This window comes from Herpailurus yagouaroundi, unplaced genomic scaffold, assembly GCF_014898765.1.
Source record: "Herpailurus yagouaroundi ecotype Mexico unplaced genomic scaffold, PumYag 164, whole genome shotgun sequence".
Classification (NCBI taxonomy): domain Eukaryota; kingdom Metazoa; phylum Chordata; class Mammalia; order Carnivora; family Felidae; genus Herpailurus; species Herpailurus yagouaroundi.
The window spans coordinates 13,753,487-13,825,575 of record NW_024412405.1 but is presented as its reverse complement, the minus strand read 5'-3'; the positions used below and the strand labels follow the sequence as shown (position 1 = coordinate 13,825,575).

The 72,089-nt window shown below is 42.7% G+C and overlaps 1 long non-coding RNA gene across 1 annotated transcript; it reads right to left on the bottom strand.

Annotated features, from left to right (window-relative positions):
* Positions 1-19,240: 19,240 nt before the first annotated feature.
* LOC121037933 (uncharacterized) lies at positions 19,241-37,578 on the bottom strand. The gene is made up of 3 exons (XR_005794065.1): positions 37,398-37,578; positions 26,402-26,547; positions 19,241-19,395 (listed from the first exon to the last, which is right to left on the bottom strand). It is a non-coding gene; the product is annotated as an uncharacterized LOC121037933 (long non-coding RNA).
* Positions 37,579-72,089: the final 34,511 nt, after the last annotated feature.

Here is a 72,089-nt window from a genome sequence, read left to right as displayed (position 1 = left end):
ATATCTTTCAGTACTCACTCTAAATGTCAATGGACTCAATGCTCCAATCAAAAGACATATGGTAACAAAATAGATAAGAAAACAAGATCCATCTATATGCTGTTTACAAGAGACCCCTTTAGACCTAAAGACACCTTCAGATTGAAAATAACGGGATGGAGAACCATCTATCATGCTAATGATCAACAAAAGAAAGCCAGAGTAGCCATACTTATATCAGAAAATCTAGATTTTATTTTCTTTTATTTTTTTTATTTTTTTTTTAACATTTATTTATTTTGAGACAGAGAGAGACAGAGCATGAATGGGAGAGGGTCAGAGAGAGGGAGACACAGAATCTGAAACAGGCTCCAGGCTCCGAGCTGTCAGCACAGAGCCTGATGCAGGGTTTGAACTCACCGACTGTGAGATCATGACCTGAGCCAAAGTCGGCCACTTAACGGACTGAGCCACCCAGGCGCCCCTGGACAATCTAGACTTTAAAATAAAGACTGTATCAAGAGATGCAGAAGGGCATTATATCATAATTAACGGGTCTATCCACCAAGAAGACCTAACAATTGTAAACATTTATGCACCAAATGTGAGAGCACATATATAATATATATAAATATATAAATTTATAAATATATATATATCAATTAATCACAAACATAAAGAAACTCATTGATAGTAATACCATAATAGTAGGAGACATCAACACCCCACTCCCAGCAAGGGACAGATCATCTAATCAAAAAATCAACAAGGAAACAATGGCTTTGAATGACACACTGGACCAGATGGACTTAACAGATATATTCAGAACATTTCATCCTAAAGCAGCAGAATATACATTCTTCTCCAGTGCACATGGAATGTTCTCCAGAATAGACCATATACTGGGACACAAATCAGCCCTAAGTAAGTACACAAAGATCGAGATCATACAATGCATATTTTCAGACAACGCTATAAAACTCGAAATCACAAGAAAAAAATTGGAAACAGAACAAATACTTGGAGACTGAAGAACATCCTACTGCAGAATGAATGGGCTAACCAAGAAGTTAAAGAGGAAATTAAAAAGTATATGGAAGCCAATGAAAATGATAACACCACAGCCCAAAACCTTTGGGACGCAGCAAGGGCGGTCATAAGAGGAAAGTATATAGCAGTCCAGGCCTTCCTAAAGAAGGAAGAAAGATCTCAGATACACAACCTAACCTTACACTTTAAGGAGCTGGAAAAAGAGCAGCAAATAAAATACCAAACCAGCAGAAGACAGGAAATAATAAAGATTCGAGCAGAAATTAATGCTATCCAAACCAAAAAAACAGTAGAACAGATCAATGAAACCAGAAGCTGGTTCTTTGAAAGAATTAACAAAATTGATAAACCACTAGCCAGTTTGATCAAGAAGAAAAAGGAAAGGGCCCAAATAAATAAAATCAAGAATGAAAGAGGAGAGATCACAACCAACACAACAGAAATAAAAACAATAATAAGAGAATATTATGAGCAATTATATGCCAATAAAATGGGTAATATGGAAGAAATGGACAAATTCCTAGAAACATATACACTACCAAAACTGAAACAGGAAGAAATAGAAAATTTGAACAGACCCATAACCAGTAAGGAAATTGAATCAGTAATCAAAAATCTGCCAAAAAACAAGAGTCCAGGGCCAGATGGCTTTCCAAGGGAATTCTACCAAACATTTAAGGAAGAGTTAACACCTATTCTCTTGAAACTGTTCCAAAAAATAGAAATGGAAGGAAAACTTCCAAACTCATTCTATGAAGCCAGCATTACCTTGATTCCAAAAACCAGACAGAGACCTCACTAAAAAGGAGAACTATAGACCAATTTCCCTGATGAACATGGATGCAAAAATCCTCAACAAGATATTAGCCAACTGGCTTCAACAATACATTAAAAAAATGATCCACCACGACCAAGTGGGATTTATACCTGGGATGCAGGGCTGGTTCAATATCCACAAAACAATTAACGTGATTCATCACATCAATAAAAGAAAGGACAGGAACCATATGATCCTCTCAATAGATGCAGAGAAAGCATTTGACAAAATACAGCATCCCTTCTTGATAGAAACCCTCAAGAAAGTAGGGATAGAAGGAGCATATCTTGAAATCATAAAAGCCATATATGAATGACCCAATGGTAATATCATCCTCAATGGGGAAAAACTGAGAGCTTTCCCCCTAAGGTCAGGAACAACACAGGGATGTCCACTCTCACCACTGTTATCCAACATAGTATTGGAAGGCTCAGCCTCTGCAATCAGACAATGCAAAGAAATAAAAGGCATCCAAATCAGCCAGGAGGAGGTCAAACTTTCACTCTTCGCAGATGACATGATACTCTATATGGAAAACCCAAAAGATTCCACCAAAAAGCTGCTAGAACTGAATCATGAATTCAGCAAAGTCGCAGGATATAAAATTAATGCACAGAAATCGGTTGCATTCCTATACACCAACAATGAAGCAACAGAAAGAGAAATCAAGGAATTGATCCCATTTACAGTTGCACAAAAAACCATAAGATACCTAGGAATAAATCTAACCAAAGAGGTGAAAAATCTAAACACTGAAAACTATAGAAAGCTTATGAAAGAAATTGAAGAAGACACAAAAAAAAATGGAAAAATATTCCATGCTCCTTGATAGGAAGAACAAATGTTGTTGAAATGTCGATACTACCCAAAGCAATCTACATATTCAATGCAATCCCTATCAAAGTAACACCAGCATTCTCCACAGAGCTAGAACAAATAATCCTAAAATTTGTATAGAACCAGAAAAGACCCCGAATAGCCAAAGTAATCTTGAAAAAGAAAACCAAAGCGGGAGGCATCATAATCCCAGACTTCAATTCCCAGATTACAAAGCTGTAATCATCAAGACAGTAGGGTACTGGCACAAGAACAGACACTCAGATCAATGGAACAGAATAGAGAACCCAGAAATGGACCCATAAATGTATGGGCAACTAATCTTTGACAAAGCAGGAAAGAATATCCAATGGAATAAAGACAGTCTCTTCAGCAAGTGATGCTGGGAAAACTGGACAGCGACATGCAGAAGGATGAATCTGGACCACTTTTTTACACCAGACACAAAAATAAACTCAAAATGGATGAAAGACCTCAGTGTAACACAGGAAGCCATCAAAATCCTCGAGCAGAAAGCAGGCAAAAACCTCTTTGATCTTTCCCACAGCAACATCTCCAGAGGCAAGGGAAACAAAAGCAAAAATGAACTACTGGGACCTCATCAAAATAAAAAGCTTCTGCACAGCGAAGGAAACAATCAGCAAAACTAAAAGACAACCGACAGAATGGGAGAAGATATTTGCAAACGACATATCAGATAAAGGGTTAGTATCCAAAATCTATAAAGAACTTATCAAACTCAACACCCAAAAAACAAATAATCCAGTGAAGAAATGGGAAAAAGACATAAATAGACATTTCTCCAAGGAAGACATCCAGATGGCCAACCGATACATGAAAAAATGCTCAACATCACTCATCATCAGGGAAATACAAATCAAAAGCACAATGAGATATCACCTTACACCTGTCAAAATGGCTAATGTTAACAACTCGGGCAACAACAGATGTTGGCAAGGATGCAGAGAAAGAGGATCTCTTTTGCACTGCTGGTGGGAATGCAAACTGGTGCAGCCACTGTGGAAAACAGTACGGAGTTTCCTCAAAAAACTAAAAATAGAACTACCCTACAACCCAGCAATTGCACTACTAGGCATTTATCCATGGGATACAGGTGTGCTGTTTCAAAGGGATACATGCACCCCTATGTTTATAGCAACACTATCAACAATAGCCAAAGTATTGAAAGAGCACAAATGTCCATCAATGGATGATTGGATAAAGAAAATGTGGTATATATATATATATATATATATATATATATATATACACACACACACACACACACACACACACACACACACAATGGAGTATTACTCGGCAATCAACAAGAATGAAATCTTGCCATTTGCAACTATGTGGATGGAACTGGAGGATATTATGCTAAGTGAAATTAGTCAGAGAAAGACAAAAATCATATGACTTTACTCATATGAGGACTTTAAGAGACAAAACAGATGAACATAAGGGAAAGGAAACAAAAATAACATAAAAACAGGGAGGGGGACAAAACAGAAGAGACTCATAAATATGGAGAACAAACTGAGGGTTACTGGAGGGGTTGTGGGAGGGGGGATGGGCTAAACGATTAAGGAGCATTAAGGAATCTACTCCTGAAATCATTGTTTCACTATATGCTAACTAATTTGGATGTAAATTTTTAAAAATAAAAAAAGAAAGAAAAAAAAGGCTTAGGGCAGAAAGCTGCCACCACAGGGCAAAAGCACCCAAGGTTAGTTAGATCCCATATTATAATGGGATCACAAGTAACTTGTTATATCACCTGCAGGAAACTACTTTCCATCTGGTGCCAATGTACTTTGATCACAACTTCAAACTCCACTTGCCCCCAGACCCTTTGCTTCTTACACACACTAATTAGTGATTACTATCGGATTGTTTTCTGCACATTCGCTACGTGTGTAAGATCTTGAGAGCTCAATAAATACGGAGACAAAACCCCTGTTCAGGGCTCTTGTCTCCTCCCAGGCATTAGCCTCTCTTGTATTCAATTCCACATCCACTCTCTTGCTGGACAAGAGAGAACTCCAGACTCAGAGTCTGTGACACCCAAGAATCATTTCTCAACCCCTCCACTTAGCTACCCAATATACCCTGTTGCAGGATTTTCCATAATTATACAGCAGTCCCTCATGAGTAATGACAGAATGTCCTTTGATGCTGAGCACCTGAGCTCCACCCATAATAAGTTATTTGATAAATGTAAGTGGAAGCAGAGTGTGTTGTAGGGATGTCAAGGGCAGGGATGCTTTACAGCCTTTGTTCTTGACTTTTCTCAGTTAAAAAGTAAATCTTTAATATTTTCGATTATGCATTTGTGTGGATCATTTCATTCTGGACACAGAGTATTAGATTTTAAGCATTCCTCTTATGTTTTTAAAACAATGCTAATTTTTAAAAAATCAAGACCACCCAGATTACAAGGCAACTCTTTCCATTCCCAAAAGAAATGTATGTTACTCCTTGCTAGGATACTTCATGTATGATTCAAATACAATTTTAAGTCTAGTACATAAAGGCAAGGGCCATTATATTTTCATATCACCTACCTATAGTACTTATTTTAGGCTACATTCTAAAGAAACCTAAAAGGAAAAGGTTACAAATGTCCTCAGTTCAAAGCTCCCCTGGGGTGAACGGCTTGATCTCTGCCCCAGAATTTTTAATTTTATATAAAAGGTGGGTTGACATTTAAACAAACAAACAAAAAATCTTCTTAATTAGCCAGAATAAATCATTGTGCATTTCTGGCCATATGCTCCCAGAACAGAACCCTTTGAAATGCGTACCCGAGGTGGGAAATTCAGACAAAACCACACGGAGTCATGTGAGAGGATGGATCACAGATCACCAGGCAGCCTTTACAGGAACTGCTTCTCACCTATTAAGCCGGATTTTCTTGAGCGAAGCAGCTGTGTGAAAGCCCTTTTTTGTTAGCACTCTTCCTATTGTGAGGAAATTGAAAGACACAAAAACGTTCAGGAATCAGAACATTTCCATGACCTTAGATGACGCTTAAATATTCCCTATGCTTCACATCATCTGGGAGGTTTTGCTTCCTGACGCAAAGGAGAAAATCGCTGTCCCTGCGATGAGGAATATCAGGCAGGGCACAGCTAGGCCTTCCAACACCCAGGACTTGAACAGGCTGGAGACCCGGGCCTTCTCTCAGGGGTGAAGGAGGCTTTGTCCCCATTAAGATACCAGCTTTGTGAAACCAATCAGGGCTCAGCTGTGATCGAGACCAGGGGACTGACACCTGCTTGGGTGCTCCAAGGGGCTTTTCCAGAGGCAGGAAATGCGTCATTTGTCTTTACATGTTGGTGCGCACCCCCAAGCCCCGGGCCTGTCTGCCCCTAGTGCGTTTCTCTCTTCCTGCTTCCTCCTTCCTGCTTCCAACGCAGCCCTCACACCACACCAGGGCCTCGCTGGGCCCCTGTCGCTTCCCATCTTAATACTTCTGCCTGTGCTCCTCCATTACCTGGAATGCCATTTTGATATCCCACCCTGGCCCCTTCACCTGACAACTTGCTGTTGAAGTCTTAAAATTTAGCTCCATCACCTCTTCCAGGAAGCCTTCTCTGACTCTCCTCCCTACAGCTGAGCTAAGGGGCTTTGTGAGGGCTATGAGGAAGAATCTGCTCCACGCCTGTTGCAGCTTCTGGTAGTTTTCTGGCAGTTTCTGGTGTTCATTGGCTTGTAGAAGCATTGCCCAGTCTCTGTCTCCATCTTTCACATGGTGTTCTCTTTGTCTGCTTGTGTGTTTCCAGGGCCCCCCTTGTTACAGAGACACCAGTCGTACTAGACGAGGGCCCTCCCCAATGACCTCATTTTAACTTGATTACCTCACTAAAGACTTTATATCCAAATACAGTCACATTCTGAGGTACTGAGATTCAACATACGAATTGGGTGGAGCTGGGGGGCGGGTGGTGGGCACACGTTTTAACCCATAACAGACTCCATTATTTTTATTTCCATAAAGCCCTTGATACATCCCTATCACCACTTTATAACTGTACAACCAAAGGACTATTTTCTCCACCGGACTGTGAGCTTCTTTGCAGAAGGTACTGTGTTATGTGATCTTTATACACCCAACGCCCAATGGCACAACATAGGAGCCAAATGGATGGATGAATGAATGAATGAGTGAATGAATGAATGAGCGAACAGGGCCATTGAGAAGAACCAAAACATTATGAATAAGCTATGTGCAGATTCACTTCAGAGCCAGGTTAATTGTGCAATTTTGTGTTTGTTTATAGATACGAAATTGTACATCACAACACATGCAGGTGTAATTCGTGAGCTTTAACCACCAACCCCTCCTCAGTTGTGTATTTGTAAAGTTTTTCTCAGCTCTGAACCAGGGCCTTGCCTTTCCTTTTGCCTTTCTGGTTTTATCACCAAGAGAAGGCTTCTTCTGAAGCCTTCCTCTTTCCCACCCCAATAAGTGGTTTCTCTGAACCAGGCCCGTTTAGTAAATGCAGGGCACTTCTCGGTGCTCCCCATGCTGATCCTGTTTCCATCGCTATTTCTGTTCCTGTTGTCTTTGCACGACTCCATGCAATGACCTTGGCCTTCCTTTGTGCTGCCCTCCGGCACTTCTTGCTTGGCTAGTTCCTCCACTGGGGGAGGTCTGGTGGGAAGGGAAGGGCAGGGCCCCAGGCAAAATGCTGCCCAGAAGACCATCCCACCCCCACATCACTGAGAGATCGTTGATTTCCTAACTATTTCCCAATTCTCACTGCAAATATTTGCACAGCAAATACAGAGACCTCAGACCCAGCCACTCTGGGGAAATGGCAGCTTAGCTGGCCCTCAGATGCAGACAAACTCTCGGGCTGTTTCACTACCATGGCATTTGTGTTAAAATGCTTAGAATGTTTTTCAAAAGCTCTGGGCAATCTCCAAATTTGAGTTTGCTCTGGTCCCTTCTTCATCATTCTGTGCTATTTACCCCTCTAGAAGCCTTTCTTACCTATCACAAGGGCCCGGCACCTGACACAATATAGTCAGGTGCAGGAAAGAAGATATAACATACGTGCACATGTCTTTGTTTTTTTTAATTACATACTGACCTGAGTCCTACAAATACTTTTAATTAACATACACACTTACATTAAAGTTCAAGAATAAAACTGGTGCCAGGAGTGCTAGTGTTGAAAGGGCGGGCCTACGCCAGCCGACTCCATCTTGTTCTGTGTCCTTCACCTTGACCACACCTCCTCCCCTTGAGTAACCCCCCCCTCACCTGCGTAACAGGACTCGGACCCTTCCCCAGGACCCTTCCCCAGCCAATCAGCTGAGGCCATAGCCATTACCTCACCAACTGCCCCCAGGCCCCAATAAAACCTTTGTCCTTTTGAAACTCGCTCTCTTTCCCTGGTATCTCACCGCTGCGTCGGTGCAGGTAGGGGATTGAGATCGAGCTAGCTCCAATAAAGGCTCTTTGCTTTTGCATCGGACTCGGCTCCCTAGTGGTCTTTGGCGATCACGAATTCTGGGCATAACAGTGTGGCTCTCAGTGTTCCTAGGAGGGGAAAGCACTGACAGAAGCATCAGTCCCTTTGGAAACCTGCTCCTGACTTACATAAGGACTAGCTGAGCTGACCCTTTCAGTGACTTAACCTCAGGCTGTCTCTGGAGATCATGCTTAGCAGGTTTGAGGTTCCAACCTTTTCTCTGCCACTTCTTAGCCGTGGGGCCTTCGGCAAGCTACTCCGTGCACTCTTCTTAAGGTGGGAAAATGCATAGGTGGGGCTCACCCCTACCACCCCCACGACTACCACCCACCCCAGGCACCTCTGATCATACCCCCAGTATGTTCCACATTCTGATGGGAAAATGCATAGGTGGGGCTCACCCCCACCACCCCCACGACTACCACCCACCCCCAGCACCATTTGCACCTCTGATCGTACCCCCAGTATGTTCCACATTCTGGCCTTTATAAGGAATGGCAATAAAAGAAAAAGTTGGGAGTTAGGGAAAGAGCAGGTAAGAAATGAGAAGAAAGAAAAAGAAATAAAGGGAAAGAAAAGGTGAGGAAGGGAATATTCCTTAGAAAATTGAACATACAAGAAGGGAAGAAGTGTTTTAAAAATCAGTAGGCAAGTTTTTCATACTCCTCTCTCATGTACACACATATACACTAAGGCCCAAAATACACAAATTGCTATTTTACAACAGCCCATAAAGAAAATTCTAAATATTCTGCCCAAACCCCAAAACAATGAGTCCATGATTCAGGTTAGACTATGCATCTGTACATATTAATATTTTTATTTTGTTTTGTTCACTAACACAAGCCCGAAGACACAATACCTTGGGTCCGCCTTCAGAAATGCAATGGCATATTCTGTCTTCCTAATGTTCTTGTATACTGATGGAAGCTAACAGGCTCAAATAACCCCCCCTGGATCAAAAACACCAATAGAAGAAGCTCCAATAGTTTCTTCAAGAAAATCTGCTTTGATGTTGTCCTTTGCAGGGGCAGGGAGGGGGGCAGCGGAGGGAAGACAAATGGAGGGAGGGAGGAAGAAATGGGGGAAGAGGGAGGAAGGGACAGAGTGGGGTATGGGAAAGGATGGGAGAGAGGGAGGAAGAAAGGAGGAGGTTGGTCTTTGATCAGAAGGCTGAAGGCGCACATTGGAAATGAGGGTGATGTGCGTGGCCAGCTATGATTTTGACATCAATCAATAGATTGTCATTGGCCTGTTAGGTGACAGCTGCTCTATTCACACTGCACCTCCCCCAAATCCCACACAGGGCCCAGTGTAGTGTTCTGAATGGCAGTTCATTCACTGAGCACCCTGCAGGCACTGTGCCCAATGACACACTGTTCCAACTCCCACGAAGTTCACCCTCTGGAGGGGAAGAGAGATGGGCATTGATGGGAACCTAAAAATACCCCAGTTCTATTCAAACACACAAATATAAATTCATACACACTCAAACACGCACTTTTCAGCCCCAATTTCCACTTCTCATTACTGGAGAATTAGAAAAGAGTGTCAATCTCTCCGGGTAGATAAGCCCTACAGGCTCCAGGGAGTCTACACAATGGTTCATGGTGGGCATGTTCGCTATGCACACTCTTGATGTCTAGAGTCCAAGGGGAGAGGACTTGGGGCTTACCCTGGATTCTGAAGGGCACATATGGTAGCATCGCTGGGTACGTTGTCTGTTAATTTATAGAGACAAAGAAGGTTAGAGACTGAATATTCCTTTGTAATCTTTTTTTTCAAAACGCCAACTGAAGGTTCCAGATGATAAAAGAATTTTTTGTTAATGTTTTAGATGTCTATCTAAGCCCCTGTGCATGCTAATGGGTATTTCTTCTTAATCCAAATGACAGAGCTCTACATAACTCATAAAGAAAAGTTGCTCTATTGTGGTGCTCCATTTTACTAATTCAGAAACCTGACATTTCTGGAGGAGCAGCGACAAGTAATTTCACGATGATAAATTCTATAAGACAAAATACTCTGCTCTATGGAGTTCAGGAGTAATTTAAAAGAAAGATAAACAGTTCCAACATTTAATGGGTAAACAGATGTGGCAGGATAATTTATTGAGATATTAATCTGTGATTTTTTTTTTCTTGGTCCTATAAGAGCCTGGCAAGATGGGAAGGAATTGTCCTTCTCCCAGGCAAGAAGGTAGGCATGTTCTGAATGTGGACTGCTTTGCCTGTGTTATTAACAGTATCTCATTTTGAGACCTACAGTCAAAGCTGCCAAGCACCCACCAATGAAAAGAGCTGTGGCTTCAGAGAGCAGCAAAATCAGAGTGGCCTGGCTTAGAAGGATGGACAAAGTCCCCCAAGATGGCAGATGCGGGACTAGTTGTGGTGATTCTGCAAGTGGCAGATATCCGTACACTAAATGTTCACAGAATCCCAAGAAAACAGGGAGACCGGAAAGATCTCGGAGGGGTGGTACCCATCTTTCCCTAAATAGCTTCATTTGAACTACCTTGGTCATAAGTACTCAATGTTGCAATCCCAGCCTCTTCCCCAGTGTTATCTTTGGTCATGAGAACTCCAAACTTGCACTGGTCCAGGCTTCACTCCTCAGCAATTCGTTCTGTTAAACCACCTCTGGTTACATTTCAAAGATCGGTCACAAAACTTTGCCATCTCTTCTCATAGAGAAGTGGAATCTGCATGTTTCTAACTCTGGAATCTGGCTTTGGCCATGATTTGGCCAACATAACACATGGAGAACCTGAAAAGTGCCTGCTCATTTGGGCTTCTCTTCTCTTACGGCTTTTAGACATAGCTCCCAAGTGCAGAAGCCTGAGATTGGTAGATAGATGCTGGACAAACACGACCCAGTGGCCTGCATTACCACAGCCAACCACCAGACATGTGAGTGAGGCCACCGAGACCAACAGCCCCCAGGAGATTCTTCCCTCAGCTCTCTGGTTTGCTAAGTAACGTAAAATAAAAGTTGCCATCAAGCACTTTCCCAGGCCAATGGCTATGAATTAGCCACTCACATAAGTTACTTTTCTTGTAAAAAAGTAATCCTAATGAACATGAAAGACATTACAACAAGTGAAATAAGCCAGTCTCAGGACAAATACTGTAGGATTCCATTTACATGAAATCTGAAATAGTCAAACTCATAGAAGCAGAGAATAGAATAGTGGTTGTCAGGGGCTGGGGGGGGGGGGGCCCATGCAGGCTTCTTCAATAGGTATAGTTTTGTGTATGCAAGATGAGTAAGTTCTAGAGAACTGCTGTGCAAACATAGTGCCAGAGTGCCTACAGTTAACGATACCAGTGCCATATACTTAAAAATTGGTTGAGAGGGTGGATCTCCTGTTAAGTGTTCTTACCAAGTTATCCTTTCTCCTCTGATACAGGTTTGATCTTTTATTGCAAACTAAAAGTCGATAGATAGATAGATAGATAGATCTATTTCTGGATTTTCTATTCTATTTCTTTGATACGTCTCTCTTTACTGTAACACTATATTATCTTTATTACTAAAAATATTGTAATAATTTTTGAATCAGCTAGTACTTTTTGTTCTTTGTCAAAGTCCCCTTGCCTATTTTAGGTTCCTTGCAGTTCCATAAGAATTGTAAAATTAGGTTTTGTATTTGTACAAAAATTCCTGCTGGAATTTCTTTGAAACTGTGCTGAATCCCTAGATCAGTCCCTAGAACTGACATGTTAACAATATTTTATCTTCTGACCCATAAACACATTTAATTCAGGTATTCTTTCATTTCTCCCAACTGTGTCTTATAGCTTTCAGTATACATACATTGCGTATCTTTTGGCAGATTTATCCCTAAGTATTTTATGTTTTCTGTGCTTATTCATATTATACTTCATTTTTGGATTACTCATTCCTAGTTTATAGAAATGCAATTAATTTTCATATATTGACCTTGTACTATGAAATTTTCCTAAACACACTAATTAACCTAGTAGCTCTTTTGTGCATTTCATCAAATTTCCTTCACAAATGATTATATCATAGGCAAATACATTTTTACTTCTTCCCTCACAATCTGGATTCCATTTATTTCTTTTTCCTTACCAGCTACACTGCCTAGACTTCCAGCATAATGTTGAATATAAGTGATGAAAGCAGACCTCCTTGCATTATTCCTGATCTTAGGGAGAAAACATTGAGTCTTTCACTGTTACGAATGTTAGCTATAGATTTTTCACAGATGCCTTCTCTCATGTTAAGAAAGTTCCTTTCTAATCTTAGTTTTCTGGGAGTTCATATCAGGAATGAATGTTAAATTTCATTAAGTGCTTCTTCTGCACCTACTGAGATGATAAGATGGTTTGTCTTTTATTATTTTGTTAATATGGTAAATGACATTGACTTTCGTATGTTAAACCAAGCTTGCATTCATTGGATCAACTCCACCTAGATAAATCTCCTTTTGTGTATTGATGGATTTTATTTGCTAAAACTTTGTCCTGATTTTTTTTGCATCCATAAGGAATATTATTCTATAGTTTCTTTTGACCCCTTTCCATTATGAAATGACAGCTCTCTGTCTCTGTTATCTTTTTTTGCTCAAAATCTGCTTTGTCAGATATTGTAGCCACTTCTTCCTTCAGATTAATGTTAACATGCTCTTTTTCCACACTTAGTTTAAACGTGTTTGTGTTTTTATATTTAAAATGGGTTTAAAGTGTGTTTCTTGTGAGCAGTGTAAAATTGGGTCTTTTTTAAATCTAATCTAAAAATATCTGCTTTTTAATTGAGTGTTTAGACCATTTATATTTAATGTGATTATTTATACAGTTATACTTAAATCTGTTATCTCGCCATTTGCTCCGTGTGTCCTATTGACTCTGTTTCTTTTTTTCTCTTTAGCTACATTTTTATGGATTCTTTTTTACTTCTTTCATTTTTTTTTTCATTTTTCAGAAATGCAGATTAAACTCAATATATTAAAAAAGACACTCAATTCAATACATGAAAAAGGAAGTCACTCTAAAAATGAAAGAGACTCCTTTAGGAAGTAGTGAGTTCCTTGATATAAGTGTTCAACAAATGTGATGTAACCCCTTGTCAAGGAGGACCACTCTATTTAAAACAACACTGCTCACATTCACCCCACTATCCCTAGCTCCCTCCCTATTTCATTTTTTTTCCACAGCACATATCACTTTCTACTATAGTGCATAACTTAATTGTGCATATGCTTATTATTGGTCCTCCTTTACTAGATGTAAACTCTGTGTAGGCAGGGTTATTTTTATTTTGTTTTGTTTTATCTGATTTGTTCACTATTGTATCCACTGCACATGGTAAACACTTGTAAATATTAGTTGAATGAACGAATGAATCAGTCAGATAATCAGATGGGAGGTTAAACCCTGTGAGCTCTAAAGGTTCCGAACATTGTTAAAATTAAATATTGGTGAGTCTATATTTGGGCACTTCCTTCTTCTCCTTCCTCCCTTTCTCCACTCCTACCCAAGAAAATCACTTACCCATCCTTCATCACATGTACAAAGCCAGCACCATACATCTAACGCTAACCTTGGCAGGCCCAGCGTCTGATGGCAAGGAGTTCCTTAGCCATGATTTACTATTAAATCTTAATCACAGACTTCTCCTACAATCAAGAGGCTTGATTAAGTCCATTCACAGTCCTGTAAGGTCAGCAATGAGGAGGAGGCAGAAAGAGTAGGGGAATCAGAGGGTAACAATCATTTATATCTCTGTAACTTGGACCGAGCAACTATTTCATTTCTTGTTAGTCCCTAAGTGATTACATGCCGGGATTCTTACTCTCCTGTCACGTGCCTTCCCTCTCAGAGATTTTTCTACTGTGAGCCTCACTGCCAACCACTGTTCCCAGGGGAGAGGCTATCACCAAGAAGGATCCCATACAAAAAGCAAGCAAAGCCAAGAATGAACCTGGTCAGGCAGGAGGGATTCCTTCTCAGTTCAACATGTTAGTGATGAAGAGGGGAAAATCAGCACTTCCATGCCCACCATCAATGATTCCGTGTGTTCTTACCAAGGCACACTTTCCTCCCGAAATTAAAGTAAGCTTTCAGCTTCCCTAGCAGGATTTTGACTGTTCTTGGAAGCAGCTTCTGACTGCATCTTGATGATGAGGCTAAGGTTGAAGCTCTCCATTCTCTCTTTTGCTTTTTCTATGAGCCCACCACCATGTGGGATATTTTGGTCTTGAACCTGACTAAGAAAACTAAAGTAGCCCTGGCAAAGCCATTACACTGGGAAAGTTTGGTTGTTTTTCAGAACGTTCTACTCACTAACCAGCTCTTATCAAGTTCATACCATCTACAAAGCCCTCTGAGGATAATTTGTCTTGAAGGAAATGTATAACCTTGGACAAAGCAATGTTTTAAGCAGCCCCCCCCCAACAAAATGGGCATGAGCCTTGGGGGTGGCTGAACCCCATCTTATGGGAATCCAGAAAGTCTCCAGGGAAAAGTAGCTCTGGAGAGAAGCCTAAAAGGAGGAGACATATTTCAACAGGTGGAGATGGGGGTGTGAATAGAAAATGTTCATCTAAACTTCTCAAACATTCACACCTTTAAATTTTCCACTGAAATGTGTTGGGCTTAATTAATTCAGTCTAAACCCCTCATTTGCCTCTTTTCTCTCTCCGTGAACTGCAGTGGAATGGGAACAGTGTGTTCCTGCTTCCTCCCACTGGTTCATAGAAGTGGCAAACAGAAGGGGCAATGTTGACAGGGTTAGTCACGGACTCCACTCTTGACCTGTGGCCCTGGTTGTGGAGTGCTGCTCCCCAATCTCAGAAAATAGAGCAGCACTGATGTTTTTAAACCAAAAATATGCCTCAGCCAAGTAAGTTTTGCGAGACTGTTCTGGCAGGACCCTCTTATGTTTCGATTATTCCCAAAGGCATGGCTTTCATTTGTCAGCTGCAGCTCCTCACGTCTGGAGCACAGGTCACTCACAGCATCAGGTTGTAGTCGCACCTTACGGGTATTCAGGTACCCTACAAGGTCAAAGCAAGTGCCCAGGAACAGAACAGAGCCCACCATTGAACTGTCCCGGAGACCCAGCCTTCTGCCCCCACTCGGGCACTTCTCTCAGGGCCCACCTTTCATCTGCGTGTTGCAAGAAAAGGCAAATGATGCCTGTGTTCTTTTCTGTGCGTTCATTAACTAGTTCTACAACTGAAACATTGTCGTCGACAACTGAACAAATGTTCATGGTTCTTCTCATTTCCTTTGAAATCAAGATAACTCTTGATAACTCAAGATAACTTTTGATAACTCCAGACAAACCCGTGTCTAGAACATACCATCAGGACTAAAAACAAATTACATTATGCAATGTCTCCTCTAATTCCAGCATGAGGACACTCAAGGGTTTGTATTCACATTTTCAGGGAGTGGCGAGTTCTCTGATTTTTTTTTTTTTGGAGTATTTTTCATTTCGATGCTCTTATTAATATAAATATAACTTCTGGGTAATCACCTTATAACCTATAACCAATTATCTTCCCAGATTTCATTGCCCATGTTTGCAGTCATGATTGGTTATTTTGGAGAAAAGTAGACCCATCCAAGCTAATGAGAAAAGAAGTGATATTAATCCATAAAGGAAGCATTTTCACTAAACGAGAAGACACTAAGGCTAAAATGGCCCACTACGCAAATGAAGGTTTGTCCCACTTTAAATAGGAAAAAAGAGGGGGTGGGGAAATTGATTAACCACACAGCCCATGGGGGGATAGGCAGAGCAACCTTGTTACCACATTCAGGTAGTAAATAACAATTCTATCTAGCCAAACTCAAGAAATGACAAGGTATCCCACACCCAGTTAATGTTGTCAACTTAGTTTTTAAATTTTTATTTGTATTAACTATATAATTTGATTTTAATGAATCATTTTACAAGAGCTATAAATATAAGGGCTTTTAATCCTAGTTTTATGTTGGTATGAGTATCAGTAAAACAATATAAAAATGATTTAAGTCAAAAATCAAAATCTCAAAAATTTTATTATCCTTTTTGCTCAAATTTGAGAAATAATGAAATATGCCTGATCCTTTACATTTGCCGAAAATGCGAAGGGCCATTTTTCAAGCGATTCTAACTAAAAGGGAAGAATTTTAGAATAATCAAAGGAAAAATGGTCAAGGAACCAGTTCAGATCCCAACTATGCCACTTGAAGGCTGACAGTCCTTGTCGGAAGCTGCTTTCTCTTCCGTGGGCCTCCGTTTTATTATCTGTGAAATAAGGAGGTCTTAATAAATGATTTTTTTTTTTCAGGTTACTTCTAACTCAGAAATATTAAGATTCTGCTGGTCCTTTAATCTGAAGACGTTAGCTGGCAGTCTCCGGCTCACAGAAGCCTGCCCTCTGCTGGCCGTATCCCAGAGCTGCAATCCTGACAGCCACCTAGTGGACAAGTAAAGGTGTCTGGGGGGTAGGCTGGGGTACCGAGAAACCTAGTTTGCTTCTCTTCCCCATCCCCTTTGTCTTATTTTCTCCCTTCTCGGAGTTTTTGTTGAAATCAAGTGAATCTGGAAGATGTCCTTCACGGGTGGCCTCATCTCTACCCTCTCTTTAGAAAGGAGCCCTGTGGTATTCCATTCATCACCTACAACAGGTAGGTTTATACCACAAGACACCCCCTTACACACATTCACTGCAGCTGACTGGCAAATCAAGAGCAGCTAATCTTCAAACCACTCAGCAGCCAGTCCATGGGATGAGTGGAGAAAAAAGAAGAGCTGGATGGTCTAGAGTTTGGTATCTAATTGATCCAATCGGGAGCGAAAGTGGTGTGTAGTCCGCTCCCGGGATGTCCCCGTGGATCCCCACTTCCTGACGTGCATGCCTTTGTGTCCTCCCCTCACACACCAACCAGGGCTGACCTGTGGAAACAACAGGATATCGCAAAAATGGCGGAGTGTGACTTCTGAGGCTAGGTTGTAACAGAGGGCCGCTGCCATCTTGCTTGCTTTTGGATCACCCCCTGTGGGTGGGAAAAGCCAGCCACTTTTGCAATGTCTTGAGGACACTCAGGAAGCCTGTGGAGAGAGGTCCACGTGGCAAGGAACTGAGTCCTCCTGCCAATAGCCATGTGGGTGAGCCGTCCTAGAAGAGGATCCTCAACCCATAGTCGAGTACCTAAGGTGACTACAGCCCTGGTCAATGTCCTGACTGCATCCTCATGAGTGACCGTCAACCTGAAACACTCAGCTAGCCTGCCCTGAGTACCTGGCCAACAGAAAGTGTACAAGATAATGAGGGTTTATCTCTCGAGGCCACAAAGTTATGAGGTAATATTGCGTTACACAGCAATATATATCTAACACAAGAGATGAAGCCCTAAAGGCATCCTTTATGGCATTTGGGGAATATTTGGGACTTTGAGAAGTTCTGATATACTATAGCCCTCCTGAGGTCAGTCTCACCTGTATGCACTAAACAAGAAGGCCTAGGGGCACCTGGGTGGCTCAGTTGGTTAAGCGTCCGACTTGGACTCAGGTCATGATCTCACCATTCGTGAGTTCGAGCCCTGTGTCAGGCTCTGTGCTGACAGCTCGGACCCTGAAGCCTGCTTCAGATTCTGTGTCTCTCTCTCTCTCTCTCTCTTTCTCTCTCTCTGCCCCTCCCCCACTCACACTCTTGTCTCTCTCTGTCTCTCAAAAATAAACAAACATTTAAAATAACTTGAAAAAAAAGAAGGTCTAGAAGTTCTCACAGGATAGTTATAAATAGCAACGTATGGAGGCAAATATGACTAGAAAAGAAATGTTGGTAATTCTCTGACCAATTTTGTAAATAAACATAATGTAGAATCATGACATAAGAAATTAGTCAAGGAGAGGCACCTGGGTAACTGAGTCAGTTAAGCCTCAGACTCTTGGTTTCTGTTCAGGTCATGATCTCACCATTTTGTGAGTTCAAGCCCCACATCGGGCTCTGTGCTAGCAGCATGGAGTCTGCTTGGAATTCTCTGTCTCCTCTCTCTCTGCCCCTCTCCCATTCGCACTGTCTCTGTGTCTTTCAAAATAAATAAATAAACTTAAAAAAAAAAAGAAATTAGTCAAGGAAAACACAAAACTTTAATTCATATGTAAAATACTTGGCAGTCTTGGCCATAAGGCATACTAAGACAAAAGTAACACATCTAGAATGAATGTATCTTTGTTTATGGATGCATTCAAAGGGGTGAGGCATCGGGGATGTAAGAGAAGGATGAATATGAAAACCAAGCCTGAGAACGATGGGGCTGGGGAAATTGCCAATGCTGTAGGGCCAATCCCTGCCTAAGAGAACTAAAAAGGCCAGCCCACTGTGTCCAAAGGAGCATGAAAAATCTGCTTGCTTGGGGCAGAGATCAGTATCTGGGGACGTTTTATCTGAATGGTGGCACCTCAACAGCTGGTCAGGTCTTAGGCAATCAGTACATCAACAGTCTATCTGGTCAGTGCTGAGAACAACAGAGCAGTGCACAGCTGGGGAAAATGTTAAGGTTCTCTTCCTCAATAGAAGTAAGGTTTAGGTCAAGACTCCTGGCTCAGGAGAGAGACTGAGACAGAGTATAGATTGGATCATCTCAGTAGGACTAAAGAGAAGGCTGGGACTCAGATACATGTGTGTCCATGGCTCAGCCAAACACAATGGTACCAAGACACTCCTGATTCCTGATCTCTGGAGGTTCAGGGCTGGTTCCAGAACTGGTTGGGGCTGACCAGACAAGCTCTGACAGACAACTCGATGTTGCTAATAACTATTGTTCCACCAGGGTTGTTTTAAATAAACCAACTGAGCAAAATATTTACTAATGGTCAAGAGGTATAAACAAGGGGAAGGGTGTTTCCCCTGATGTTTTCTGGAAAACCATTCTTCTTGTGGCCGCTCTTTAGAATCAGAGGGACTCTGACTCAAGATTTGATTGAGCCATCAAGGTTAATGATCACACACACACACACACACACACACACACACACACACCTGCATGCATGCCCAAGAGAGTATAAAAAGGTTTATTACTCACATCATAAGGCTTTCTGGGGAGAGCAAAATAGGATTCCCAAGCTGGTCCGAAAAGTGGCCTGAGAGCAGGGAAAGGAGATTGAGTTTTTATTGTGGTTGGGAGTAGGGTTGTGCTGGCCCAGTTTGAACCTTCTTCCAGTGCCAAAGGATGTAGCACCTAGGCTTTCTTATCAGCTTGCCTAAATATAAGGCAGAAGAGGAAGAGAGAGGGTGAGGCTTAAGGGCTGCCGGCAGTCATACATCAGAAAATAGAGTCAAATTCTTTATTAAAACCCTTGACAACACTTTGTATTTGTGTATTGCATTTTACATTTCTTCAAAGAATTTTTGTGCATTTTGCAATAGGTTTGATTTAAATGGAAGCAACCTCAATGACTAATCAGGGAGACTCAATCAACTTTTGCCATAAAAATGCATTTTTATTTGGAATTACCTTGCTACCCATTTTTCAAAAAACAGCTGAAATGCCAGAGAATTCATAGAATTACAAAGGTACACGCTCGATCATGAATCTGATATTTTATAATCAGTTTTCTAGTCATATCAGCAAACTAAATAGTGACATGATTATTTTTGCCATAGTCAAGTAAAGCAGAGGCCGGTTTCGACACAGTGCGATGAAGCATTGCTAACCCAAGAGGTGAATGAAGCATGTGCGGGAGATATTGCTTTTATGCTGTGCCAGGAAGACAGAAGCCTCCATCAAAGCCAGAGTCAAACATGAAAAGTGGCATTCAAATACTGTTTTACGGTTTAAAAATGAATTTGTATTATGTTTATAGTTTGTCTCCCCATACTAGCATGTAAGGCCTACGGGTAAAGAGATTTTACTTCTATGCTCCTCTTTACGGTATCTTCAGAGCAACAAACAGTGCCCTGTACATAGCAGGCACTTATGAATGAATGAATGAATGAATGAATGAATGAAAATGTGATCCAAACACATTAAAGAGAACCAACACCTGAACCCTAACTCTACCCCTAAACTTAAACTCTTAACCACAGTACTCACTAAAACAAGAACTGCACATCTGGCAGGAAACAACCTATCCTAACCACTCCCCATGATAAAAAACAAAAGGTGTTGGATGGCCTGGGTGGCTCAGTTGGTGGAGCATCAGACTCTTGTTGTCAGCTCAGGTCATGATCTCACAGTTCGTGTGACCCTGCGTCAGGCTCTGTGCTGACTGCACACAGCCTGCTTAGAATTCTCTGTCCCTCTCTTTCTGCCCCCCCACCTCAAGATAAATAAAGAAACTTTAAAAAAAAAAAAAAGATGCTGGAAATGACTCTTGGAGGACCATTCTGTCTGACTGCTCTCGATTGTCAAGGCATGTCATGACTTCTCACAGGAAGGTGTGACCCTTTCACAAGATTTCAGCAACCGTATAAAGTCAAATGCTAACGTGAATAGTCCCATCTGCAATAATACTTTTACGTTGGATATAACAGAGACAACCACTGCGGCCACCAAGAAATCATTTCAAGTGGATAAAATACTCACATTTTAAATTTAATGATTAAGTCAGAGAAAGAAAGACAAATATTGTATGATCTCACTTATATGTGGGATCTCCCAAAGCCAAACCTAAAGAGTAGAATGGTGATAGGCAGGGTGGGGGTGGGGGGGATGGGGAAAATGGGGAGATGCTGGTCGTGGGGCACAGACTTCCAGTTGTAAGATAAATAAGTCCTGGGGATGTGACGTGCAGCACGGTGACCCATCATTAACAACGCAATAGTGTATACTTGCAATTTGCTAAGACATTTGATCTTAAATGTTCTTAACACACACGCACACACACACACACACACACACCCATACATACACACACAACGGTAACCATGGGAGGTAATACATATGTCAACTCACCTTAGGTAGCAAGCAGTTCACAATACGTACGCACACCAAGTCATCACATTATACAACTTAAACTTACACAGTGTTATATGTCAATTATATACCAATAAAGCTGAAGGGAAATATTTTAAATAAATCAATTGAACTCTTTTTTTTTTTTATTTTTTTTTCAACATTTATTTATTTTTGGGACAGAGAGAGACAGAGCATGAAGGGGAGAGGGGCAGAGAGAGAGGGAGACACAGAATCGGAAGCAGGCTCCAGGCTCTGAGCCATCAGCCCAGAGCCTGACGCGGGGCTCGAACTCACGGACCGCGAGATCGTGACCTGGCTGAAGTCGGACGCTTAACCGACTGCGCCACCCAGGCGCCCCATAAATCAATTGAACTCTTAATGAAAACTATGTATAGTAACATCTAACCAAAAGGGGGGGTTGGGAAGGAACATGGATATAGATATATGCATAGCAGCTATCTAAAAGGGTAGAGCAAAGTTTTGTTCAACGGCTACTATGGCCAAGTAGAGTTTTGAAAGGGTAACAAGAGTGGGGAGTAAGTATAGAGCATACTGAAGACTTGCTCTTTGCTCGATATGCTTTTGAATCGGTGTAATTTTTTTTTTACATAAACATGGAATTTGTTATAATTTTTCATTTGTTATGATTACAGCAGCCCATAATGCTTTACCCCATATATCACAAGCACTCCATATATATTAGTGGATGATGTTATAAACACGTGTGTTATGGCCCCCAACCCAATTTGCCTTAACACTCATCCTGTTTTTTATCTATGTATTTATGTTGATATAAATACGTGCTTTACATTTATATATTTTTTAAGTTTATTCATTTATTTTTAAAGAGAGAGAGGAAGCAGGGGAGGGGCAGAGAGAGAGGAGAGAGAGAATTCCAAGCAGGCTCCACACTGTCAGCACAGAGCCCAATGAGGGACTTGAACTCACAAACCATGAGATCATGCATGACCTGAGCCCAAACCACGAGTCAGATGCTTAACCGACTGAGCCACCCAGGCTCCCCTACGTTTATATTTTTATAAAATAAGTTTGTGCAAACATCTGCACTCCTTTTAGAATTATCTCACGCTAATAATTTAGCATGATTTCTAAAACTGGCACAAACAAAAACTATTATCTTAAAGAGAGAAAGTAAGCGCTGGTGAGGATGTGAAGAAATTAAAACCTTGTGCACTGTTGGTGGGAATACACAATAATGCAAGCACTATGGAAACCAGCAGGTAGTTCCTCAACAAAACTGACGATAGAACTACCTTATGACCCAGCAATGCCGCTGCTGGGGATGGCCCCAAAGGAGTATGAGAGCAGGGTCTCAAGGAGACATTTGTATGCCACATTCACAGCAGCTCTGGGCACAACCACCAAAAGGTGGAAGCAACCCAAATGTCTATCAACAGAGGAGCAGATAAATAAAACTGGTGTATACATACAATGGGTTATTACCCAGCCTTAAAAAGGAGGGAAATCCCACAACGTGCTACAACACGGATGAAGCTTGACGACAGTATGTTCAGTGAACTAAACCTGTCTTAAAAGACAAACACTGTGTGATTCCGCTAATATTAGATATCTAAAGTAATCAAATTTATAGAGACTAAAAGCAGATGGTGGTTGCCAGGGGCTGAGGAAAGGAGAAATGGGGAGCTGTTATTTACTGGGTACCGAGTTTCAGTTTTGCAAGATGAGAAAGTTCCGAAGATGTTCCACAACAGTGTGAATATATTTAACACTACTGAGCTGTACATTTAAAAATGGTTAAAATGGCAAATTTTATGTTACATGCTTTTATGTTTATTTTTTTTAAGTTTATTTATATACTTTGATAGAGAGAGAGAAGGAGAGAGAGAGTACAAGCAGGGGAGGAACAGAGAAAGAAGAAGAGAGAATCCCAAGCAGGCTCCTCACTGTCAGCATACAGCCCGATACGGGGCTTGAACCCACGAACCATAGGATCATGACCTGAGCTGAAATCAAGAGTGGGGTGCCACTGAGCCACCCAGGCGCCCCTACTACAACTTGTAAAGAAAACTTAAAAACTGGCACCAACAGTACTTTGATCTCTGAATAACCCCTTGAGCTAATTATTAAACCCACTTTACAGGCAAAAAAACTGAGGCTCAGGGAAGACGTGGCAACTAAGATGGATCCGCCGGGCTGCAGCCCAGAACCCAATTGATAAGGCCCATCAAAACAGCTGCAGACATGGTGGCCGTCAATGACGGTTTCCAGTTATGTATTAATTCGTGAAATGTACATTGTTCGCTCCCATCAAATTAAACAGCATTCGTAAGCGAGAATTAAAACAAACGCTTCTCACGAGACCCAGCCTGTCTCTGTTTGCTATTTTTGGCCTACGTATGCAATTGCAGCCAACTACACATTAAACAAAATATTGCGTGTTCTGTTTACAGGGAATACGTCACTTACTTTATTGTTGACTTACGGGCTGAATGAAAAGATGCAGGCTGATGTCTGAAACCTGCAACTAGCCCTGACCTACACAGGGGCAAGAAGTCCTAGTTCAATATTACACAACTCTACAGAAATTCAAGCTTGCCCCTGGTCAATCTGACCTTGAGCTATAGGGTAAGTAACTGAGCTTTATACCACCCTACTACCTTTAGGCTCAAAATTCAGTACTCAAAACTCCTGTTTGAGGCCTTATCCTTCTCTTGCCTTCCTTCGGCCCTCCCTCTGCATCTGCTCATTCATTCAACATTCATTCATCAGACGTCTATTAACTGGTTACTAAGTCTCAGGCACCATTCTAGGCACTGGGCATGCATCAGCAGTGGGGGGAGAAAACAGACGCAGATCCTTGCCCTCTTGGAGCATTTGGAAAGAAGAAAAAGCGTATTGGGAATTACACTGGTGGTCAGGCTGTGCGGGAGAGGCCTCACAAGAAGGTAAAAATCTCAGCAAGAACGTAAAGAGGGTGAGGGAGTGAGTCCAGCAGTGGCCAGGGCAATGGAATCCCAAACTGCATTCAAACCAAGGCCAACACTCTAAGGCTGGGGAGAGTTTGGCACGTTCAAAAGGCAGAGTCAACAGCCGGAGAAGAGCCCTTGCTGATGATGCCAGAGGGGTGGAGCTATTGCAAGACATGAGCCCACCCCTTCAACCTAGTCTCTGCTTCATCCCCGCGGGGTATTCAATCAGAGGGGCCAGAAGTCAGAGAGACCTGTACCAGTATTCCCTTTACACCTGCACCCACTTGGTGCCTTTGAGAAGTAGTTCCCTCCTACCTGTAAAATAAGCACTTTATGCAAGTGATGTCAGTTGATCTTTTGAAATGCTCTGTGACACAGGGACCAGTATTTCCACTGTGAAGGTTAAAAACTGAAGTGTGTAGGTTTCAAGAGGAGCTGTTCGCCTGGGAAATGGCTGACTCCAGATGTGAATTCTGGTCATCTGATCCCAAAACCTATGTCCTTCCTCACTACCCAGGAGCTGCACTCTATGTGTGTCAGAGGCTGGTACATAATAAGTACTCAATAAATGTGCTTCCCTGATGAGTTCCCTGAGGTTGTCTGCCTTCTTGGAAGATCTCCGAGTGCTGTCTGTTCCTCCACTCTTCATTGCTCGTGAGCGCCCTCTTATTTCCCAAATCAAGCCCAAGAGTGCTGAATGCTTCTCTACTGTCGATGCAGCATGGCCTGGGGCAAGTCACGTCTTCACTTGTACAAAACTGGGTTTGATGATGATGCCTGCCAGCTCTGATGGTGGACACACAAGAGAGAATCCCTGGAAGGTATTTCTCCCAGAGCCTCCAGCCTCTTAAGAGACACTTGACACTAGTTTTCATCATGCCTTCCAGAACTTGCTTTTTGCTTTCCTGGCTGGCCTCTACCCAGCAGTAGATTGAGCCAGCCCCACTCCAAAGACGGGGATGCAGGGTGGGGCTGTGGAGTCTAACCCCCTGTAGCCTCCTCAGAAATTGCTGGCCACAGCACCAAATACATCTAATGGCTTAAGCAAGCATGTCTATTTGATACTTTTCATGTTTTAGCTACAAATGTGGTTGGGGCGGGGGGGGGGGGGGGGGGCAGGAAGGGGACTAACTCCACTGGGGCCAATTTAGACTGTTTATGTACTTCCAGTTTTCCTGGAAATAAAAGTTCACTAATCTTTACAATCTACAAAATTTTCCCTTTTAGGAAGATTAGTACAAATAGGGCTGTGGCATTGCTCAGCTCCAGGAGGTATCGTTGCCAAGTGAGTCTACATGGGGCTGTGCAGCTGGTGACCCGAGCGACAAGAAGGACAGATGTGCACCCATCCCCCAGCTCCCGTGCATGTTGGCTGCTGGGAACTCAGCTACCACCTTCTCTGGAGAACTGTCTTTCCCAAAGGGAGCCTCAGCCAGGCCCGGGAGGCCAATGGAAGGAGGACAAAATGGTCAACACATAGACACTTTGGGTGAGTGTTAGAAATCACTTTCATTACCGGTGGTGGTGGTCCTTCATGACAGGCTGACCTGAGACATCATTAAAGCCTGGCTCCTGGTTCTAACTCAGGACTTTTCCACTGGATGACATTATGGGTCCGACCCAGCTCAGTCTCAAGTCTGTGATTTTGACCCACCCACTCTCTCAATCAAAATTCAGATGTAGTTCCCAAGTTGGCATTCTTTCCAGACTGAACAAAAGTTATGAGTCACGGAGAAAGGAGTCCAAGAAGAGACTCAGATTTCCAAATCTAAACCTCAGAAAAATAGAAGCAAAATGTTTTCTTTGGAGAACCCACATCCCTGCCCTGAAAAAAAAAAAAAAATCTCAATTTCTAACTCTTAAAGCACAACCTGTCAAAATAGCTGGATTGGGCTGAGTATATTGCAGCTGTGACAAATTTCACAATGATTTAATATAATTTTAAACAATTCACATTTTAAATTATGTCAGTGACTCCAAAGACAGAACAGTCCTGTAGCAATATGCATCTATTTGTGTGTGAAATATGTCCTTATTTCCTTAAAAGAACCTTTGCAAAAGGATTTAACTCAGAATTACTTGAATTGATTTAATTCAACTATTTGGATGCCTGGATTCTCAGCAAAGTGGCCACTCTCTATATAAATCACCTTATAGCATTAAAAGATACTAAACAATGATAATGCTTATTAAGGCACAGCCCTATCTCAAGCAAATTCTTTTAATATGGGAAATATATTTTCTGTCTCTAAAGATAATAGTAAATGCTTGGAATTTTCTGTCATTGAACTAAAAGAATATTAGAGCCCCATCTGGTGGATTTGATGTTGATCCAGGAGATAAAATGAAATTTTTTACCAAGCCGTTTACTGAGCACTGCACTGTTACTGCTTTTAGGATTTGGATGTTGATCTCTGTGTCTTCATTTTCCATTCGGTGTGTATTTCCTTCTGTCTGAACGGTGGACTGTCCTTCCAGCTTTGGCCCATCCCCTCTCTCTTGTCCTAGAGAAACAGAGAGTGATGAACACAGTTCTTTATATGTTAAACATTATATGGAGACTAACATTCCAAAAGGACATATTGTAACAAAGTAGAGAGGTTATATAATTTAATCACATAATTGGATCCCAGCATAAATTAAATATTACGTGTGATGTGTATGCCTTATAAATTATTGAATTTATAATATTAAAACATATTTTTTAAGTTTATTTATTTTGAGAGACAGAGAGAAAGTGGGAGAGGGGCAGAGAGAGAGGGAGAGAGAGAAAATCCCAAGCAGGCTCTGCACCGTCATCGCAGAGCCCCATGCAGGGCTTGAACTTACGGATTCTTCTATCGTGTACCTGAGCCAAAACCAAGAGTCAGACACTTAACCGACTGAGTCACCGAGAGGCCCCAAACACATATACATATTAAACTTCATATATACCTTGTAAGTATATGTGAGATAGGATTGAGCAAAAGGAGGAGAAAAAGAGAGACACCACATTTATCTGGTTCCTGCAAGTATCAGCTGTGTAGCAAGATTTAACACTGGAGTTCTGCTAAGTGCAGCTTTTATAGTATTTATAGCAGATACAGCACAGCTGTACCATCACGTTTTGGGGGATGCTTTGAATCTTGGGACCTCTGCTCAGTTCCAAGTGGCTCTCTACATGTCCGTTTCTCTTCCCTCTGGACCACTGGCTGGTTCTTTGTATTTACTCTGTATGTCCTTTCTCTACCACTGGACTTCTCTTGACTCACCATATCCACTACTCCCTCTTGACTTTACCTGGAATGCAGAATATCATGGGTTTCTCTTACCTCTTTCTTCATAATAATCTTTGGGTTTCAGCCAACTTTTCCTATATTTCAAAACTAAATTTTCAAAAGAGAGAAACTGATCAGCCAACCTGAGCAGGGGATGAGGGAAAATTTGGCCAGCCTTGAACGGCAGTCCTTGGGTCAAATTCCCATTCTTGGCCCATAAAAGGAGCAGGGTGGGAAGTGGGGATATGATCATGCCGTGCCCACCAGCCTCCCCTCTCATCGGTGACTGTGGGCAGAGGATTCCCTCCAAAGGGGATTATGCACATGGTAGACATTCTGTGACCTGACTGTCCAACCAATACTTTCCTTCTTACAGTTTACAGATCGGTACTCTGCATTGTCCATTAATTGCTTGTGGAGCCTGTGAGTTGAATCAAACCCTACTCCTTCTAGTTGTATGGAGTAAAATAGAAGTTTTGAATCTGAAAATTAACACATATGATCTAGAGTTTATGGTGACTTCCGTCAAGTTACAAAAGTTATGAGGCTCAAAGCCAAAACACCATCTAACTTTTCTACACTAAATAGTCTTTTTAAAAAAAACCATGGAACTACCAGAAATGGAAACATACATAATCCACTTAACTTCACCCAGTATCTCCTGAGTACACAGATGGCCATAGCACTGAGCTGGATGCCTGGAAAGAAGAAAAAAATTATCTGGGCTCTGCCTTCAAAATGTACACTCTATGATGGAGACTGATCGATCGGCATCTCCATTTTCAATTCGGTATTATCACCATTTGTTTTCCTTTTCTGTATATATTATGGGCAAAATAAACTAAACAGAGCTGAATCCAATATGCTCAAAAAGTGTGTTGGGTATTCCAAAACGTCTTTGAAAACACCTTCCCTGGGAGTCTCAGGCATGCCTCACTCTGGTCCCATATGAAGGAGCTCAGTTCAGACATCATGCTATGAGGCACTTACATGCATAACAAAGCCCACTCATGAAGGGGAAAGGACTAGAAAAAGGGGAGGGAGACAAGAGATTCTTAGAACTCTCTAGCTCACCCCCTTTATTCTACAAATATAGAAACAGTGCTTCAGAGAAGGGAGCAGTTTGGGCTGAGGCCACGCACTGAACAGCAGAGTTGGGACCCATGCTTGCACAGGTGACACCAGTATTAAGGACAGTTGGACTATCTGACTCGGAGAAGAGGAGACGTCGCCAGACAGATCGCCAACGACCAGAAGGGCGGTCAAGGCAAAAGCATGGCAGCTTTTTCCTCCTCTCGTCACATATTCAGTCAACTCACACTTGCTCCCTCCTCGCGTCACACAAACAGCGTAAGTGACGTAGGAAATGGTGAAAGAGGTTTTACACCGTGAGCTACATCCGGCTTTGCCCGTGACTCGCGAAGTGCTTCTAGCCAGCTTGCCTTCTTCCGGCTCCAATTCTCTTAGTAAAGTCGACCTACTTTCGTTTTCTACTCTGTCCCCAGAGGTGTGTGAAAGTAAGGATTTCACTGTGGCGCAGTATTGCCACTTTTTAGTGAAAAGCAGGACACGTGAACAAAGAAATATCGCCAGTATTCTCTATTATTTACCATCTTATTACCAAGGCTTTATCTAATGGGGGTTGTGCTGGTTCCTCATTGATGGCCTAGGCTCCAAATCCGTCTTTCTCTGCCCTGCTTGGTAACAGTGGAACCGGACCCTGTGGCCCGGTCTCCTTTGCCAGTCAGCTTGATGCTTGTTTTTGCCAACAGGGGGCGCTGGCCGGGCGAAACAGGAGGCGGGGACTGTCCCCCTCTTCTGCAGCGCTCACCTGGGCAGTTTCATCTCAGTTGCACCCAGGCCCCCAGCGCGTGTCATCCATCACCGGCAGGACGCCTGTTTCGAGGCTACCTTCCCCGTCACCAAAGAGGACCTGATCCAAACTGGTGGAGGGCTGGGATCTCTTTTAAATTTCTTTTTTTTTTTTTTCATGTTTGTTTCTTTTTGAGGGAGAGAGAGAGAGAGAGAGAGAGAGAGAGAGCGCGCGAGCGAGCGGGGGGGAAGGGCAGAGAGAGAGGAAACACAGAATCCAAAGCAGGCTCCAGGCTCTGAGCTGTCAGCACAGAGCCCAACATGGGGCTCGAACTCACAAACCGCGAGATCATGAACTGAGATCATGACCCGAGCTGAAGTGTGAGGCTTAAAAGACTGAGATACCCAGGCTCCCCTCTTCTAAATTTCTAAGTTTTTTTCTTGTTCACATTCCCTCCATCACAGCTGTAGGTAGCTGCTTTCTGCGTTTGCTCTGTGTACCCCCGAGGACTTAATTTCAGCTAGTGAACCACCTTCCACTAGGTAACATGTTCTTTATATTAAATTAAATTATATTAGGTAACACTTCTTTATATTAAATGTTATGGGTTTAAATGACTGGCACGGTTGCTGTCCCTTAGCTGAATATCTTTCAGTGTGACACTGGCTCAAAATCCTTTTTCTGTCCTACCCTTTACCTCCGTGTAAAATTAACTGCATGTTTACTCATTCTTATTTCCAAAGCCCTGGAAAAACCTTACTCTATTTTTCATTCGCAGGACCACCTACTCTGACCCAGAACCACATTGCCTCATACCTGGATGTGTCTCTACCTTTTTCTGGTGTCTCTCTTTCCGTATACCTGACACACCATCGTAAAAGTAATCTTTTACCAAGTTGCTTCCCATTCAAATCTCTTCAATGAAGTCTCCTTGAATGTAGAAGAATAATCAAACTTGGTAGCTGGATGTGACATAATACACGCACAGCCATGTCTTTGGGGTCCATTATTCTGCCTAATACAGGAGGAAAAAAAAATATATATATATATTATAACCCATATAAATACTAACCCATGAATATAAATATAAATATAATATATAATATATTTTATACATATTATAATTATATATTTAATGTAATTTTATTTTATATGTTATATATAATATATAGCATATATTATTATATATATTATAATGTATATATTATATATTGATTCACACAGTTGTCAGGGGTAGCAAGTCCCAAATCTGTAGGGCAGGCCAACAGTCTGAAACTCTCAGGCTGAAGTTGATACTGCAATCGTGAGGCAGCATTTCTTCTCCAGGGAAACCTCAGCGTTTTCAATTGATTGGGTGAGGCCCCACCCAAATTATCTGAGGTAATCGTAAGATCAACGGATTCTAGATGTTAACCACATCCACAAAATACCTTCACAGCAACACCTCGAATAGTGTTTTTTTTTTTAAATATAATTTATTGACAACTTGGTTTCCATACAACACCCAGTGCTCATCTCAGCAGGTGCCCTCCTCAAGGCCCATCACCCACTTTCCCCTCTCCCCCACCCCCCACCAGCCCTCAGTATCCAAGAGTCTGTTATGGTTTGCCTCCCTCCCTCTCTGGAACGTTTGTTTTCCCCCTTCCCTCGAATAGTGTTTTGATTAAATAACAGGGTACTATAGCCAGGCCAAGCTGACACATAAAACTAACCATCACACCCGTGGCAAGGAAGAATTAAGGTTTCAGATGGAATTAAGGCTGTTAATCAGCTGACCTAAAAATAAGGAAATTATCCTGGATAATATAGATGGGATCATTAAATGTGGAAGAGGGAGGCAGAAAAGTCAGCGTTGGAATGAATGATTTCAGAATGACGCCAGAAGACATTGCTGGCCTTGATGACATCAGGAGCCATAGTCAGAAAATGTAAGAAACTTCTAGAAGCTGGAAAAGGCAAGAAAATGGATTCTCCCCTAAAGTCTCCAGAATATGATACAGCACTGCTGCGACCTTGATTCTAGCCCAGTGAGACTCATTTCAGACTTCTGACCTCCAGGACTATGAGACAATAAATCTGTGTTGTTTTAAGGCACTAAGTTCTTGGCACTCTTACAGCCCCAAAAGAAAACTAATACAGTGAATAAAGCCTTTAAGTAATCCAATACCAACCCACCTTTCAAATATTATTTCTCACTTTTCAAGCTTACGCCCTTACTAGTTAGGTCTCCTTACTAACCCATAAATATAAATGATATTGTGTAAAGCCCCCAAATTCTAGGACGCCCCACCCAAACTATTTTTCAAATTCATCGTTATCTGAGGAGTGAAACCAGAGCATTCCAATGTGTAGGGATTTTTATGTTGAACTCATTGTACTTAGTACTTTGACAAAAGGTCATTGCCTTATGACACATCTTTCTTATCATTGTTTTGCTGTGTGCTTTACCACATGCAATTCTTTACCCTTCTGACAATATGTCTTTTCTGCTCAGGAGCGTAAAGCCCACCAGAGCTGGTATTTTGTGTTAAACTCCTTTATATCCCCAACACCCAGCAAAATAAGTCATGCATAGCACACACACAGACATGGCGAAAGACAGCACAAACGTCAAGGACTAAAGTGTACTAAGATAGTTAACTGCCTACTTTATACTTTTATCCATAAAGCAGAATAATGAGGGTCGGTTTGTCCTGGAAGATGTATAGAATGAAGCCATAGTAATTAAAACAGAATGGTATCCATTTGCATTGTGTGTTTGTAGTTCAGTCATTCCTGTTGCCACAGAGGATTCCATTGTATGAACATACCACATTTGATTTATCCATCCTACCGTTGGTGGACATCAGGATTGCTGCTCACTGTGGATTACACACAGTCATCTGAGAACACTGTCTTATACGTCTTTTGGTGAACCTATGTATTCATTTCTGTTGCGACTGTATCTGGTAAGGGTCATTTTAATTTAGAAATTCTACCTATAAAAACAACTCTGAATATTCTCAAGGAAGCTGGTATTTTTAAATTCTGAGTTCCAGATTCAAACTTTCAGGAAGAGTCCTTTACCACCTTCCCTTATCTGAAAAGTAAACAGATTTCTGTGGAACAGAGGGTCCCAAACATTGAAGTGTATCCAAGTATCAATAGCACAGGAAGTGTAGTAGAAAAAAATATTAGCACTTAAGTGATTTGTACCCTAGGTGCAGCACTGTGAGTTTTATTTTGGGGAGTATTCAAATCCTGGCTTTCTTAACATACTTTAATCTCTATGGAAAATGAATTCTGTCAGCCAGAACCCAAACCCAAGCAGCTTTTGCCTCGGTTCAGTCCAAATTCATTCTCGAGAGGGCTAGTCGATTGAAGGCTGAATTGAAGGAACATAAAAATAAGATTCTGCCGGTTGTCAGTGGTCCATCTGCACTTTTCCTTCCCAGGGCACACCAACCAAGAGCAAGGACCGTTAAGGGACGTGGGTAACAATAACGACGAACACCAAAAATCATCTTTGCTGGAAGTACAACATGGTACCGCCAGTATGGACGAGAGTCGAGGGGTTTCTTATGAAGCTAAACATAGTCTTACCATATGCTTCAGCAGTCGTGCTCCTTGGTATTTATCCAAATGAATTTAAAATGTATGTCCACACGAACACCTGCACATAAATGTTTACAGCAGCCTTATTCATAACTGCCAAAACTTGGAAGCAACCAAGAAGTCCTTCAGTAGGTGAGTGGATCAAAACCTATGGTACTTCTATACACAATGGAATATTATTAGATAAAAAGAAATGAGCCATGAGCCACGAGATACCATTATGGCTACTATTAAAAAAAAAGTATTTTACCAGAAAATAACAAGTGTTTGTAAGGATGCAGAAGATTGGAACATTTGTTTGCTGTTTGTGGCTGTGTAAAGTGGTGCAGGACTATGGAAAACAGCATGGTGGTTCCTTTCAAAATTAAATATAGGGGCACCTGGGTGGCTCAGTCAGTTAAGCGTCGACTTCAGCTCGCGTCATGATCTCATAGTTTGTGAGTGAGTTTGAGCCCCGCGTCGGGCTCTGCACTGACAGCTCAGAGCCTGGAGCCTGCTTTGGACTCTGTGTCTCCCTCTCTCTCTGTCTCTCTCCCATTCATGTTATGTCTCTCTCTCTCTCAAAAATAAACATTTAAAAACTTTTTTAAACTTAAAAAAAATAAAAATAAGACTACAATATGACCCAGCATCAGGGTCTTAAGGAAATATTTGCATATTCATGTATATAGCATGTTTCACATTAACCAAAGGATGGGAGCCACCCAAGCACCCATGGGCAGGTGAATAAACATTCCGACAACACGCGGCATAACCATAGGGTAGAACATCATTCAGTCTGCAAAAGGAAGAAGATTGTGACACACGCTATGACACGGATGAACCTTGAGGACATCAGGCTAAGTGAACTAAGCCAGACACAAAAGGACAAATACTCTGGTTCCACCTACATGAAGTGCATAGAGTAGTCCAATAAATAGAGAGAGAAAGTAGGGTGGTGCTTGCCAGGCTGGTGAGGAGTGGGGAATGGGGAGTTCTAGTTCCATGGGTACAGAGTTTTAGTTTTGTAAAATAAAAAAGGGGAGAGGGATGGTGGTGATGTTTGTGTAACAATGAGAATGTACTTAATACCACTAACATACTTAATACCATTAATGGCAGGGAAACTATTAGCCTGTATGATGTTATAATGGCAGACACATCGTGTTACACAGTGGTTTTAATCCGCGGAGCCCTATAACACAAAAAGTGAACTCCAATGTAAACTATAGACTTTCATTAATGATAATGTGTAAATTCTTGTTCATCAGTTGTAATGAATGAACCACGGTGTCTCAGTCAGTTCTGGCTTGACAAAATACCACAGACTGAGTGGTTTATAAACAACAGAAATTTATTGCTCACTGTTCTGGAAGCTGAAAGTTCCAGATCATTGTGCCACCACGGTCCGGTAAGGGCCTTCTTCTGGTTGCAGACTTCTGGTTGTATCTTTGCAGGGTAGAAGGGGACAGGGATCTCTCTGGGGCCTCTTTCATAAGGGCATTTCATCCAACCCTTCATGACAATCAGTCACCTCCTACAGTCTCCATCTTCTGCTTCCATCACCTTGGGCATCAGGTTTTCAACGTATGAATTTTGGGGGGGTGGGGGGGCCACAAACTTTCAGACCACAGTACACACCAATGCAATAATTCCTATTAATAGGGAAATTGTTGATTGGGGGGATGGGTTTACACAGAAACTCCCTATAATTTCTGAGCTATCTCTCTGTAACCTAAAACTGCTCTTAAAAAATTAAGTTTATTATTATTTTTTTAAGTCTTTCAACCTGTGTCCCAACCAGAGGAATCCTGGAAATGGGAGCTTTCCAAAGCTTCTTCCTTCTTTTGGCGGTCAGGTCACTGCTCTTTTAGCGGTCACTAGAGCCCCCCTCGCGACCCCTGGTGCCTTTGCCCTGCCAACCCCAGCTGCCTCTGGACCTCATATTGGCCCAGCACCGACTGACCTCGCCTTGACTCTGTCTGAATTATTATTATTTTTTTAAACGTTTATTTATTTTTGAGACAGAGAGAGACAGAGCATGAATGGGGAGGGTCAGAGAGAGAGAGAGGGAGACACAGAATTGGAAACAGGCTCCAGGCTCTGAGCTCTCAGCACAGAGCCCAACGCGGGGCTTGAACTCACAAACCTCCAGATGATGACCTGAGCCGAAGTCGGACGCTTAACCGGCTGAGCCACCCAGGTGCCCCGACTCTGTCTGAATTATAATGCTGTCATGTGGGCAACCCTACCCCCATGTCCACGGCTGCCACCCTGGCCACTGACAATGATTCTCTCCCACCAAGAATACGATAATAATAGTGACTGAATGGGAGGCCCTAATTTCCTACTGAAGTCTTTGATACTCTTTTATTAGGCTTTAGCCATTAACAAGCTACCCTTGAGATGAACTACGCTGTCATATGAGTGATGCTAAACAGAATCACAGACAAAATATCCCTTTGTGCCGGCACTAAGGCAATGATCGAGGAGGAAAATTAGGCCCTCTACTTTCTTCCTATCCCTGATATCTCCCAATCGCCAAACACGCGGCAGGTCTAATGTCTCAATGACAAGGTCCTGAGCGCTTCATAGTTAGCGCTTCAAAGCCCTTGAAACTGTTTTTCCTTTGGGGATCATTGATTCTACATGAAAGAGACTCCTAAAGACTCTGCCCTAGTATTCCAGGGTGTTCCGGCACTAGGATTCCCAAGTGCTGGTCCGTGGCAAGGCTCTTGTAATTCCACAGCAAAACAAGAAAAACAAAGATTGTGCAATGCGTTTTTTCACAAAGCCAAACCTCAAATGTGAAAGATTGCCTTTTGTTGGAGATTAAATCCGCCCTCCATGTAGGGAGAGGTAAGGGGAGTTAAATGTCAGTTTGTTAATGAAATGATGGTGACAGAAGACGAAAGTCACTTTTTAAAAGGCCTCATTTAGCTAAATAGAAAGACACCAAGCTTCTGTTTGTCCCCAAAGTGTTTTGTTTTGTTTTGTTTTGTTTTGTTTTGTTTTGTTTTGTTTGGAATTCTTCTGATCCATAAAGAATCTGAAAGTCTGGGGATTCACAGTCCTGGATGAGTAACTGATCACCTTTCTTCCTTTCTGGGGATTCACAGTCCTGGATGAGTAACTGATCACCTTTCTTCCTGAATGTATAGGGGAAAAAACTGGATATTTGAAATCACTGCCTAAGCTGGAAATTAGATACAACCAAAAGGTTCCAGCACCTCCCTCTTGCACCAAATCTTCTACAGATCTGCTCACCCCGAGAGACTTTTCTGTGCTTCTTCCAGTCCTCTCCTTGTTGACTAAAAACCGGCAACAGAAGGAAGGAGCTTGAGACCCATAGTAATGACTCATTCATCTCCTGGACAATCAGATGCTTAAAAGTAAGGTTTCTCTGTAGCCCACCTCACAGTTAGATTCGGTGCCCATTCAGAACCTTACAAACCAGGCCTGAAATACCGAATCAGATCACCAAAGGTCTGTCATAGGAATAACCTACTTCTCATAGCATAGCACCCTGCAGGCTTAGTGTGGCTTTAAATATCATAGCTTGTACAAGATCTGCTCATCCCTGTGGAACTTTAGGAAGATTGGGCTGAGACTATTTTCCCGGAAGACCATCTCACAGGGCTTGAGGGGAGAACATTACCCCTACTTGGAAGACAAGGGTTCATTTGCTTCAGAAGAATCCCCTGTGGGCCACTCAGCTGGCAATTGCCTTTTTTTGTAATCCAAAAAGTAGACTAACTCAATTTTATTAGTCACTAGCCAAGACTTTTGGTTATTAGTCATTAACCAAGATTTATATTAAAATCGGCATGATGGAAAATGTTGGCTTGCCTAAGATAAAAGGAAATTTCTTCACCCATATCCGTGTTCAAATTGGTTCATTATTTCTCTCTGGCTTTGTGTATGATTCATTCAGTGAACTTGGATCCCTTTCTTAGTAACCTTGAAAACAGAAGGGAGGTTGCTATTAATTAATATAACCATTGTAGAGACAGGGAAATGGAAACAGAGAAGTGATCCCCTCAGTGAACTGACAGACCAGCTGGAGAAAATATCCCTTCACCCATCAGCAGAGCATCTTTCCTGCAAGGAACTTCCCCAGAGACCATGCTGTCTCTTAGAATAAAGCCCTAAGGAAGTAAATATGTGATTTTAATGTAAACGTAATCTCCCACTTTCTAAGAGTCTCTATCATATCAGTGTCCATCTAAGTCCTGTATTTGCTCAAATGATATAATGAATAGCAGAGGTTTTCAACTGTACTGCATAGAGAAGTTCTCATATAGAGGGGAAGAAGGTGTAGGAACAGTTGGGGGCATTGCAAAGGTTGAAATTTTCAACTTCGTTCAACCAGAGGAAACCCACCTTTATATTTTCTTACATCCTGCATACCCATGTAGTGTTTCATTTCAAGAAAAAAACTCATTCCTTTTTTTTTAAGTTTGCAAATCACTCATAAATATGAAAGTGTTTTACAAACTATAAGGTACTATGCAAATATAGATATAGATTTTTCTACTATATACACACAAAGAGAATGAAATCTGCTCATTAGCAGGGATGGGCAGACCAACATTCACTGAATATCCATCTTACAGATGAGAAAAATGAGGTAAATTCACACATCTAGGAACATTTGAGAACGACCAATTCAACAGCCTGCATTTTTTATGTCTTCATCAATTTCTCTAACCTTTCAGCCAATGCATGTGCCTAGCCTCTCAGAAAATTCAGCTCCACCCCTCCTGCTTCCAAAACATCCTCGGGGGCTCAGTACAAGTTGAGGTCGGTCATTTCAGCTTTTACTGCTGTTAGTAGTGTTGTGACACTGCAGGGGAGGGAAAATAATTCTCCCTCTACCCTTCCAAGTTCTTCTCTGAGACCCTATAATAAAAGACAGATTAACAAGAGATAAAGAAACAGAAGTTTATTATCACATAACATCATATAAAGATGGGAAAGAGCCAGGGGAAAATGAGTAACTCCTCAAGGTGGCTTAGAATTCAGGCTTAAATACCATCTTTATGATAGGGAGAGGGGAGGGAGATGCAAGGCCTCTTCGGGGAGAGGAAATGATTTTTAGGAAAGACGAGCAAGACCTTAGAGGAAAAGATGGGAGGTACCATAGTTTGTGACAAAGTCTGTCTGGGTTTAGGGTCGATGTCTACTCTGCCTTCCTGTGACAAGAGTCAATCTTTCCTGGTTGAGGAAACTCCCAGAGAACCCATCCATGACAATCGAGCTCTTTTTGGAAGAGCTGAAGCTTCTCCCTGCATTTGCTGTTTTTCAAGTGCCTACAGCTCAGAATAATCTAGACCAATGAGGCATATTTCAAGGAGGCATGTCCTGAGCTCCTACAGGCATATTTTGGGGTGTCATATTCTGCAACCCTCCGACACCAACTGTCAAGTACATGTTTTTAAATTAGTTTTTTTTTTTATTATTATTTTTTTTTCAACGTTTATTTTATTTTTGGGACAGAGAGAGACAGAGCATGAACGGGGGAGGGGCAGAGAGAGAGGGAGACACAGAATCGGAAACAGGCTCCAGGCTCTGAGCCATCAGCCCAGAGCCCGACGCGGGGCTCAAACTCACGGACCGCGAGATCGTGACCTGGCTGAAGTCGGACGCTCAACCGACTGCGCCACCCAGGCGCCCCTAAATTAGTTTTAAAAAACACTGTTTCTTTTCTGAAACAATACACGACCATTTTGTATAATGTATTCCTGAATCCTTCAATAGCGACAGCCCATTAAGCTGGCCCTCCGTGGTGTGTATTAGCCCCATCGCAGACGAAATAGCCGAAAGTTCCAATCTCTAAAAGTGCTTTATTCAGTCTGCATGGCATTTTCCTTTTCTTCAGCAGCTAGAGCCCATATAGATGCAACCGTCCACTGCTTGAAAAATGATTGTCATCTTTCTCAATAATTCTGATGAGGAGCCCTATTTTTAACTCCAATCTAAAATACATTAGGGGAGCCATCTAGCGTTTTGAAGTTGGCATTTAGGAGTTATATAGAACATCCCTCCTCCCTAAATTTGATTTACCATCTGTGTTCATTCTCAGTGTTCTGAAGCATCAACACAGGGTATATATTTCATTTGGGGGAGAAATAAGATTAAAAACAAGAGCTCTTTCAGCTGCCTCTCTCCTGATTCCCTGGTATTTTGGAACAAGGAACTTAGCTTCCGATTCCTACCAGTTCCTTCTTGGGGACTGGGTACAGCAAGGTAACACAGAAACAGTCAGTCCACTTGAAATAAATACATTACATTTCAGAAGCCTCCTAAACAGGAAACCTGGATTATAATTAGATCTTTCCCTACACCAAAATAGGGCCAAACTTGGATATAGCAGTGCAGGTAACAGTCTACTTGATGAGATCAGGAACGTCAGGAAAGGTCCCCAAATAGCTTCCTCTACCTTCTGTTTCATGCTTGCTAATTTCATAGCAGCTCTATTGGGATGTAACTGACATAGTATAAACTGCATATATTTAATAAACTGTGCAAGCCCATTCGTTTCAGCACATGCGCACACAAAAACCCAACACCTCAATCAAAATAATGAGTATTTAATTACCCCCAAAATGTCATCATGCCCCCTTGGAAATCCTTCTCTCATCTTCTCCTCCCCTATCTCATCTCCAGGTAACCACTGCCCTGCTTCCTGTCATTATATATTGCTTGGCATTTTCTAGAATTTTGTAAAAACGAACTCATATAGTATGTACTCTTGTCTGGCTTTTTCACTCAGCCCAGTGATTTTGAAATCCTTCCATATTGTTACGTGTATCAATATTTTTTTTGCTCTTTGTTGATATGTACTGTTCCATTATAGGGATATGCCACAATCTGTTGATCCATTCACCTTTTGAAGGAGATTTGGATTATTTCCAATATTGGGCTTTAATAAATAAAGCTGCTGCAAATGTATTTGTATAAGTCTTTGTACAGACACCTACTTTCTTTTCTCATAGGTAAATTCCCAGCAATGGAATTACGGTTTGTGTGGTTGGTATTTGTATAACTGCCTGTTTTCCAAGTGGCACCATTTTGCATCCCCACCACCAAGGTATGCATTTCAGTTGCTCCAAATCCTTGCCAACACTGGTATTTTCAGTGTTTGGATGAGACCTGATTTTATCTCTTCCTTTTCCATCCCTTGACCTTTTATTTCTTTTCCTAGCCTTGTTTTACTCACTAGACCCTCCAACAGGATGCTGAATAAAGGCAGTGAGAGAGGATATCATTGCCGTGTTCCTCATCTTAGGGGGGAAGCATTCACTCTTTCACCATTAAGTATGACATTAACTACAGGCTTTTCAAAATGTCTCCCATCAGGAAGACAACGTTCCCTTCAATTCCTAGTTTCTAAGAGTTTTGATCAAGAAAAAATACTGCATCTTGTCACATGCCTTTTTCTCTACCTATTGAAATGGCTATACAATTCCTTTCTTTTTAATAGACTTTATTTTTTTAAGGGCAATTTTAGGTTCACATGAAAATTGAGTGGAAGATACACAGATTCCCCATTTTCTTTTTATTCTGGTTATATGATTAACTGATCTTCAAATATGAAACCAATGTTACCCTCTGGGGATAAGCCCCGCTTGGTCGTGGTGCATTATCCCTTTAATATCATGGTGGAATGACCTTGCTAAAATGTTGTTCAGAATGAAGCACCTGAACAAATTTTGATGAAAAATGTGGAAGAAAACTTACAGTTCTAGGTGAGCAAACACAGCATCAAGGGATAAACGAAATGAAAAAGACATTACCTATTTTGAACTTTTGACAAGGCAATCCTACCCAAAGGCTAATGGTTTGAGAATTCCCATCAGTTTTCCCACCAGATTGTCCAGATTGAAAATGCTAAACTGTACATTCTGAGCATTCATCTTTGCACTTAAAAGACCCAAGAATCAAATAAGGTGAAGAGAATGTCAGACCATAGCTTTCTTATGGATATAACTGGTTAGTTCAAAAATCAGCTAATTCCAAAAAGCTGTCAAGCCATTGCTGTTACTACATTGGCTAAACAAATGGTTATTTGAAAGTGTATTCTCTTTTCATTTTTCTCAGCTATTATTTTTAGTATCATGTAGGCCTCTTACTTTTTCAGGGACCAGATCAAATTTGTAATAGAAATATAACAAAGTTAAAACTAAAGGAAATTTTACCAAACATCTTCCCATAAACAGTATTGTTTATTCATCAGGAAGTTTTTTTTGTTTTGTTTTGTTTTGTTTTTTATTTTTTTTTTCAACGTTTATTTATTTTTGGGACAGAGAGAGACAGAGCATGAACGGGGGAGGGGCAGAGAGAGAGGGAGACACAGAATTGGAAACAGGCTCCAGGCTCTGAGCCATCAGCCCAGAGCCTGACGCGGGGCTCGAACTCACGGACCGCGAGATCGTGACCTGGCTGAAGTCGGACGCTTAACCGACTGCGCCACCCAGGCGCCCCTCATCAGGAAGTTTTAAAATAAACTCTTTTTGCTATAAATCATAGAAATTTGCAAAGAAAGTCAATAAATACAAAGCCTCCTCTCTTACCATGCCTTTTACCCACTCCCACTCTTCCATCTGCCTGGACTCCAACACACAGCACAGGAAGAGATTGGAAACCCACCAATTCCATGGTCTTGGCAAGACTTCCATCAGCCAAAGGTTCCAGGCTTAAGAATTAATGTTCCTAAATCGTGATGACATAGTAACATATTATGGAGAGTTGGGGGCATGAAGGAACCATTGTAAGTAGAAAGTCTTGGGATCATTTTTCTGCAAACATGTGCTTGCCAAGAAGAAATTTGGCTAAAGAACAGTTTTCTCTAGACCAACTAATTTCTTCAAGGAGACATGTATTTTCCAGTGGGCACATCTCTAGTAAGCTTCAATCTCTCTTTTCTTCAATTCCCTCTCCCGATCACCCTTCTGTCCCCTCTCCTTTCTCTGTCACTTATTCCTCTCTCACTCTCTCTCTGTTTTTCTCTTTCTCCCTCCATGTTTTAAATAATAAGAGCGTGGATTCTTGATCTGACTCTGGTTCCAGTTCTCACTTAGTTACTTTTTAGTAAAGTGACCTCAGCCACTTAATTTCTCCACTTCTCTGTGCCTCAGTTTCCTCATCTGCACTAGAACGTTAAGAGAATTAAGTGAGTTAATATATAAAAACATTTAAAATAAGCCCTGGCACTTAGTAAGTTCTCCATAAGAATTAGCCATCATCATCATCATCATCTAAGTGAGAAACATTTACTCTCCTGGAAGAGTGGAAAGGGAGAAGACTTTCACCTTTTCTGCATTCCTCTTGCACTCAGCTTCTGGTCTGACCACTTCCAGGTGTTAAGTTCAAATTTGAGATCCCCCAGAAGAGATCGCTGAGTAGCCTTAAGAAGCCAGCCAGCAAGTCTCCAAGAACAGAGCACAGCAAAGACCAGCTTGTCAAGATTATACAGAGAATCAACCCAGATCTGCTGCAAACATTCTGTCACCTTGTACAGTCCTTTTACTAACTATATTACAGAGTGTATCATTAGAGTCCGAAAGCAAAGGCACCCCTTCTCCCCATCCTATGGACCCCTTTTCTCCACTTTTCCTCTTCCCTTCCCACCCTCATTTCCTGTCCCTTTCTTCTCCCACCCTGTCTTCAGCAACACTTCCCACTGCTGCTGACATCTAGGACAAAATGCTAGAGCCACTAAAGTAGATAACACCTTCCCACCCAGACCCTCTTTCTCATTTGATGGGCAGATGTCTTATTTACATAAAGCTATTTGCTCGATTTCCTACAGAGAAGTCATCTAATTTTGAACTTAAAAAAAAGAAAAAAGAAAGAGGGGAGGGTAAAGGGAAAAAAGAAAAACTTATCTATCGTCCTACCACCAATATTTTGGCGTATTTTCTAACATTTTCCTATGTATAGATTTTTATATTCCCAGGGAATATCATATATTTCCACTGTGTTATGATACCACAGTTTAAATCTTTTTTACTTAGCCTTATTTCTTAAGCATTTTCCATGATAGTATATATGCATCACAAATAAATGTGTCGTAAACATTTGACATCCCTTACAATGCATATGCCAAAGCTTACTTTATCGGTTCCCTATTACTGAGCATTTCTCTTATTTCCAGTTTTTCACTATTATCTTTAGCACTGCAATGTACACCTTTGTGCTTTCAGCCTTTGACATATTTAGACGTATTTATTTGGGATCCCATAAATTAAATCTGTCAAAGAGTATCAACATTTCTAAGCTACGTGTTTCCAAAACGTTCTCCAAAAAACCATACTGAAATTCCATTAATTCATTTAACAAAGTTTTATTCCGCATCTACTATATGCAGGCACTATCTAGAGTCTGGGAATAACAGTTAAAAAGGCAGACTTGAATTTTCCTTTACTTCCAGCCATCCTCAAGAACATTTTCCCACTGCACCCAGGACTGAGCCAGCCCTTACCGAGCCGAGTTGATGGCAGTAGGTGCTTAATATGCATTGATGGCTCCTATAGGTAAGTGTGTTTATAGAGTTGGTCATATGCATTCAAAAATGTTTACTTTGTGAGGCTCCTGGGAGGCTCAGTTGGTTAAGCGTCCAACTTTGGCTCAGGTCATGATCTCGCAGTCTGTGAGTTCGAGCCCCGCGTGGGGCTCTGTGCTGACAGCTCGGACGGAGCCTGGAGCCTGCTTCGGATTCTGTGTCTCCCTCTCTCTCTCTGCCCCTCCCGCACTTGTGTCTGTCTCTCTCAAAAAATGAACATTGAAACAAAAATTTTAATGTTTACTTTGTAACAACCCTATAAATAGGTATTATAATAACCCTTTTATATAAATAAGAAAAAAAGAGCAGGGCCCAAACCAGGTCTGTTGGCTTTCAGGTCTCATTCTTTAACCGTTATATATACTACACCGCTTCCCATTTTGCAGCTTCATGTCTTAGGAAACGGCCCGTAATTTCCCATTTTTCAGTGGACCCTTTGTTATTGGTCAGTTCTTGAGTTCCTCAGCTCCTGGAATCTTCTCTTCCTCTCCAATTCAACTACCACGTCATGGTTCTTCACTTCAGACAATCTCTTACCAACCTCCTAAATCCTTTGCTTTCGTTGCACGTCAACCACTCAGCAGATCTCAACCCTGAAAACAGCCAAACTAATGTCAAACCCCACTCCCCAAACATTTTGGATTTCCTGAATTCACCATCTTCCGTCTCACGTCTGGATCTCTGAGCACCATATCATTTCCACCTGAATCACTCCTTCCTCCACCTCTTTGTCCAGCTAACTCTTACTTCTTCTTCATATCTGGGCTTATGAGTCACGTCCTCCAGGAAGCCCTAGAATCTCTCCTATGTGTTCCCACAGCTACCAGAACACGTATTACACTGACCGGTAATCTCTGGTCTAATGGTCTCCTTTGCTATAGTATAAAGTCAATGGGGACAGGGATCCTGGGTTTCTTGCTTACTGCTGTACCCCACGCCTAGCCCAGGACCTGGCAACTCTTAGGTCTCTAATGCTAATAAAATGAATGAATATTCTAAAAATCGTCCCTCATGGAGTTGCTCCGCCAGTGATAACGAATAATCTCTTGTACTCTACACTTTAAATGTCTCGGGTAGTTTCCTTCCTTATGGGTTTAAAACTATGTACGAGGGTATGTGTCTGTTCTTGTTTTCTTCAATCTGCAGACGTCAGTTGAATATCTACATTATCTAGCCTGATGGAACCACACTTTGGACTGATGGCATTAATTAATGCCTTTTTATCAACAACTATGGATATTAAACAAGAAACTATGAAATTTGAAATGTTTCAGTGAGTCTATCTGGTGTCTGTGTGTTCTCTCTCTCTCTTTTTTTTTTTATTTTTTAGGGTGGTAAAATACACGTAACAAAATTTACCATTTTAATCATATTTTAAGTGTATAGTTCAGTAAATGTTAAGAACATTTAGGGGCGCTTCGGTGGCTCAGTTGGTTAAGCGTCCAACTTCGGCTCAGGTCATGATCTCACAGTTCATGAGTTCCAGCCCCGCATCAGGCTCTGTGCTGACAGCTCGGAGCCTGGAGCCTGTTTCGGATTCTGTGTCTCCCTCTCTCTCTGCCCCTCCCCCACTCGCACTCTGTCTCTCTCTCTCTTCCAAAAATAAATAAACATTTTTTTTATTTAAAAAAAAAGAACATTTACATCGCTACGCAACTAATCCCCAAAACTCTTGTGTCTTCTCATTTTTGTAGTAATCCTGCAGCACTAGAAACACTTGTGTAAATGCCTCTTCCCTAGAATAGGAGTGTCTAGATTTTTCAAATTCAAAAACATTTTCTTAATATGAAAAAAGTTCACAGAACCCCACAGGATAATAGCCATGCCCTTGACACATGCAAAAATAAACTGTTAATTCAATACAACACTTAGAGCGACATGCATTTTGGTAATCACAACAAAATCTTCCCGTAAGTTCAGTAGACAAGGTTTGGACTTGCTCCCGTGCTGACTCCTTTTAATCCCCCAAGTCATAGGGTGGGCTTCTGACAGCCACATTGTACAGAAGTAGCCACAAATCATGGACCCAGGAGTGGCTACCTGGCTCAAACTGAGTGAATCAAATTACTTCACCAAGAATTAAAACTTAGCAGAAAGACAGTGATAGATATTAATTGGTTGATAGATGATTGATTGATTCTGTCTTTCCATGTAACCAAACTGTAAGATAAATTCAGAAACAGTGGATGATCACAATCTATAAGTTCATCTGTGCCACAGTTCTATGAGAGGGCAATTATTCCCATGTTACAGGTGGCAAAACTGAGGCTTGGAGAGGTTTTTAAGCCTTGAAGCCAGGCACTAGCTGTTTCTCAATATGGCTTTTTTACACAACAGAACACTCTTGCAACTGCCTGTCATTGGAAGTTCCTTTGTCTGTCTTTCCATCAAACCCTCAACTCCTTGAGATTTCAGTGTTCTGCTCCATGGGTGCCCAATAAATGTTTATTCCATAAGTGAGTGAAATGATACCTAGTACTGTGTGAGGTTACAAGGAGTAATAGAAACGTGGCCCACAGGAAACCGACCTAACTTTCCCAAGAGTTGGAGAAATGCAATTAATGTGTCTGAAATACACCAAGACAATGTCGCGTTTAGCATCCATCTTATAAGAATCTGCAGAAGGAAAATGACTGATGTGTTTCGCGTCCACCCAATCCAAGTATGATTAGGGAGATAAAGCCGTGACAGAAGTCTTCTTTTAAGGGCACTCCAAAGCAAAGGCAGACCAAATGGTGTTTTAATTGTCTGGGTGTTTTTATTCAAACACTGTGATTAACATTACTTGAAATGTGACTTCTGGGCTCATAAACTTTATGCGTACCTGCCGTCAAAGTTTTTGAGGGGCTATTAGTTCCACTCCACAGTAATTGCATGATATTAAAGAAAGTAATGAGTTACTTTTCAGTTGTTGGAAAATATAAAAGGCTGTTGAAGTGAGATCTAAGTGATTTATGCATAGGATCCAAAGATGCTTTGGTCTTTGAGAATATTTTACATGTAAATTTAGTCTCCCTTCAACACATGTTTAAGTTATGCCTCAACCTATTTTTAACACAGTCAAAATCCTAATGGCTCTCAAAAATTCAAAAATATAATCATTCAGGACCTCAACTCAAACTCTGTATGAAATATTGATTTTCACGAATCTGTCAGAATTGACAGCCTCCACATCCTGGAGAGATAAATTAGAAAACTTTACTTGCTTATAAGGCCAGGGAGAAATTTTTCTCTAGTGTTATTGATGGATGTCCCAATCTGTCTTCAGATCAAGCAGACAAGTTTCCAATTTATTCATAGAACACATTTCACACCTCCTCTGTGTCATAAGTTGAATATTCTTCCTACGACATATTGTATCAAAATGCATAACTGAAATTGGTTCTGTTATAAATTGTTTAAAAATAACAAAATTCTGAAATCCAACTAGTACTTACTGTGAACAACACATTTCTGTCATTTTAGCCACCAAGTTTGTGATGCTTTGTTACTACTGCCCTAGAAAATGAATACAGCAGGCCAGTTGTCTTGTAGAATATTCCACAGTGTAGATTTGAAAGTGTTTTCTTTGTGATGTTGTTTAACTTGCCCCTCTTTCTCCTATATTTCCTATAACTTGCAAGTTACATCTAAAGGCTCAAGTGAAATTATTTATTTTTGAGACAGAGAGAGACAGAGCATGAACGGGGGAGGGGCAGAGAGAGAGGGAGACACAGAATGGAAGCAGGCTCCAGGCTCTGAGCCATCAGCCCAGAGCCCGACGCGGGGCTCGAACTCACGGACCGCGAGATCGTGACCTGACCTGAAGTTGGACGCTCAACCGACTGAGCCACCCAGGTGCCCCTAAAGGCTCAAGTGAAATTAAACCAAAGATTTTTGCTGAGACTCTTTCATGGATACTTCTGTGTGCCTCAGACCGTATCACGTCAAAGGCACATGATGTCAGGTGGTCCCTCCGTGGTGATACTAAGTTGGATCTCATGGTTAAGGTAGGACAATGTGTCTTTAACGACCTAAAAATTGTTTGGCCGCTTCGTGAACACCATCCAGGTGGTAAGAGGAATGGAGAAGCAGACCACAGCACGTGTATTTCCGTCCACCCAGCATTCTTTCCCATCCTTCTGCTCGTTCCTCTGGGGACCTCCACCCCCTTTACATCTGATCTCAGTGGGAACCTCAATCACAGCACCTCACTCCCCACTGGCAAACGAATAGACACCTAGAAACCCTGGACACAGTAACTGGTTCGGAGATGGGCATGTCTTAGCTCAAGACCCTGAGGAAAAAAGAGCCTGAGGCAAAACACAGATGTGAACACACTGATAAGGAATGCAATCCCAAAGCCCAAGAGGAGGGGGGAAAAAGAGACTAGGACTCAAAAGGAAGAAAAGCAAAAAGAAGGTGGTCCGGTACCGAGCTGGCCACAGCGCCGCCAAAACTCTGATTGTCGTGAAGGACATCTTCGGAGACACGGTGTGGACACTGTGCGTCATAACAGTCCATCAGGGAGGAGGCAGGGTGATAACTCACCACCAGCTCCCTCCGATCTCCTGTTTCTCACCAGCCAAATTTCATCCCATGGGACAGTAGACCTTTACACCGTGGCTCACGTCACCGCCGGGGAGCCACTAAGAAGCCAGCTCCCACCGTGGTCATGGCAGCATGACCCCTGGCAGCATGAGCCAGGGGCACTTCCTAAAAGTTACCTGTTGCCAGTGATATCTCAGGCCAGGCCGGGTAAGCCAAGGACACGCCAAAATGCCCGCAAAGTCCTGAAGCTTTTTGTGCCTCAGCCACGACAGGGAAACCCCAGAAGTAATAAGCAAAAGGCATGCGTGAGGAATAACGAGATCTGTTGCCCTTAGGTTTCATCACCCAGCGCTATGTTATTTGGAGGCTGTCCCGACCTTCCGGAAGCACATGTGTGCATTGTGGGTGATGTGCGTGTATTTAGCACTAGGTGGTGGTACAGTATCGCTCTCGGCCCTTCCCCACCCGAGCACGCGGAAAACACATGCATTCACGCTCAGCTAAACCATTACCAACCTTCCTTCCACGTCAGAAGTCGCTGAAAGCCCTGTCATGTGGCAAAGCAAACCAGGCAACGGGTCTCTAAGGGCCACTCGAGTTAATGATTTATTGATCTTGTTGGCTGATATTTTCACTTAATCCTCGGTTTGATTTAACTGAGCTTTGGTAATTTAAAAAACAAAACAAAACAAAACTGGTCGGTCTTGCTAGAATTCTAAACAAAATAAAATAAGCCTGCTTGTTTATCATCATCCGCGGTGGGGCCAGTGGCTCTGTGGATTCAGACAGGGGCACTGGCTTGTGGGGGCTGCTTAGCTCAGACGAGTAGAAAGCAGCTAATGCCGAGGAAGGAAAGACCGGCAGGTGGGCGGTGTAGCAATTCCAGTCCGTGACCCCAGGCTGGGCCCTAAGTCTCAGCATCTGATTGCCTAAGTCATATGTCACAAGGGAGGCCAGCTGAGAGTTGCGGCAACCGGTTCCTGCTACCGGAGACTTGGGAGAGTGAGTCAGCGCCTCAAGTTCATATGCAAATGACAGCCGAGGCTAATCCGCCCGGCTGAGTTTCCTGAAAGGTCCGGATCTTTGGAGGCTTCTGCTAAAGATTATGCAGCCATCAGCTTATTTCACAATCAATCTGATTTATAGCATAACTGCAAGTTAAAGAAATAGATCATAATACAATACGATGCACACATGTCTCAAGACGTCTCTAGGGAACTCTAACTTGTTCTTTTTTTATTACTCCAGTATAATTAACATACAGTGTGATGTTAGTTTCAGGTGTACAATGTAGTCATTGAACAATTCTGTACATTCCCCACTGCTCATCACAATAAGTGCACTTTTAATCCTCTTTATGTATTTCACCCATCCCCCCACCCACCTCCCCTCTGGTAACCATCTGTTTGTTCTCCATAGTTACAGAGTTTGTTTTCTGGTTTGTCCCTTTTCTTCTTTGCTCATTTGTTTTGTTTCTTAAATTCCACATATGAGTGAAACTATATGGCATTTATCTTTCTCTGACTGACTTACTTCGTTTAGCAATACACTCTCTGGATCCATCCAGGTTGTTGCAAATGGCAAGATTTCACTTTTTTTTATGGCGAACATCCTATTGTATGTATACACCAAATCTTCTTTATCCATTAATCTATCAGTGGACACCTGGGCTGCTTCTAGATCATAGCTATTGTAAATAATGCTGCAATACGCAGAGAGGTGCATATATCTTTTTAAATTAGTGTTTTCATTTTCTTTGGGTAAATACCCACTAGAGGAATTACTGGATCATATGGTAATTCTATTTTTAATTCTTTGAGGAACCCCCCATACAGTCTTCCATAGTGGCTGTTCCAGTTTGCATTTCCATCAACAGTGTACAAGGGTTCCTTTTTCTCCACATCCTCACCAACACTTGTTTTTTTCTTATGCTCTTGACTTTAGCCATTCTGACAAGTGTGAGGTGATACCTCCGTGTGGTTTTGATTTGCATCCCTGATGATGAGTGATGTTGAACATCTTTTCAGGTGTCTGTTGGCCTTCCGTATGTCTTCTTTGAGAAAATGTTCATGTCTTCTGCCCATTTTTTAATTGGATTATTTGATTTTTTGGTGATGAGTTGTACAAGTTCTTTATATACTTGGGGTGTTAACCCCTTATTGGATGTATCATTTGCAAATATCTTCTTCATTCAGTGGGTTATCTTTTTGTTTTATTGATGATTTTCTATGCTGTGCAAAAGCTTTTTATTTTGAAATATTCCCAATAGCTTAACTTTGCCAAAGGGGACATATCTTTAAAAAATGTTTCTATGGCTAATGTCATAGAGATGCCTACATTCTCCTCTTGGAAATGTATGTTTTCGTGTCTCATATTTAGGTCTTTAATGCATTTTGAGTTTATTTTTGTGTGTGGTCTAGTTTCATTCTTCTGCATATAGCTGCCCGATTTTCCCAGTGCCATTTGTTCAAGAGACTGTCTTTTTCCCATTAACTTGCATTTTTGTGTCATTCAATCATAGCACGTTCTTGAAATTCTTGATTCAAGAATGGCTGGCTAAGTCACCAGCAGGGCTCTAAAATAAGGGGAGGAGTGAGGAGGGCAGATTGTCCTGGAGTTCACAAAAAGGGCAGATCTCTGACTTTCTGCATTCTGAGAGTGAAGTGTGTGGCTGTCCAGAGAGAAGGAGGAGATCACCCAAGTGCTCCCCAGGTGCCTCCTCGAACGGCAGCCACGAGAGTTGAATTAGCTGAGCAGCAAGTAGTCGTGTCCCGGCAAACCCAAGGAAGGTGGGGGACAGCCTCCCTCAGCGATCCACGGTGATGGTCGCGGATCTCAGGTAGCATCATTCCAGCATCCCTCTCTCAGGAGGTGCAGGACCCGGTGTCCTCACTGACCAGGGCCACCATGGGAATGCAGGTGAGGGCTGAAGCGTCCACAGGGCTGTGTCTTCCCAAAAGAGGCATCCTTTCCTAGATGGCAGAAAGTCTCTGGGGGGCTTGGACGTGGCTCTGATGGTGATAACGTGCAGCAAAAAGGAGCAGCGGCCACAGCAAACTGATTAAACTTCGGTTTTGCCCCCAACCACCTACCCCCACCCCCAACCTTAGGACTCTATAACTCTCGGGTTCTTAAACAATTTGGAGAGGGGTCGAGAAGTAAATACTGACCTTTCTGTGAGTCAGGAACATATGATCTTGGGTTAGTTTTAATTCTTTAAAAAGATGCGACCGTGTTTGCACCCCCAGTTTGGGAAGTAAGTCGTACCATTAACACTCAGAATAATACTCCGTTGGGCAAAGCATATACTGCTATGCCTTTTTCCTTGTGACACACTGAGGCTTAAAGAGATTAAGTAACTGTTACACAGACAATAAATGAAAGGACTAGAAGCACCCGGGTCCTTTTCCCAATACTCTAACCTGATATGTTTTGGAGCCATAGTCTTGCTTTAATAATTAATTCATATTGCCTCACAGATGAACTATGGGATATTACAGTCAACTCCATTATAAAAACAGTAATTAAAAATAAATATTGCAAATGAATTCCCAGTTTGGCTAGCTGAGACCTTGGGCAGATCCCTTGAACCCAAATCTTCCATGTCTACAAAATCGGCACAGTGAGGGGCTTCACTTGAGGCTCCCACAACTGCAGGATTCCCATAATCCGAACAAAAATAAGCATTGAGTATAAACCAGAAATTAAAACAGCCTCGCAACAACGCTGCCAGGTATTATTATTCCGATTGTACAGATAAGAAAACCAAGGTCCAGAGGGATGAATCCTCTTTGACAGGATCACTCCACTTGCAAGTGGAGAGCCAGGAGGCAGGAACATCTGGCTGCAGAGCCCACACTCGTTGATACCCCATATTCCTGTATCAGTCATGCACAAAGACACTGCTCCTTGGGCTCCACTGCCAGGGGTACAGGCCCTGATTTCGTCCAACATACTTTGGGAGGAACCATCCAAGTTTCACGCACTAGTGAGAATTTGTTCAAATATGGTCGTTCAAGGAATGTGGTATTCGGTGGAGAATTGAGAATGCAGATAATTTGGAAAGACAGAGTATTTGACAAGTAAGCCTGGAGGGAGAATAGGGGTTGCCATGGGATGGGGGAATTCAGGCAATTGGAAGATTCTGGAAGGCAGCTCAGGGTAGCAGTTGCAAACCGATGGCCCACGGATGTGTTTTTGGTTAGCACAGAGTATTTTTATAATCGAATGAGTTGCTCACATTTTTTAATGTTTTCTTTTTGAAAAAATCCAAATTTCTGGCCCAGCCTGTGCATTTCCACTTAACAACAATAAGCTGGAGCTGAGAAGCCATGCCCCCCCCACCCCACCCCGCGTCTTCTCTGCAGCCACCGTTCCATCTCATTTTATTAGCGTGAGCGAGCTGCCTCATCTCCCACTCCCCATAGACATTTGTGGTTAAGAACCTGGTCCTAGAGGCCTTGAACTGGGAGAGGAAGGAGAGTGGCTCCAGCAGGTAGGATGGGGAGAGTCGGGACGACAGGATAGTACTAAAGATAACTTGCCATAATTCAGCATTTTGAAAATGAGACTGGTCAGCCAGTGTGCCATTAAGAACCTGCCTCAGTCCAGAGAAGGGTTCAAGCTAAGCAAAAAGATGGTTTTTATGTAACACCAGGACTAAGGTCAGATTACTGAAAATTAGCCCCAGGACCACCCCTTCCTGATGATTTCACCTACTCATATGTTGTTCTGCCTCTCTGATATCCCATTACCAATCCTTGCTCAATTTCCAGTTTCTCTCCCACCTACCCCCATTTCTCCAGGAGGATTCACTGAAATCCCAGTCTTGGAACTCAGTCTTAGACTCCAAGTCTACCTCTTCTGTCATGGAGTCGCTGACCCAGCTGTAAGGCTGCCTCGTTGTGTAAACTTCCCTCGATCACACATAGTTTATTGGGCAAAGGTTGTCATCTGTCTCAGCATTGGACTCTGGGCAGGAAAAGAACCTCTCCCGAGAATTCAGAACCACAGTTTGGACCTTACTCAAGCCCAATATATATATATATTTTTTTTCTAATGTATATTGCCTTTATAATCCAGAAACCTCCAAGCCCAGAAATTAATATGAAATCTAGCCCCAACCTTATGATTCCTCTGAGACTCCCAGCAGAAGCATACACGAAATCATTCTGAAGAACAAATCCTCCAAGAGTGCACTACAGTCCCACACATAAGACCCCCCTGAACGATCAGTTCTCAATCCAAAATTATTGATAAGGGAAAAAATGCACCAAAAACAAAAGTAAGCATATGCAACAAATACCCAATAAGCTTTATTTAAGAGTCGCCTGAATTTAAATAAGTATGCTTAAGATGAATAAAACACAGAAGAAAAATTAAACACATAAACACTCTGAAAAAAAAAAAAAAAAGAACAGGCATATTTTTAAAAGGGCCAAATAGAGCTTTTAAAGTTAGGAAAAAGACTGTCATTGAAATACAAAATTCAGTTGAAGGGCTAAGCAGCAAATTCAATGTGGCTGAGTAGAGACTTAGAGAACAGGAAGAGAAACAGTCGGTTAAGCATCTGACTCTTGATTTTGGCTCAGGTCGTGATCCCAGGGTCATGGGATCTAACCCCAAATCAGGCTCAGCACTGAGTGTGGAACCTGCTTAAGGTTGATTCTCTCTCTCTCTCCCTCTGCCCCTCTTCCCCACTTATCTATATCTATATCTATATCTATATCTATATCTATATCTATATCTATATAGATAGATATATTTAAACAAAAAATGGCAACTCCATACAACAATATAGATGAATTTCATAAACATAATGTTGAGTGAAAGAGAAACAGAAGCGTATATATCATATAGTTCCATTTTTCTAAAGGTCAAAACTGAGAAAAACTAATCTACACAGATAGATGTGAAGATAGGGTTTATTCTTGATCACAGAGGTACACAGTGACTGAAAGGAGCCTGAGGGGGCACTTGAAATCCTGGGACTGTTCTGTTTCTTGATCAAGGTGCTGGTGAAACACGTGTTCAACTAGTGAATACTCATCAAACTGCACACTTATGACACATGCATTTTGCATGTATTTGGTACTTTCATAAAATTTACGTGTGTAGGGAGGGGGGAAAAACCTTGAGATAGAATAGAGAAAATGGGAAAAAGCAATATTCTTGGATGTAAAGGCTGACATTTCTCAGGAAATGACGGAAGGCATGATGCTACAGACTCAGGACAGTGGATCCCCAGCAGAGTAATAAAAAATCCACACGTGGACCCAGTGTAGTAAACCTGCAGCAAACAACAGAGGGATCTTTAAAGCCCCCGGCAAGAAAAAAAGAAACATCATCTACAAAGAAACCACACTGAGATGGATTACTTCCCGATGGGAACCAATGAGATGGAGACATCCCAATGGGAACGAAAGAAACTATAAGACACTGAAATGATACCTTCAAATTACTACACGAAACTAACTGTCAACCTGGGATTCTAGACCCAGCTAAAAGGCCATCCAAGAGTGAGGACATAATAAAGACACTTTCAAACAAGTCAAGACTGGGTGTAGTTGAGGAAGAAGAAAATTGAAGGCAGAAGTAGAGAGTAAGCTTCAAGAAGTAAAGGAGAACACGATACTGAGAAAGCAAATAAATAAAGCTAACATAAGGACTGACTTCAAGTGTGCAAAAATAAGAAAGTGAGCTATTACGGAGTGAATTGTGTCTCCCCAAATTTCATATGTTGGAGTCCCTAACCCTCAGCACCTCAGAATGTGACCTTATTTGGACAGAGTCATTGCAGATGGAATTTGTTAGATTAAAATGAGGTCATTACAGCACACCCTAACTCAAAATGACTGATGTCCTCGTAAGAGGGGGAAATTTGGACACAGTGACAGGCACACAGGGAGAAGACCATGTGAAGGTAAAGGCAGAGACCAGGATGATGCCTTTGCAAACCAAGGAACACCAAAGCTTGGCAGAAAGCCACCAGAAGCTGGCGAGAAGCATGGAAAAGTTTCTCTCACAGCCACTAGAAGGAACAATCCTGCCTTGATCTTGGACTTTCAGGGTCCACAGCTGTGAGACAATAAATCTGTTATTTAAGCAGAGGAGGAGGGACTCAATCCAGTTATATGCTTTTTCAAGAGACACACCTACAACATGAGGACTCACGATGATTACAACTGAAGATATTTACTATACACATACTAAAAAGAAACCGTCACAACTGTTTTGGAAAGAAATGATGGCCCCCCGAAAATAGCCATGTCCTAATCGCCAGGACCTGTGAATATGTTAGGTTGCATGGCAAACGCAAATTAGGTTGCAAATGGAATTAAGGTTGCTAATCTCCCACCCCTTAAATAGGGAGATTATCCTGGATTATTCAAGTGGGCGCAGTGTAATCACAAGGGACCTGAAAAGTGGAAGAGGGGCTGTCAGAGAAACATGTGACTGTGAACATACCTGCACAAAGAAATGTAACATTGCTAGTTTCAAAGGTGGAAGAAGGGAGGTGTGAGCTGAAGGACGTAAGTGGCCTTCAGGAGCCCAAAAGGGCAAGAAAATAGATTCACTGCTGGGGCCTCCAAAAAGGGATACAGCCCTGTCAACACTTCAATCGTAGCCTCTAGATACCCAGGTCAGATTTGTCAGATAATAAGTTATGTTGTTTTAAGCCACTAAATTTATAGTGATTTGTTGCAACACCGAAACAAAACTAATACAACTACATCAATATAAAGTTAAATATCCTTTGTATCCAACTAAATTAGTAAGGATAAACTGGCTAACACCTAACAGTAACTCCAATGTTATCAAAATTCTGCACCTGTGTGTTCTTGAATAACATTGCCTTAATATACGTAAAGCAAGCATAAAAGAATCACTGAGTGGGGCACCTGGGTGGTTTAGTTGGTTAAGCATCTGACTTGGGCTTAGGTGATGATCTCACGGTCTGTGAGTTCGAGCCCTGAGTCGGGCTCTGTGCTGACAGCTCAGAGCCTGGAGCCTGCTTCAGATTCTGTGTCCCTCTCTTGCTCTGCCCCTCCCCTGCTCATGCTCACTCTCTCTCTCTCTCTCTCTCTCTCTCTCTCTCTCTCTCTCCCTCTCTCTCTCTTTCTCTCTCAAGAAAAAACAAACATCTAAAAAATTTTTAAGGAATCACTGAGAGGAAAATTTAAGAAACTTCTCAATAACTGATAGATTAAGCAGACAAAAAGTAGGATGTAGAAAATCTGAACGTGCAATTACAACGTTAACAGTACTAGAAACGATTGAACTTGATTTATTCAAGTAAGCTTTAATCTTAAACAAAAGGAAATTATGAGATTATGCTTAAAGAAATCCAGGAGCATATCTTGATACAAAAGCAACATTTTTAAGAAGAATTGGAAAAGGCTATATCCTAAGTATTCAGGAAGCTTCGAAATATGAAACCCCATGGGTTCTTCTTCTATGTCTGTAGTTTATAGATAACATTATTGTGAAAATTCTGAAATATCCTTATAGGATAATACCAGAGTGGAAAGATCATGTGATTGTAGCTTGGAACAACTGGAAAATCGTGAGTTCAACCCAAATTGATGGGTTGTGGTGGCTATATGATGCATGTGTGTTCATTTTGTATCCAGGTCTCAGGCAACTTCACCACCAGCCTTGAAAATTGCACAGAAAATACTAAAGAATTCCATCAGGTGCTAACATAGGTATGTCTCCTATTTACAGGGAACCAAAATATGTTCGAGACAAACAACAACAACAACAAAAATGGGCTAGCTTATTGGGTAGAAACCATAAGGAAATTAATCAAGTTAAAAATTCCTGGTGAATGACCATTGAAAATGGATGAACCTGGTTTTCCAGTGCAACCAGGTGAAACGCATTCCCTACAGAAGAAAACACATTATTCCAAAGTGAAGTACTCACATGGAAGTAATTTTCTTAGCTCTAGCTGATTGCTTGGCTTCATAATAGCAATTTTACCCAAAAGAGGTGAGTCATTTTTCTCAAATTAATTTCTTCCTTCAGACCTCTTCCTCCTAGAATTGATTTGAATGACACAAGTCGGCCATCCAGCCCAGGAAGGCCCAATGCATTTGTGACAGCTACTTTGTGAAATCCTAAGCTGGAAACACAGGGGCTACCACATCACCTGAACACAAAGCTTGCCTTGCCTTCCCTCCCGCTGACTCGAAGCTCTCCCGTGTCCCACCAGGCTGATGACCCATCCGTGTAACAAGAGCCAAAGAAATACGCAAGAATTCCACAGAATGACACTTGAAACATGGACTGGGTTGTAACTTAGCTTTCCTTTATTGCAAAACAATAAGGAAAAGACACACACATCTAGATTAGCTCTAAGATGTGGGAAGTCCCTGAAGTTCCTAATGTTGAGAGACGAGGGGTAATGGAGACTACAGAGCAGCAGGCTCTTCCAAACTGAGGTGGCAGCTTTTGCAAATCCCTGAACGAAGAGAAAGCTTGGTCAGATTAGGCAATGATTAACACCACAAAGGTACAACAAAATGGAGCTGCCAAGGTTGACAAGACAGAAGGCCGAAGAAGTCAGCAGAAGCTGCATCTTAAGACAATCATTGTCGCAGTAATTTAGCATGCACCTGCATCACCTGGAGGGCTTCTTGAAACCCAGAGCCCTGGGGCCAACCCCCAGGGTTTCTGATTTAATGCATCTGGGGTGGGGCATGAGCATTAGGCTACAAGGTTCCAGGAGATGCTGATGCTGTTGGTTCCCCGGACTTTGAAAATCACTGTTCTCAGATCTTTCTACGTCGTCCTCAATGCCTTGAATAATGGAAAGAAATGGAAGGCTTCTGGAGGTAAGCTGTGGATGCAGTGAGAAGCACGTGGTGTCTGTAGAGAGCTAAGGCTGTGACTGAGGGTCAGGAGGGCATGTGAGGCCTTGAGAGTGAAGACATTTTGAAATACTTTTGGTAGGGGGAATACTTTTGGAGCCCTGGGTGGCTCGGTCGGTCAAGCGTCTAACTTCGGCTCAGGTCATGATCTCACGGTTCATGGGTTTGAGCCCCACTCTGGGCTCTGTGCTGACAGCTCGGAGCCTGGAGCCTGCTTCGGATTCCGTGTGTCCCTCTCTCTCTGCCCCTCCCCGACTCGCACACTCTCTCTGTCTCAAACAAACAAAACCATGAAATAGTTGTGGTAGAAAAGAAGAGGAAACCCAGACTAGGGGTTCATGGGCACATGGCTGGTTATTTTAAGAATGTGGATGAGATTGGAGATGATACCTTTGTGGTGGCAAAATGTTTTCAGTTGTTTGATTCTCCCTAGCAGGACGAGGAAGTGCGGGCATAACAGAGAATGGGAACAGTGGTTTAGGTCAAGGATTAGACTTTTCCTAATCGTTGAATAAAAAGAAGGAGGGCAAAAGGAGGTGAAATGTGGGACAGTGGTGTGCTATTTTGGATTACAAGAAATCCATATTTGATCACTCAGATGACCCAAGTATATTTCTCATATATATTTGGTCTTTGTCGTGATTCCTGGCTCACAGCTCCCAACATCCTTGGACTATCTTGAGCAAGAAGAGTAATGGGAACATCTTTCCTTACAATCTCGGTCTCTTTTCCTCAGTTCCTGAGAAGCTCCAGAGCCTTAAAGGTGAAATGTGTATCGTGTTACTGGTAACACGTGCCTTTCCACTACAACTGGGTTTATGTTAATGAGGTGACTTTTGGAAAGCTTTTAAGCAGGAGGGCTGGTGGAAGAATCAACCCCGGGGGCACCTGGCTGGCTCAGTTAGTGGAGTGTGCAATCTTGATCTCGGGGTCATGAGTTCAAGCCCCACGCTGGGCACAGAACGCACTTAAAATAATCAATCAATTAATTAATTAAAAAACAACCAACCCTGGATAGAGAATTGGAACTTTCAGTCCCACCCTCTGATTTCCTGATGAGGAGACAGGTTGGAGGTTGAATCCATCATCAATACCCAATGAGTTAATCCATCGTGCCTATGTAATAAAGCCTTTATAAAAACCCAAAATGAGGGGTGTCTGAGAGCTTCCCGTTTGGGGAACCAGAGCTTCCAAGACCCAGAGCAGAAGCTCCTTTCCTCAGGACCTCACCCTCCGTATCTCTTGATCTGGCTGTTGATTCATAGTTTTTAAATATCTTGTAATACAGACTAGTAATCCAGTGAGTAAACGGGTTTCCTGAGTTCTGCGAGCTACTCTAGCAAGTTAATCGAACCCAAAGGGCATTCATGGGAATCTCCACTCTGTAACCCATTGCTCAGATCCACAGGTGATAACCCAGGCTTGCAACTGGCATGTGAAGGAAAGGCAGTCTGGTAGGGCTGAACCCTTCACCTGTGGGATCTGACGATCTGTCTGGATAGCGTCAGAATTGAGGTGAATTGTCAGACACCCGGCTGGTATCAGAGAATCGCTTGTTGGTGCGGGGGAAACCCACACCACCAACACCCCACACATCGGAATTGGACGTGCAGAACACCCTTTAAGGGGTGTCTAAACTACTTGGGGAAGGAAATTAAGACCAGTGTGTTCCGATACACGGATAGCAAAGGCAGAAGCAAGAGCCTGGAAATCATGATGAAGTCGAAGACCATGAGTAAATGTGTAGTAAGCTAGTAAGGGAGGCTTGTAACCGTTAAGTCGTGGCTTCAGAGTGATCGATCAACCAATGAGATCTCAGAGTTAGAGAAATTCCAGGCTAGGGCAGGAGCGAATGGATGGGCTCCACGGGTTCCCAGAACCCCTTGACCCTGAATGCAAAATATCATGTGCTCTCCAAAAGAGCATATTTCCCTGAGAGACCATTCACAACTTTCATCTAAATTCCAAAAGAGCTTGCGACCCGTAACTGATTAAGAGTCCACGGCAGAAGAGACTGATAGAACTGGAGCAGAGGTGAAGGTGTCTGGGTTTGAGAAGGTCAGAGAACCATGGAGCAGGACACACGGAAAAAAATGTTACCCAACCATCTATCACCACCGCTGACTCAGGAAAAGAACAGGTGAGCTCCATCCGAGGGAACCCCAGCGGGCTGGACTGATCAAAAGCACAGCTCCTGACTCTGTCTGCCAACACTGTGGCCAAACAAACTCTGGTAAACTCCTCGCAAGAGAAGCCAAAAACTCAAGAGAGGAGGGTTTGGACAAGAGAAAGGGAGAAAAGTATTCCAGGTGCCAGCAGCGAGGGAGGTGGCAGGCCCAAGCCTTAATAACCCACCTCTGATTCCGCAAGATAGACACCCAGAGTTTTACAGAAAGGTTCAGGCAGGTTCGTGCAGGAGAGGAGGCAGGGAGCACATGATCAAGGGTGGGGGTCAGTGCACGCAGCCCGTGATCAAGGTCAGAGAAGGTGATGTGTGGGGTGTGGTCTTCTAGGCATTCCGTGGCTGTCCGGGCTTTTCTGGTCGGCTGTTCGGTATGTTCTGGGTTGTTGCAAACCACCTTCAGTGACTCAAAGCGTAGTAAAGAATAAATGCAATGGGTCTCAGAGCACGATGTAAGCAGTCTTCTGTATTTCTGGTTTTAACTGTTCGGGTCTATAGTCGAGTAAGAGGGTCACTAAGAAAAAGACCGTAAGCTGGAGACCAAAGTATTAGAAGGCGGACAGAGAGAAAGTACACGGAGCGGACAGGTAGTTGTGGCCGTCACCGGAGATGGCGGTTCTAAAAGCACTTTGCAAACAGCAGAGCGCTTCCAAGTCTGTAGAGGTTATTTATTGTTTAAAAAACTTATTTTCTGGTTGCTAAACTCAAAATCCCCCTTTTAGAAATTTTTGAACATACAGAAAGATTTTAAAAAATCAAACAAACATGACAGAACTCAAGTTAGATTATTACTGTCAATTCTGGCAGACTTCTAGTCAAACGACCACTAGCTGATGTACCAACGTGATCCTGGTATCTGGAAAGCCAAAAATCAGATTCAAGGAGCCCAAAGCCGGAAAACCCTCTCTGTCAGGCTGCATTCAGGCTCAGGAGGCAAACTCACTATTCGAGCAAGGCAAGCTTATGATGACAAAGACAACATTAATTTCTATTATAGAGTCATGCCTATAAGTAATGAGAAAAATGCCTCTAGGTCTCTAGACACATTAGAGTTTTCAGTTGGGCAGATTTCATCTGTAGCTCTGGTCTTTAAGTGCTGACATCTTAAATTTTACATTATATTCCCATGCCCGCCCCAGAACCCCTCTTACAGATTTAAAAAATTCATTTAGTATAAAAATCCTATTTTCCAACACAATGGAGACTAGTAGTTGCTTGGAGAATTTAAGTGGAAATAAGATCTGTACATATTTTAGAGAATTAACTTTTAAAATATAATTTCTGGGGCGCCTGGGGGGCTCAGTTGGTTGAGTGTCCGATTTCAGCTCAGGTCACCATCTTGCAGTTCGTGAGTTTGAGCCCCGGCTCTGTGCTGACAGCCTGGAGCTTGAATCGGATTCTGTGTCTCTGTTTCTCTCTGCACCTCCCCTACTCGTGCTCTGTCTCTCTCAAAAATAAATATTTAAGAAATAAAAGATAATTTCTGAGCAGGAATCTGTTTCGTAGATAGTTCCTCCACATGAGTAACACACAAAACTTGGATGCCATCTCGTTTTCTGCAACAAACAAGCCATTCATCACTTAGTGCAAAACCGGTGCTACAAATCCTGTGGTTCAGGTCAAAGTCCTTTTCTTTGGGTTTAGGGCCTGTGACTTGATTTTTCTCTCCTCTTTCTTGTTTTTAAACCAAATCTCTGATGATCCTCTGTTTTCTAGTCTGAGTAACTTCAAAACCACCAGAAGAAATCTGGGTAGAAAATCTGAGTGCAGATGTTTGCAATCTTCCCCCCGTTTTCCTTATTAGCTGCCTCACCCACACCCAATTCAACAGCATTTTTTAGTCACTTGCCTTTAAGCCTTTCCCAAAGCAGTCCGTTAAGTTTTCACCGTAAGAAAGACCATGCTTTCATTTCACCCTCCCATTTTATCAATTTACATATTTCGGCAAATTATGTAATTATAATAACAAATATGTCTGGCATAAACAGGTGCAGAAACAAAACTGATTCTAGGTGAGCAAGCTAGGGAATCTCCACAGGTGGGGCCTTAAGTGCACAGGTGAGCAAGAGAGTGTCTCATGAGGGAACAGACTCTGGGCAGCCAGATGTTTTAAACAAAAAGGAGAGAAAGCCTGTTAATTTGAGAGTCTTGTAAGTGGAAGTCAAGAGCGTAAAGTGGAGACCAGTTAAGAGAGCTTCCATTATATACACAAATAATAAAATAATAATAATAATAATAAGGCATTACACATCTATCAGAATGGCTAAAATCCAGAACACTGGCAACAGCAACTTCTGGCGAGGTTTGTAGAGCAACAGAAGCTCACGTTCATTGCTGCTGGGAACGCAAGATGGTAAAGCCACTTTGGAATACACTTTGCCAATTTCTTAAAAGCCAAATATAGTCTTACCATGGATCCACCGTGACGCTTCTATGTATTTACCCAACTGACTTGAAAGTTTATGTCCATACAAAAACCTGAACTGGAATGTTTATAAGCAGCCTTGTTTATAATTGCTGAAAACTGGAGGCAGCCAAGCCATCCTTCAATAAATGAATATGTAGATGTACTACAGTTGGTCTTTTCAATGTATTTATACTACACGGCACTAAAAAGGAATGAGCTATCGAGCCACATTGACATGAATGCATCTTAAATGCTTAGTTCTAAGTGAAAAATGCCAGTCTGAATAGGATATGTAATCACATTTATATGAAATCCTGGAAAAGGCAAAACTATAAAGATCATAAACAGAATTATGGTTTCTGAGCGTTTGAGGGGAGTAAGGAGAATTAAAGAGGCAAAGTACAGGGAATTTCTTGGGGGCAGTACAACTATTCTATATGACACTGCAATGGTAGATACATGAATCTTGACTAAAAATATTTTGGCATTCACCAAAAATCCATAGAACCGTACGACACAAAGACTAAACCTTAACAGACACGAGGTTTTTGTTTTCAACTTTTTTGATGTTTATTTATTTTTGAGAGGAGGGGGAGGGGCGGAGAGAGAGGGAGACACAGAATCTGAGGCAGGCTCCAGGCTCTGAGCTGTTAGCACAGAGCTCAACAGGGGGCTCGAACTCACAAACTATATGAGATCATGACCTGAGCTGAAGTCAGATGCTTAACCAACTGAGCCACCCAGGTGCCCAGCATATACAAGTTTTAAACATTAGTTAGGTGGTCAGCATGTTCCAGGAAGGAATAGGAAATATGACAAAAGACTCTGTGTTTATAACTGTATCAAATAACCTCACTGAAGGGGGGGTGAAAGGGAAAGATCTTTTACCTAAATAAATTTGGAAATGAGGTCTAAGGCAAAAGGAACTGTATACAAATACCGTGCTTTCGTTGAAAAACTTACTTTACAGGGGGATATGGGTTAACGGCTCTGAAACCACTGTGCATGGGGCACAGGAATAGAACAAGTAAGTGAGTGAATGGCAGGTGGCAGGAGCCAGGTTTCTTGCTGCTGGAGTTACGGCATAGGTCACAGAAAGATGAGCTGGGAGAGGAGACCAGACTGATTGATGTGGTAATGGCTTAGAGATGGAGAGGTCAGTATGAAGTCATGTTTAGCTTAATATGGACACAGGTGGCCACATACAGCAATATTTATAGGAATGTGCATATTCACAGGTTAGTATGCAAACAAACATATATTTTCTCTGCCTGCCAACTGAGAGGACCTAGAAGCAATGACACCTCAGTGGCAATGAGCAGACCCAGTGCCCAGCTCTTGGTTTCTACTACTATTCCCCAATAGAAGGAACCAGGACTCCTTAGGGAAATGACTGGTTCTAGGACTAAGGCAGCCAGGACAAGGGTTATACACATGATTCTGGAGCATCATTGTAGTGCCAGAGAGTAAGAAAGTGTGTTAAAAACAAACAAACAAACAAAATGATGGGAGTATGTCAAACGGACGTGGGAACCAAACCTGAAATAATTTGATCAACAATATAAACAAGTACTTTTTGAGTATAACCCAAAATATAAAATAAATATTTAGGAATCCATACTGGTATAAATAATGAATGAATGACAAGGGACAAATCTCCCATGCAGAAGAATTCCAAATAAATTTGGAGATAAGGAGTAAGGGTTATATTCCCAGTTTAAGTGTGGGCTGTGAACAGCGATTTTCTCCCACAGAACTCAGCATGGTGAGGGGGGAAAGAGCAATTTTATGGAAGAGACCCCCAATAAGCACTACCCCAGCCAGGTGGTCAAGGTCAACATCAACAATCCTAAATCGTGTTAATAATATGTATCCTTGATGTGATGAGAATGCAACTTGACCTCTGTTGCATCCCCCAAATGAGATGAGAATGCAACTTGACCTCTGTTGCATCTGTTAGGTCCCCAAAACCTATAACCCCAGGCTAATTGTGAGGACAAGATCAGAATCTCAATTTGACAAATATCTGACCAGTATTCCTCAGAACCATCAAGGTCATCAAAAACGAGGAAAACCTGTCACAGCTAAGAGACGCCTAAGGAGACCTAACTAAATATAATGTGGTATGCTGGATGGGACCTACAAAATAAAAAAAAATTAAAAAAAAAAAGCAACATTAGTTAAAAACTAAACATCTGAAAAAATATGGACTTTAGCTCATAATGTGTCAATATCAGCTTGCCAATTGTAACAAATGTATCCTACAAACATAAGGTGTTAATAGTAGGGGAAATTGAGGGTGGAATATATGGGAACTCTATGTGCCATCTTGATAATGCTTCTGTAAATCTAGAATGAATCTAAAATAGGCTTATTTGGGGGGTGCCTGGGTGGTTCAGTCGGTTGGGTGACCGACTCTTGATTTCTACTCAGGTCATGATCCCAGGATGGTGAGATCAACCCCAGAGGTGGGCTCTGAGTAAGGCACAGAGCCTGCTTAAGTTTCTCTCTCTCCCTCTCTCTCTCTGCCCCCCCGCCTTATACACATGCTCTCCCTCTAGCTCTCTCTCTCTCAAAAAAATAAAATAGGCTTATTTTTTAAAAGTTTATTTATTGGGGCAGCTGGCTTGTTCAGTCCGTGCAGGGTCCAACTTCAGCTCAGGTCATGATCTCACGGTTCCTGAGTTCCAGCCTCATGTAGGGCTCTGTGCTGACAGCTCAGAGCCTGGAGCCTGCCTCAGATTCTGTGTCTTCTCTCTCTGACCCTGCCCCACTCCTGTTCTGTCTCTCAAAAATAAATAAATGCTAAAAAAAATTTTTTTTAACTTTATTTATTTTGAGGGAGAGCATGAGCAGAGGAGGGACAGAGAAAGGGGGAGAGAGAGAATCCCAAGCAGGCTCCAAGCTGTGAACACAGAGCTGGACTTGGGGTTCAATCCCATGAACCTGTGAGATCATGAGCTCAAAATCGGGAGTTGGTCTCTTAACCCAGGCACCCCTAGTCTTTTTTTTTTTTTTTTTTAAGTTTTTCTAAGTCAGCTGGGCTAGAGAAGCCACTTACTAGCCAGGAAATCTTCCCTTTTAAGAAAAAATATTACTGAACTATATTGATATGTGCCAATTAAACATCTCCTAAATCTTAATCCTACTAATAAAATTACAAGTTGGCTGAATAGACAGGCCAGACCTCTGGTAACAATGTGCCATGTAACATTTGCTCATCTGGAAAAGATGAGAAGGAAAGCGTATGCCTGACTCAGGAGTATTAGCAGGAGAAAATAAATAAAAGATTTAAAATATAGATGTAATTATAGTATAGAGTGGCTCGTTTACATTCATCCATCAGAATCACAGATTTTAAGTGTCCTAGATAGCAATGAAGAGCAACTAATGAATCGGCAAGAAGAACCCCGTGTTAATTGTGTTAGCGGTTTGGTTTTAAATCAAGTGAGGGAATGCACGTGTACTTTACAGCAGGGACCCAAATTTAGTCACCCTTTTCCTTCCCTGGCATATGTGCAAGGTCAAATAGCATCTCTCAGCCACGGCAATACGCAGGAGACCCTGATTGTGCTGATATTCCAGCTGTGACCGTGACAGAGTGCCTGCCCTTTTGTTTTGCCATCGCTCTGTTTGACTTTATTACGGGCTACACGGTGGATAGGATCGCGGCACCAGACCGATGCTGTCCTTGGAGCTTCACCCTGTGGAATAGTTTATGGGAATGCCTTGTGTAAGGAGATCTTTCAGAACTCTCTCGGATTATATCCCACAGAGACCTACTTACACAGTGCCAAATTGTTCTCTACAGAGAATAGTCTGGTGGTCAAGTCCATTTAAATTTAAATGGCTTACTGCATTATAACCCTAGACAATAAGGGAAGTTACATAGGCTCCTAAGTTAAAGCAAGGCCCCTGGATGGCACCATTTTATTAAAACCATGTACAGCTGCAGATAAATGGAGTTAACTGCACAGGTAAGAAGTCATAAATTGGTGCTGTATAATCTGAAAAACTATAGAAAGGAAGCTAAGCTACTTTCCCAGAAGAGATGAAAAGAAAGAAGGTCAGAATGTCCCCCTCAGTTGCCTGGAATACCAAAGTTCCCCAAGTGCCTGAACATTCCATGAAAGAAAAATGCAGTTTATATCTATGCCTCGATCAACCATGCCTGAGTAAACTGCTTATCAGTAAACTGTAGGCAACTCACAACATGGGGAGGAGCATCAACCAAGGAGAAGGAGTGCATTTGGCACTCGAGATGGGAATGCATCCAGGAAACGTTGGGTGGAGTTGGCTGGGAGTAACCGCCACATAGTGGCTACCCATGGTGAGGGAATACCCAAGACGCTTAGGGTTCACAAAGATTCTGGCTCCTGTGGTTTCTTTGTGAGTTGACTGCTATGCCCTAAACCATCAGTAAGTAAACAGCGTTCACCACAAAGCTTGTTTGTCCAGTGTCCAGCTAAGTCAAAGGAATTATAAGACCCCAACCACACATAACCTACTTCAAACCGCGAATGACTTGGAGTTCAAGGTCAAGGGATCCACGCCACTGATTGCCCCGCACAATAGGGAAGGGTACTAGGCAATAGTTGCTGTCTGCCATGTTGCTGAGAACATTTTTTTAGAAGAGATTCTTCTAAAGCCAAACGTTCTATGAGAAGCAGGCCAAGGGTAGAACCTTTGGGAGGCATGCTGAATATAGCACAGATGTCACCAGGGATCCAAGAGCTCGGTGCAGCTGTTCAGCTTCCATAGACACGAGTCCCCTTGGATATTTCTGGGCCGGCATTAGTACCCACGTTCTGTGTGTTCCCTTATGTCATCGGGCTGACGTTCTTCCTGCCCTTTCTGAGAAAGTGACTGACCTGAGAGCGTGGGGCAGAAGTTCCAAAGAGCTCCGTGCCATGCTATCTCCCTAGATACTTGTGGTTTGTCTTCAGACATGCACAGAACTACACAGCAACAGTGGATCACAGTTGACCCCAGGAAAGGAAATTACTGGACTAGGCTAAGCCTGGCCCCTTAACTCCAGTTCCAGAAATCCAGTGGATGACATTAGCATTTCTAAACCTAGAATCGTCCTTGGGCTAGTGGGATGAAATAGTATGGTTGGAAAGAGTGTTAAACTGGAATCGGAGGACTTGATTTCCTATTGTTGCCCCTAACTCCGTGACCTTGGCAGGTCATGTAAACACCCTGAGCCTTCGTTCTTACAATCTTTAAACACGGAAGCAGGGCTGTCCCGGATGGTGTCCGCTGTCTCCTCTAACCTCCCTCTCCATCTTTCTCCATCCTGCCTTCTGTCCTGGGAGGCTGGCTTGTAGGAATTCCATGAGTCTCTTTTGCCCTCTACCTTCTGTTTGGGGCCCTGCAGTCACAGGAGGTGATTAGAAGGAAGGAGAGTGAGATTGGGTATCTACCCCCTTCTCTTTCCTGCAGGGTCTCCCGAAGGTCCCTTCTCTCTTGGGGCAGCCCTCTGTCCAGTCTTCTTCTCCCAGCTGCTGGTAACTTCTTCCTCAGCTGACCCGCCGGTCTGCTGGGGTAACCATGCCACGGTCACTAACCCTGGGGGATCCCACCATCCTAGCAAGCACAGGCTTGTTAGCACTGCCTATGCTTTTGTAAATGCCTTCATTAAGTTTAACCCCCCTGCAAGCAGCCGAATTTGAGAGTGCGAACTGTTTCCTGCCGGGGCCATGACTAACACCAGTGAGCTAGATCAGAGGCATCTGAATATCACGGAGCCTTTCTGAGGTTTGATTTGCGTTTTGACCTGAATTTTACGGATGCCAACTAAACCCGAGAGAAGAATGAAACCAGCTTCCGGAGCCCCAGTTATGAGGCTTTGGGTTTTTCAAAACACCTTGGCTGTTCTCATTGATTGATGCTAACACAGGTCGACAGAAGACATTTCAACTTCAATGGGTATCTTATTAGCAAAATTCTACTTTATTTGCTTTATATGTCCGTGTCCTATAAAATTTTATTCAAGAAGAAAAGAGGCTCTACTGCTCTAAAATGTTTGAGAACCACTGGTAGATGGCTTCTAGGTGCCTTCCAAGATTCTAAGACTACGAATATCACACTTGGAGGAGTTGAGCAAGACCAAGCTTCTGGGCAATGAACCAAGGTGACAGTCACTAGAGGCAAAAGTGTAGAGTGAACTTGACAGACTGTTTCCACCCCTGCCCCGGCTGACGGCCACTGGAGGCCCGACACCCTGCAAAGCTGAGAGAATCCAATAAGTGCGATAGGATGCCCCTCATTCCCTCCACTGAAGCAGTCCATTCCTTTGCTCATCAAGATCTCCTAGTAATAACAGAGCACCTACTCATAGCCACCTAACATTTCTTAACCTACTATGTGTCAGGCTCTGTACTTAGACCTTCGTACTTGCTGGCGACCCAATTACCTTATCCAGCAGGAAAGTCCAATCCCTACCCCTCCCTCCACCAAAGCACCACCCCTACCAGAGCCCCCCCAACACCTCCTCCAGGAATCTCTGGGTGCTCACTAGTGGGGGGAGGGGCTTCCCGCCAGTCCTGCCTGCTCCCATGTCCTCCTGCTGAAACTCAGTCAAAGGTACTTCACCCAAAGCTAGACAGGGCCCTCTCTCAGGCTATGCCTCTGAGCTCCTTCCTCTAAGGTCCAACTCTGCCCTCAGGAGGGCTGGGTGAAGACACTTAGAATGCAGGACAGCCCCCTCAGAGACCAAGGGACACGTGGACCCTATGCTCTTCACTAACTCAAGGCTTCAGGCAAGGCCCACCAGCCACCTACCTGGGCCACACTCCTTTCTACCCTGTTGGTAACTTTCTGGGAGAGTGTTCTGAATTTCAGTCCTTGGGGACAAGGGTTTAGGGTTTTGGTCCCTAAGGTCCAGTGCTCTTTATGCAAGTTGTTAAAGGTGCATCCAGCTCTCTGCTTTCCAAAGGGGTAGGGGATGGGGGGAAGCCAGTGGAATGATCCCAACCCTGCCCCCCACTCTCGGTAGTAGGTCAAGTCTCCTCCAAAGTGATGTTTGCTGGCCAAGGGCTTAGGGCCTGAATCACTAAGCATTGCCAACTATACACATCCTGTTGACTCATCGCTATCATCCCCGTGCTACAGCTGAGGAAGCAGAAGCCCAGGGAAGGGGTGGGCCTGCCCAAGATCACCCAGGGAGGCCAGCTGAGTTGCAAAACTCAAGTCTGGGCCACAAGGAGGTTCCATACTCTAGGCACCTCTCCTTTGTCCCTTCAGCTTGGCTGCAATAATTGAGTAACAGTGATGATTGAGCCTCCGAGGCTGCACTATGGGGTGGCCCTGGCCCGACACCCAGGAAAAAGGCTTATCTGCCTCTTCCGCTTCTAGGGCAAAAGAAAATGCAAACAATTACTCCTACTTCTAATTTCTATCGTGAGCAGAAATCTCTCGAATAAATCCTAGTGCTCTGACTTTAAATTAATCTCGTTATTGTCAGGATACCAGACTCTAAAATAGAGCACTTAGGGAGCCAGGGGTAATTTTAGAATCACAGTGAATTACAGAGCAAACAGAGGCTCAAAGTCAGAGTAAGGCAAATGTCTCTGATGAATGAGTTAGCAAAAAAATTTGTTCCACTTCAGTTCAAAGCCCTGAAGTCAGACTACGCCGTTTTTAGAATATGCAGAGGTTCTGCTAGGTTCAGCTCAAGTTCAGTGGTGTAAAAGAAGACGCACACTCCATTGTCGTTGCAGTACGGAGAAGGAGCTCGGGCTTTGGAGGCAGGAAACGGACTGCAATCCCACTGCTGCCTTGGGCATATTACTTAACTTCTCCAAGGCTCAGAATCTCATCCATATAATAGAGACAACAGTACCAACTTTGCATGAAGAGCCAAAGAGGTGATAAATGCCCAGCCTCAGACTAATCCTGCCACATTGAATAAACTTTCAATATTTAAATGAATAACAGGACACAGCACCTGATATGCGCTCAGAAGTACTCCGTAAGGGTTAGTTCTCTAAGTTCAAGCCTTACGTGTGACTAAGATCATTAAGGGAAATCATAGGAGAAGGGTCTAGAACTGGACAGCTTGAGACAGACCAGACAAGGTCATGACAATGACCGACCCAGGAGGAGCTACAGGGAGGTGGCTGCCCCCACGCCCCCCTACCCAGGCCCCATGAGGAGGAGAAGGAAAGCCCAGGGAGGAGAGAGCTACAAATGCTCTCAGGTCCATAGTCAGGCGCTGAAGATGAGAACTGAAATTTCCCCGGGGTGATTAGAGTATCAGGAGGTCCTTAGAAAACGTGGTCAGGATTCCAGCAAAAAGCAGGTGGTCGTTCCAAAGAGGGGTTTTTGGTTTTGTTTTTGTTTTTTTCATGTTTATTTTTGACAGAGAGCATGAGAGAGCGGGGTAGGAGAGAGAGGGAGACAAAGCAGACTCTGTGCTTGACAGCAGAGAGCCCGATGTGGGGCTCAAACTCACAAACTGTCAAATCATGACCTGAGCGGAAGTGAGGTGATTAACCGACTGAGCCACCCAGACAGCCCCCCAGAGAGGGTTTAATAAGAGACTATTTCCAAGACTGCGGGGCAGACTTATGGGAAAGTGGCTCAGGTAAATTGCCGGGGGCTGCAACTGGCAGGAAACCACTACCATCCCTCGGCTTAAAGGAGAGAGGGGGGCAGGTCCTCCAGGACCCAAGGGAACTGTAACTGCAGGAGGAGCCCTCCAACGGGAGCTGGGGTCTCAGAAGAGGAGGCAGGGACTGCCCAGCCCAGCCCTTCAGAGACAGGCGGGGGAACCCGTGTTGTTGCCGACTCTGTTCTTTTCCATCCTTCCCTCCCCCTCCCTCCCCATCTTCCCTTTGCCCTTTCCTATTTCCTCCTCTCCCCTCTCCCCATCTTCCAGCTCCCTCACTCGCCCTCCCCTCTCCTTCCCCTCCCCTCTATCTCCCTACAGTCTCCTCTCTCCTCCTCTCCTCCCCTCCCCCACCTTCCACTAGGAGCCAGAAATCCAGGGACTCCTCTCCAAGTTCAGCCTGCTGGGGACATGGGCGCGAGGGAAGGGTAAAGAGGAGGTGCCTGGCAGTTCAGTAGCAGGGAGGTGGGTGGGGGTGGGTGGGGGTGGGGGTGGGTGGGCAGAAGGAGGTGGGGAGTTAGGCTCAAATGCTCTGTAAACAGCTCCAACCTCTACATATCCCCGGAGAATAAACTATAACACAACACCACATCTTTTAAGACTGTCTATTGTTCAGAATTTCCACAAAATCTGACTGGCCTCTCCCCAGCTGGTCTGCACTGAGGTTGGCTCCTGCTCTGTCACATGGTGAGCTGCAGATCAAGCCCATTTTAAGACTAAACAAAAACCCCTCAGTGGCTCCATCAGATGGCCGTGAGCCACTGCACGGTTTCTTTTAGAAATTGTCATTCCCAGAGCTGAAAACAATTTGAGAAAATACTTAAAAAGTGGCTCCGATATCCGCTCTGCTTCCCTGTCTGCGTCATCCCTTTGCAGGGACAAGAACTATTTCAGCTCCGTTTGTGAGTACAGATGTGCCCTGACCTACCTACCTTCCCTGGCTGACCTCCCCTGAGCTCTCTCTGAAACTGGGTCCGCACTGGTGCCCGCGTGTCCTCAAAAGCCTGCAGCAAACCACCAGGCACAAAGGACCAAGGCGTGTGGCTTTTGCTTTTCAGGCCTGCCTGCCTCCACGATCCGCCCCACGCGTGCACACACGCACATTCAGGCGTGCACACACATGCGCATTTGGCCACATGTCGCAGTTTTCCACAGTGCAGTCAGCAGTGACCTCCAGACAAGGAAAGCCTAGTGCGTCACCCCACCCGGGGAGGCCAGACTTCTGGGG